This window comes from Phoenix dactylifera, chromosome 8 (genome assembly GCF_009389715.1).
Source record: "Phoenix dactylifera cultivar Barhee BC4 chromosome 8, palm_55x_up_171113_PBpolish2nd_filt_p, whole genome shotgun sequence".
NCBI classification, from domain to species: Eukaryota; Viridiplantae; Streptophyta; class Magnoliopsida; order Arecales; family Arecaceae; genus Phoenix; species Phoenix dactylifera.
This window is the reverse complement of record NC_052399.1, coordinates 714,203-785,196: the sequence shown is the minus strand read 5'-3', so window position 1 is coordinate 785,196 and position 70,994 is coordinate 714,203. Positions and strand designations below refer to the sequence as shown.

Below are 70,994 nucleotides of genomic sequence, written 5' to 3'. Positions count from 1 at the left end.
GTTTCAACCGGTACACTCCTCTCCTGACTCCCCGGGCCTAGATCCTCATGGAAATCAAGGGGCGGGAGGACCTCCCGGTCCCGAGACAGATGAAGAAGATCCCTGGGAGGAGGCCCTCTCGGGCGTACTGTGAGTACCACCGGGACCACGGCCACGACACCGAAGACTGCTTCCAGCTTCGGGACGAGATCGAGGCTCTCATCCGCCGAGGGCGTCTCGGTCGATATGTGAACGACCGACGTCCCCCCGCAGACTCGCGTCCGGCCGACCCGGCCCCTCCGGAGCCTCGGGAGCAGAATCGACCCGTCGCGGGCGTGATCCATACTATCACTGGGGGCTGCCCCCGGCCCGAGAGGAACGCGGGGGGCTCGACTGAAGCATCAAGGGCAGCCGTCGCAAAGAGGCAAAGTTCCAGAAGCCTGTGTACTACATCAGCCGGGTCTTACGGGATGCCGAGACGCGGTATACGAAGGCTGAAAAGATCGCCTTCGCGCTGCTGACCGCGACCAGGAGGCTTCGCCCCTATGTCCAGGCCCATTCTGTCACCCTCTTGACCGATCAACCGCTGCGGCAGATCCTCAGCAATCCTGAGAATGCAGGACGGCTGGTGAAGTGGGCAGTAGAACTTGGTGAGTTCGACATCCGCTACCAGCCCCGACCCGCTATCAAGGCCCAGGCGCTCGCGGATTTCCTCGCTGAGTGCACGGTGCAGGAGGCGGAACCTAGGTCGCCGGAAACACCTAGCCTCGACCTCCCGATTTGGACGCTTCACATCGATGGGTCGTCGAACCCCGAAGGTGGAGGGGCCGGGCTGGTCCTCACCAGCCCTGATGGGGTGATAGCCGAGTATGCCTTGAGGTTCGGATTTCCAGTGACCAACAACGAGGCGGAGTATGAGGCCCTAGTCACGGGACTCAAACTCACCAAGGAGCTCGGCATCCGGCGCCTGAAGGTCTTCACCGACTCCCAGTTGGTGGTCGGGCAGGTCCGTGGGGAGTTCGAAGCCCGGAACCCGACCATGCAGAATTACGTCCGGAAGGTGCAAGCACTCATTCCCGACCTCGGCAATGTCGACATCCAGCAGGTCCCAAGAAGTGAAAATGCCAGGGCCGACAGGCTGTCCCGCTTAGTGAGCGCAGACGCGCACAACTTGTCGAGGGCGATCTACCTGGAGACCCTGGATGCCCCGAGCATCGGCGAGGCTGGAGCGGTGATGGCGATTGACCCGGAGCCGTCTTGGATGGACCCGCTTGTCGCCTACCTCGCCGAAGGGATCCTCCCTGAAGACGAAGATCAAGCTCGGCGACTTGTTATGAAGTCCGCCCACTACGTACTCAACGAAGGGAGGCTGTATCGGACCTCGTTCACCGCCCCCCTCTTAAAGTGCCTCCGCCCCTCGGAAGCGGCCTACGTCCTCGGCGAAGTCCACGAAGGCGTTTGCGGATCCCACTTGGGGGCTAGGTCCTTGGCGCACAAGATCATGAGGCAAGGCTATTATTGGCCTACCTTATTGGAGGACTCAAAGGATCATGTACGGAAATGCGACGCCTGCCAGCGCCACGCCAACGTCCAGAGAGTCCCTTCTGTCCCCTTGGCACCAATCACTGCACCCTGGCCCTTCGCCCAGTGGGGAATGGATATCCTCGGACCATTCCCCGTCGCTTCAGCTCAGCGGAAATTTTTGATTGTTGCAATCGACTACTTCACCAAGTGGGTGGAGGCAGAGCCGCTGGCCACTATCACGGAGGTGCAAGTCCGGAAGTTCGTGAAGAAGAACATCATTGTCCGATTCGGGGTACCGCGGGTCCTCATCTCGGATAATGGCCGACAGTTCGACAACAAGCATTTCCGTGACTTCTGCGAGGAGTTCGGGATCGAGCATCGGTTCACATCTGTGTCGCATCCCCAAACCAACGGCGAGGCCGAGGTCACAAATCGGACAATCCTCCAAGGAATCAAAGCGCGAATCGGTCGGACGGGGCGAGCTTGGGTCGAAGAACTCGAGAATGTCCTTTGGGCGTATCGGACCACGCATCGGACCCCTACCGGGGAGACGCCTTTCAGCCTAACCTATGGCACGGAAGCCGTTGTCCCCGTGGAGCTCGGACTCCCCTCACCTCGGGTGGCCGCGCACCGACCCGAGGCCAATTCGGAACAACTCCGAGGGAACCTGGATCTCTTGGAAGAAGCGAGGAAAATGGCGCAGGTTCGGATGGCGATGTATCAGCGGAGGGTGGCCCGATATTACAACTCCAAGGTCCGACCGAAGCTTTTCAGAATCGGAGATCTGGTGCTAAGGCGAGCTAAAGCATCTCAACCTGCGGAAGGTGGGAAGCTAGCGCCAAATTGAGAAGGCCCGTATAAGGTTCGCTGGGTAAACCGACCTGGCTCCTACCAGTTGGAGGCCCTAGATGGTCGAGAAATTCTAAGGAGCTGGAATTCCGCTAACCTGCGGATGTATTACCAGTAGAACGACGATGCCAGAAAGACAGTTCAAAAATGTATAACACTTTGCATTTCAATAATTTCTGGTTACAACGGCGTGCTCGTGTGATTACAAGGAATTCCCAGAGGGGAATTAGGGTGTAAAGAAAGTAAAGAAGAGGTGGAGACTCCGAGGAGCTGAAGATCTGGGATCCCGAAACCTCCATCTGAAGCGGTTGCAATCCCGTCGGAAGTGGGTGCTTCCAACCGGAGGCGCCATCGGCGTCTCACGAAAGAGACGAAGAGCCGGCGCGGATGAAGAAGAAGTGGACGAAGGAGAAGTCCACACTGCCTCCAACCGGAGGCGCCATCCACGCCCCACGAAGAGGACGAGGAGCCGCCGCAGACGAAGCTCCCGCTGCCTCCAGGGGAACGCCACCTCCAAGGGATATTCCGGTCCTCCCCAGTGTTAGGGGAGAGAAGGAATACAAGGGGGAAGAGCATATGGAGGCGCGGTCCCGGATCAAGCACCTGGTGCGGAGCTCAATCGGGAGGCCGAACTTCAAGGAGGGGAGACGTGATCCCGGATGAAACGCCTAGAGCGGAGTTCCGCCGGGAAGAACCTCCTTGTTGATCCCAGATGAAACGGCTAGTTGGCGGAAGTCGCGAAGGGCGCGCCTCCCGTTCCTTCGGCAGGGGTCTCTCAACCATGCGCTGGAGAGGAGGCCCACGATCCATGGCAACCTGAACAGCTCCGGCTTGGCAGGCTCCATCGCACCTGCACCTATATTTATAGCCAAACTGCGGCCCCCCGGTCGTTCCGATACGGGTGGCTCCAATAAATGCGGGCGCATTGAATCCGGAGCCGATCCGGCTCTCAAGGCGTATCTTCCCGCGATTTCCTAAGCGTCATTCTCCTTAATCGCATTTTTTGTGCAGGACACTCCGGGTGGCCTGTACCCCTAGGTCCACGTATCTCCGCTCGCGCCCCAAGCCGCATCCGCCTCGAAGAACGCGCGTATCGCGGCCGCTTAACTGACACTCCTCGCAAGCAACAACTGGCGATCCGATTTCCCAGGTAACCCCTTAATTAGCACTTAATGCCCATCTGGTGTTCCCCAGGCAACGCTTGGAGAGGAGGGGAAATACAATCGCAGCTGGCCATGGAGAAATCCCGTCGGGCGGCAAGCGACAGGCGCACGACCAGCGAGCGGAATTTCCCGAGGCTCGGCCCTCGGATGCCAGGCTAACCCGATGATCATCCCGGGAGCAGACTAGCCTGAAGCCCCGACCGGTCGCCTCGGCTTGCGTCTGCCTTGGCCGACCAACGAGCGGAATTTTCCGAGGCTCGGCCCTTGGATGCCAGGCTAACCCGATGATCATCCCGGGAGCAGACTAGCCTGAAGCCCCGACCGGTCGCCTCGGCTTGCGCCAGCCTTGGCCGACCAACGAGCGGAATTTCCCGAGGCTCGGCCCTTGGATGCCAGGCTAACTCGATGATCATCCCGGGAGCAGACTAGCCTGAAGCCCCGACCGGTCGCCTCGGCTTGCGCCAGCCTTGGCCGACCAACGAGCGGAATTTCCCGAGGCTCGGCCCTTAGATGCCAGGCTAACCCGATGATCATCCCGGGAGCAGACTAGCCTGAAGCCCCGACCGGTCGCCTCGGCTTGCGCCAGCCTTGGCCGACCAACGAGCGGAATTTCCCGAGGCTCGGCCCTTGGATGCCAGGCTAACCCGATGATCATCCCGGGAGCAGACTAGCCTGAAGCCCCGACCGGTCGCCTCGGCTTGCGCCAGCCTTGGCCGACCAACGAGCGGAATTTCCCGAGGCTCGGCCCTTGGATGCCAGGCTAACCCGATGATCATCCCGGGAGCAGACTAGCCTGAAGCCCCGACCGGTCGCCTCGGCTTGCGCCAGCCTTGGCCGACCAACGAGCGGAATTTCCCGAGGCTCGGCCCTTGGATGCCAGGCTAACCCGATGATCATCCCGGGAGCAGACTAGCCTGAAGCCCCGACCGGTCGCCTCGGCTTGCGCCAGCCTTGGCCGACCAACGAGCGGAATTTCCTGAGGCCTAACCCTCGGATGCCTGGCTTAGCGCCGGAAGAATTTTCTGAGGCCTGACCCTCGGATGCCTGGCTTAGCGCCGGAAGAATTTCCTGAGGCCTGACCCTCGGATGCCTGGCTTAGCGCCGGAAGAATTTCCTGAGGCCTGACCCTCGGATGCCTGGCTTAGCGCCGGAAGAATTTTCTGAGGTCTAACCCTCGGATGCCTGGCTTAGCGCCGGAGGAATTTTCTGAGGCCTAACCCTCGGATGCCTGGCTTAGCGCCGGAGGAATTTCCTGAGGCCTAACCCTCGGATGCCTGGCTTAGCGCCGGAAGAATTTCAAGAGTCGGGAGTCAGCGAGACGCTACCAAGAGTTAAAAAGAAGAAGGACGAAAGTGAAATGAAGAAACTCTATTTGCATTAACTTTCATTGTTTCAGGGCTGAGACCCGTACAACTTGGCAAAACGCCAACACACAAAGAAAAGAACAAAATACAGAAGGTCAGCTTGGAGGAACCCCCGGGTCGAGAACGTCGGGCACGTCCGTAAGGGGTAAGGAGACGGTTGGAGAAGCAGCAGGCAATGGCGCCGGAGGGGAGTCGAGAAGGGAGATCCCACTCAGGTCAATTTCGGGGTACATAGCCGACACCCTTGCCAGGCCTTCCTCGAAGCCTAAGACAAAGGAGTCGGACCCCGCGTCCGACATATCACGGACGAACTCGTCGGACTGACGATAGGCCTGTACCGCCTCCGACATATCACGGGTGAACTCGGCGGACTGACGATAAGCCTGTACCGCCTGACGCGCGATCTCCGCACTCTTCTCGGCCAGCGTCGCCTCTGCTCGCTCCATAATCTGAGCTTTTGCCTCCAAGACCTTCGCCACAATCCGGTCATCCGCCTCGGAGGAGACCCTCAGCAGATCAGCCTGGGCCTCCTTGTGCTTCGCCTCGGCAGCGATGCGAGCAGCCTCAGCCTCCTCCAGGCGCGAATGAAGCTCCTGGTCGCTCGCGCGGGACTTCTCCAAAGCCGACTCCAATTCGCCCAGCTTGGCTTCAAGAGACCGGGTCCGGTTGCGGGCGTTGTCGGCTGACCGCTGGGCCTTCTCCCACCTCTCCCGGTAGTCGGCAGCCTTCCGGGACTGCTTCTCGACCCGCTCCTCCGCCTTCTTGATCTCGCCCTCGAGACCTGAGGCAACCTTGAGTTGCTCCCGAGCCTCCAACAGTTGCTTTTCGAGGGTGGCGAAGCCGAGTGCCCGCTCTTCGGCTACCTGGAGCCTCGTCTCGAGGTCCCTGGTCGTCCTCCCCGCCGCAGCCTGACCTCCCTCTTCTGTTGCCTTCAGTTGGCTCTCGGCCCTCGCCAGAAGCCTCGCCTGTTCCTCGTAGCACTCCTCCAGGCGGATCATGTACTGGGCGAGCTAAGAGATAGGAAAAACGAGGGCGTCAGGCGGGGATCAACAGAGCCTATAAATGATGAAAGCGACCGAAAGAACACTCACCGACATGAGACAGACGCAGCTGGCAGCCCCAACGTCAGGGACCCTCATCTCCCGGACCTGCCTGCGGTCCTTCTCCAGCAGTACCGTCTCGATGAGGTTTCGGGCGCCGGCGAAAGTGAAGGCCGACCCCGACTTCTCCCCGGAGTCGGACGGTGGTTCCGCAGCCTTACCCTTACCCATCGCTTGGGGAAGAGCCATGCTGACCACGCTCGGGGCGGGGGCCGCCCCTGGAATTGACAGGGTCCTGCTCGGCCGGGGCCTCGGCGCGTCCCTCCTCGTATCATCCGGAGCCGACCGAGTCGAAGGCTGGGCTGGGGACCGATCACGTCCGACCCGTCCATCTTGGGCGCGCCCGGGTGATGCCTCCGGAGAAACTGTAGTCTCGGCATCGGAGGGCTGATACAGCGTCAACTCCCGGACCGCGCCCGCGGTGTCCCCCTGATCGGTGGGTCCGGACCCATCTGTCGGCGTCGGAGTCGCCTGCCGGCGGGACTTCTTCGCCGGTGGAGCCCCGCTCGGAGGAGCTCGTTTCTTCCTCCGGACTGCTTCCAGTAGGGACGTCCTACCAACAGCCGTTGCCTTGTCCGACCGCATGACGTCGTCGATCTCTGCAAAAAGGACGAGGTGGTCGGAGGTTGAGAAACTGAAGGAAAGAACGAAACGAAAGAGGAGAAAAGAGCTAAAAGGAAATGGTGGCGGGCTCACGGTCAGTGGGGACCGAGCTCAGACCGACGTTCACCAAGGTATCCTCGGAAATAAGGCGACACACCGGGGGGAGCCGACCCTCGGCAACCAACTCCTTCAAGACGGCGACGCCGTCGGATTCCTCCCTCGACAACCTCGATAGGCCAATCGGGGACTTCATCGGCGTCTCCCAGGTTGCCCTGATTCCCCAAGAGGGATCTGCGTCAACGAAAAAGAAGCGCTCCTTCCAGCCGTGAATGGAGGTGGGAGCCTCCTTGACGAGGCCGCACCCTCGCCGCGCCGCAAAGCACCACCACCCTTTATCCTGAGGGTGGCCACTCAGGCCGTAGCATTCCCAAAAGACATTCAGGGTGGTGGGAACCTCGTGCATGCGGCAGAGAACCTGAAAGGCTGTCAGGGCGCGCCATGAGTTCGGCACCAGCTGCGTCGGCGCCACTCTTAAACCCCGAAGCACCTGAACGACTAAGTCCGAGGGGGGGAAAGCGGAACCCGGCCTGAAGAATGCCCTCATTGATGGCAACCTTCCCTGGAGGAGGATGTGACATCCTCTCCTCGGGCCCCAGGAGAGTAACATTGCAGGCCTCGGAAAGGTGGTATCGAGCCACGAACCTATCTAGGTCTTCGGCGGCCAACTCCGACTTAATGCGGTCTGCTCTCACTTCGCCCATCCCTAATGGCCAGTGAATCTACGGTCAGGACAGGGTCGAAATGGGGGAAAAGACCGGAACGACTGGAGTACACTAATACAAAAGGAGAGTATGGAGAGCCCTAAATTAAAGAATGAAGCAACTCACCGGAAAAGAAGGAAAAACAGCTTCGAGAGCGTCAAAGGAGGAGCAAGCGAACAGTCCGACGGCGATGACGGCAGCGCAAAGGAGAAACTCGAAGATGTCTGTAAAGAGAAAGGCGGACGGAGGAGGACCCCCGGTTAAATAGACGGAAAGGTGGGTGACGCCCCGGTGACGCCAGAGGACGCCTGGCTGCCGAAGGGTCGCTCGCGCCCCAAAGGCGAATCGACGCCATTAAGGAAGGATGTCCGCCGAAATCCTCAGACTGCCAGGTCAGCAACAACCGCCATACGCCATAAAGAAGACGGAGAGCTCGAAGCGCGCGCGCCTCTCCGAGGGATGGCGGCAATCTCGAAGCATCACTTCCTTCACTCGTTCCCCTTCTGGTTCCAGGCTCGGAAGTGGGGGGCTACTGTTACGGGGGAACTCAGCCACCATGCCCCACGTGACCGACACGCGCGCCCAAGAAGACTACAGCTGCCCCTTGATCCAGTAATCCGACCCCGAGTCGGATATCTTCGGCTTCGCAGCCCGACCCCGAGTCGGCTGCCCCTTGATCCAGCAATCCGACCCCGAGTTGGATATCTTCGGCTTCGCAGCCCGACCCCGAGTCGGCTGCCCCTTGATCCAGCAATCCGATCCCGAGTTGGATATCTTCGGCTTCGCAGTCCGACCCCGAGTCGGCTGCCCCTTGATCCAGCAATCCGATCCCGAGTTGGATATCTTCGGCTTCGCAGCCCGACCCCGAGTCGGCTGCCCCTTGATCCAGCAATCCGATCCCGAGTCGGCAATCTCTCGACAACGACAGGCTGTTCCCCTGAAGCACGCCACGACCCTCTGTCCCTGCAACGGTCGTATCCGGCGCTGCTCCACGATCTCCTGTAACAGCCGTACAAGGCGGAGCTCCACTACGCCCTGTCACGGCCGTACCCAGCGCTGCCCCACGACGCCCTGTAACGGCCATGTCAGTGGCAACTCCATCGTGCCACACGATGACCAACCCCCCCGAAGGACCCCCCAGCCTGGTATATATGCTGCGGGGGGGAGAAGGGGGGAGGTAAGCAAGAACTTCCAGAGCATTCTCCTACTACCTGCAATTATCTCTCCTTCTCCTCCGATCTCCTCTGACTTGATCGTCGGAGGGCCCCCACTACCCCAGTGGTGGTGCGAGGCTTGCTTGCAGGTTTCCCGGTGGAAGGTGGAGCACAATCAACACCAACCAAGGCAACTCAGACGGAATCCCGTTCACACCGCTGTGCCAATCGTTCTCGGTTTGGACCACCAGCAACACCATCTATTGTGATAATAGTGTAGCGGTGTTCTTTTCAAAGAATAACAAGAGTTCTGGTGGCTCTAAGCATATAGACATCAAGTACTTGGTGGTCAGAGATAAAGTTAAAGAAGGGCAGACAAAAATAGAGCATATAAATACAAAAGCAATGATTGCGGACCCATTGACTAAGGGACTCGCAACGAAAGTCTTTAAGACACATATTGCTAATATGGGCATTGTGGAAACCTTTGATGTTTTTGGTTAGTGGGAGTTATTTATGTAAAAGAACTATATTTTGGCTTGATCCTTTTTACAGGGTATGTAGGCAACCCAATTATAAAAATATTTATCTTTCTATTTATAATTCTGTATTTTGTGCACAGAAATTATAATTATGTTTGAGCATGCATTGCACATATGTCTTTTATTATGATATCATTTTGATCTCGAGATATAATGCATAAAGACATGATGTGAGTCTCTTTTGAGACATGTGGCTTCTTTTGAAGCATTTATGAGGACCAATATGAATTAGCACACCTTTGATCATATTTTGGTGCTAAGTTCATACTACATACTACCACATTGGTTGGAGGATGGGGATCCATGTCGATAAGGATGTTAGCATTTGTAGCTGTGGAGTGGTCTTACATTGATTAAATGGTGTAACGACTTCCATGTTCAATGTTGATGTTCTTGTTGGACCGGATCATATATCCAAGGTGATTATCATTTGAGCTATATATGTGGCCACTTTTATAGTCTAACCCGAGAGTCATTTTCAAAACAAAGTTTTTTAAATTAATAAGATAATCCGTGTTCGCCTAAGTGAGAGAATGTTAGAATAATTTCAAAATATGGGCTTACACTGATTGCGTATTTTTATTTTATAAAACGGGTTAGACGTATGGCTCAGAATGGTACTATGGTTAAGCCCAATATGATATGTGATCATTTTCGTTTATGGGCATTGTGCACCTTGGATGTATAGGATTGAGTCCTATTTAATGTGGTAATTTTGGTATGTAGGCCAGGAAACCCAATTAGGATTTTGGAGCCTTTAATGGGAAGGCTCCTCTATGTTTTCTATATATAGGCTAGGTCCCCCTCTCCTCTCCATATGGTTGATAGCTTGCCCCATTGACGGCTATGTTTTGTGAGGAGCAAGGAAGGGAAGATCCAGCCGCTATTATTCCAGGTGATTGAAGAACGTATTCAATATGTCTTCCGCAGGTATATCTCTCAAACTTGAATACGGTAATTATGTGATTCTAAATCTTAGCATGTTATTATTTTTACAATTAACAATATCTACCCCGCATGGGTCCTCACAAGACGAGATACAATATCATTCTTTGGTTTGAGATTTGATGACATCCTGGTATCTCTCTCATAAATGATACCTGGATTGGAGTGAGAATCAAAGTATTAGCCCAACAGAAGGTATCTAATAATGCATTATTTAGGTGCTAATAAGAACAGCCAAATAGTTCAGAAACTGATTTTGGTGAAGTGATTACTTTGGCTACTTGAACAGACATTCTGCAGCGCAAAGGCAACTCTCAAGTATGCCACCTCCGTGCACTTGCATGCAATAGCAGCAACTTCAGTTTTTCCATTCTAGATATATATCCTAACCTGAATCAACTGGATCTTGATCATTTGATTCAGATTGCATTAGTTTTGACATTGATCGGTTTGGTTTTAGGTTCATAAATTGAGTGCGAACGTTGGTGGCTTCTTTCATCCCCATGGTCACCGTGGTGCAACTTGATTATGAGTGGCTAGTGCATAAACGCTGTCAACCCCTTGTGGTTGGGAATCTCCTGAACTTGAGAACGGAGACACTATTAGTCTTTGCCATGGAAGATGGAAACCACAGCTGGCCTCTCTTTTCCCCACTCTGTTAAGCCTTCAAGTGCAAAGAACATTCAGTTGCTTCACAATAGATCGGGTACCATGGAACATCGTTCTCAGCCTTCCTCTTACACAACTAAAAGAACTCAAAGATCTTGCTGACATCCTAAAATTAATTCGACCAAAAAACATGTTCGACACTCTATTCTTGGTGTTGGTATGCTTTAAGGGCATGTTTGGTTTGAGAAAGTTGGATTTTGGAATGAAAATAAGAACGAAAATAGGAATGAGTGACTTCCATTTTAGTCGTTTAGTTATGAGAAGTTCCAAGTCCATTTCTAATTCAAGAAGGAATTGAAATACCCCAAATATCCGAAACTCAATCCCGGCTCTTGCTCCGGTACTTAAATCCTATTTCACCAATTTTACTTAAAAAAATAATGTTTCAAAAATAACTCTTTGTTTAATTGATTTTAAAAAAAATTTAATCAAAAATGTTTCAATTACAGTCACAAACCCAATGCATCGAAAAATATAATTATGTTGATTCCAATTCGGATTTCGATTCTGGTAGCCAACTAAATGCACCCCAAATGTATTCTCAATTAGTTCCTTCCATCAATTCATAAATCAAGGTGGGCTTGGATGCCCAGATGCACCAACAATATGGAGGCCTGGAATCCTGCCGAAGATATAGACTTCTTAGTGTTAGCATTAACACAATCGGCACCTTTTGGAGAAGATAGAGGATATCCTCATTTGCTATAGGTTTGCTAGAAAACTATCGCATGCTGTTCCCTCGGCAACTGACCTCCATAGCACCATTACTTCCCTCAAATCAGCTTGGACAAAGATCAGAAATTAAGAACAGAAAAAGAAAACCATCTTCCTGCAGATAAGGAACTATCAGCTGCACTCTGTATTTATGTATATTGATGAAAATGGAATAAGAGAATTTTCTTTTAAACGAAGAAATAGAGGCGTGCGGTCAATATTTTTAAGTGATGATCAAGCTTTGCATGAAAGAAAATCGAAAATTGATATCATAATAGCCAACGATAAACTCCTCCCAAACCCAATGGCCAGACCATATATCATAATAAAGGATTTTTTTGCATGAATATTCTTCTAAATATCGAATTTTGCATGAATATCCTTACAAAATTGATATTTGCATGTATACCCTCGTAAACTCTGTTATTGTGCAAATGCCCATAATATAACGGTTGTTCTAACAGTGTTAAGAAAAATCATATTTATATTAATTAAAAATAAAATAAAATTTTAAAATTATGCTATTATCTCTGTTTTCTTCTTCTGCCATCGGAATCGTGTTCTATTTGCATGTCTACCCATTAAGATATTTTAATCATTTTAATTTGAAACCATTAATTTTTTAACGTCGTTAGATAGCATGGATACATATGGAAAAATAAAAAAAAAAAAAAAAAAGAAAGAATAGCAAAATAAGTATTTACGAGGATATACATGCAAATATCAATTTAAAAGAATATTTATTTATACTCTAATATTTAGAAAGAATAGTATACACGTAAAAAAAATATTCTATAATATAAGCGACAATTATGAAAACCGGTTCGTGATCCGTCCGGCGGCAAGGAACGCCAAGAACAGATCCCAAGTAGCCGGAGACGAAGGAACGGGGCCGGAATTCCTCCTCAATCATTTTAATAAAAGGCCAGTCCTTCTATAGAGTCCCTACCCCACCTCCACTTTCTTTTCTTAGGGTCAGGGCTTCATGGAGGAGGCGGATGCGGAGGCGGCGACCTCGCACTCCGCCACCGCGGCCCCACGGAGGCCGCCGCGCCTCCGCGGGGGCGCGGAGGAGCAGATACGGGTGCGGCGGAAAACCCTTGAGGCGGTCCTCGAGCAGTGCCAGCGAGCGCTCGAGCTCCTCAAAAACGCTGACCTGGACCCGGATCCCGACGCCGTCGACGCGGACGAGGAGGGGAAGAGGAGGGAAGAAGAGGTGTGGGAGGAGGGATTGCCGTTGCAGTCCCCGGCCGCCAGCGATTGCGAAACAGATGAGGTAGATCTCGAATTATTGTAATTCTTGATTGAATTTCCGTTCTGATCCACAATTGATAACCCGAAATGGTGGATAGGATTAAATTCTGATAGTTTTTGTGTAATTTATTCTGATTACGTTATAAAAGTTGAATCTTGGCAAGGGGGGTCTATGATTGGGGTGGAAGGTGTATATCTTATATTTTACAATTCTTTCGATGATGGAAAACGTAAGGAGGATTTGGTTTTGATTTCTCTTTTATCTGCTTATTAAAATAATTTATGTTTTAGAGCTGAGGTAGCAGAATTTCATCAGAAGTCTTCTAGTACCAAGATTTAGAGGTTTGTGAAATTGTTTTTTTTTTTTTTTTGTGGTAAAAGCGGCAATTCATATTGTTCTAATGTGAGTACAACCTGCCAAGTGAGAAGAAAGTAAAAAGTACAAAGGGGGCGGGAGTCCTACTATGGACATCCATAAGAACTCCCCGAAATGTCGTGCAACATAGGAGGCGACCCAGTTTACCATCCTGTTCGCCTCTAAGAAGGTTTGTGAAATTGTTTGAAACTGCAAATAATGTAGGTAGATACTTTACAGATTATTTATGGAGGATCTGAACCCAAACAACTTGATGTTCCAATCTTTGGTTAGCAGGCATAATTATGTTTCGATTTATTTGATTGAGAGTCAGACTAGAGCTTGTGGAACCTGGTCTGTTATCTATCTTGCAGTTCTTTGATGTAGCAGCACTTCCAGAATGTAAGGATAGTAATAATCTGGTAACCAAAAAGAAAGAAAAAAAATCTGTTATTTGCTCCTGCAAATATTGGAGAAGTCTTGAAATACAGGTTTAACTTTATGGAAATTTATGCTGAATAATTGGTTTTGTAGGCAAAACATATGCTTTTCATAATGATGCCAAGATCTCGTTGGTTCGATATCCATGGTAGGACTAGTAATTGCCATTCATTTCCAATTTGCTGACTGTTTTATCCTGTACTGTGAGAATGGCTTGGGAAAAGTGGGTGCGTTTTGAATTCCTATTAATTCACTTTGAATGAATGTCTGTTGTAGTGTTGATCTGCATATAAATCTTTGACTGGATTCTGGATTGAATAGATGGTACACATGATGGTTTAATTAATAAATTATAGAGTTCATTTTTTCCACTTAGTGATTTTAGATTACTTTGCAGTTGGATGTGATCAAGGAATAATACAAGGTCCCACTTATTGGCAAGAATGTGCGGTTGCCATTTTTAGTTGAAGTTTCTGCATACTATGGTTCTATAATAAGTCTATATCTTCTGTTTTAGCCGAAGATTTCAAGTGAAATACTTAGTGGATGGAAGACAACTAGGTACTAGAAAGGGCATGCATATAATAAACTTTGGGCAATAGGCAGGTTTGTGAATTTAACAAGAAAAGGGTGAATCATGAAAATTTAGGAAGTGAAGTGAAAGCAACTACATAAAAAGGATCATGAGTGACACATGTGACTTTAGAAGATATGATTATGATTATTGGTCTACAAAATATCTTGGTTATTTGGTTTGTCATGTGGTTGAATCGCGCATAAATAAAATTTGCGTCCACCAAAGTTACATTGTCTCATTTGGGCTGCTCCGAAATTATCCATCCTCGAACCCCCGATCATCAAGCTTCTCTTGATTTTTGATTTGCTTACTTCATAATATCTTATTTCATCCCATTTTATAGGCTGGATTTCCGTAGTAACTGTCATACATATGTTCAGAACTTGTTTGCAATAGAAAGTTTGTGCCTGTCTGAATTTGCAAAATGCTAGATTTGTCTGGAAGTATCAAAACTTAGTTCTATCTATTAACCACTTTAAATCAACTGAAAACAGCTTAAATAAACAAAAGCTTTTTCCTTGGCATATCTCACTGTACCTTTAGTAACCTTTCGATAGAGTCACATCTTTCTAAGACAGTGCAAATACATCATGGCATGCCATTGTGAGCCCTTTATCTGCATTGGCATGATACACATTATAGTTGCAGGAATCTTGTGAATTGCCATGAGAACGATTTCAGGTGTGGAATAGTAATATGGCTTGCAAAAAAATTTGGAAGAAAAAATGAATACTAAAGCTACAATTGAAGCCAAGATTAACGTTATCAAAGTACAGCATGTTGATTGACATATCTGTGAGCACCAAGATTCAGAAGCTTCATTTCATCTAGGCCAGTAGGTTTAAATCTGAATAGTTTTGGCAGTCCTAGCAATCTAAGTTTAAGTTTTGGAGTTTTCAAATGAATAGAATTATAAAATTTGGGAAACACAATACGGAAGCACTTCAAGCAATTTTTCTGATACCATTTCAGAGAATAATAGTACATGGATGCATCCAAATTCATGCTTGCAAAATAAAATGAGATTAATCAAGAGTTTGGATTGCTTTGGTCAGGTTGGAGGGACAAAACTTGAGAAGAGATGTGATTGACTGAGGTAATTAGGATGTGGGTTGGTTAGAGAACCCGAGGCAGTCTATCTTTAAATTTGAATGAGATTTTTATCTAGTAAAGAAACTATGTATTTTTCGACTTTACATGCATACTTGACCTATATAATATAAAACTTTAGTAAGCGGATTAGTTTTTTCCTAACATGGACAAATATTAACAGGCTCAAGGATCTCAAATCACTCTTTTTAATATAATGTAGATTATATTCTTTCAAACCTTCAAGTTCTTAGGTTCTCCAGTCTTACACTTTTAAACTGATCCAGAACAATAAACAAATGTTTATGAACAACTAAAAAAGAAACCAATAAATTTCAGAAAATTAGACTAGAAAACTTTTCAAATTATAATATGTGACTTGTTAAAGATCTTATCCTCACATGTGCACTAGTTGTGAATTTTGGTTATTTAGTGATACTTCATGAAAATGTAGGCATGGTTAATAAAGCCTAAAAGTTGTAGCATGACAAAATCTGAAGAGACATATGTTTCCATTAAATTCATTGCAGCCCAACAGCTGTGTGCTTGCGGATCTATCCAAAACTTGTCAAAGCCAAGTTTAATCTTTCAAAAAGTCTTCCCATAGTTTTGATTAATTACCTAGATGCAACTCAAGAAGAAGATAAGAAATAATCTTATAATAAAGTTAGTAGATTTTTTGGCTTAGTTTCAGCCAAAATTGGCAAACATTTGATGATAACAAAGTGTACTAAATTTGTTTTGGCCAGAACATTTCAGTCTAGATTGAAATCTTAAACTTTGCCATTTATTAGTGAGCCATAATTGGGGAACTTGAAGTAAAAGATTTTAGCTTGATGTTAAATGTTTATTTTGCTTTTTTACACCAATATGCGCATTTATGATTCTTATATATACACAGTTTAAAATTTATATAATTATTGACATTTTAAATTGTTTAAAGTCAGTGATTTTATCTTATTATTTATAACAAAATGGTGAATTATGAAAAAGATTGGATATAATAATTAAATGTTTGTCTAACTGAAAGTGTGTTTTAGCTGTATGTTTCCTTTCTATTCCCTAGTGCTGCTACTTGTGGTAGTATAGTATGTTGTGATAATTTATAATTAGTGAAGGACCTGTGGTACTTTAGAACTTTGTTTTATCTCCAAAGCATATGCTGTTAATCCAGTTCTTGCTTAGGATTTTTATGTTATGATATATTTGGTTATTTCTCTCAACTTTATCTTGTATATTAAACTCAAATTCCTAATGGAATTTTCCTAGTCTACGGCCATTTTGGAGTCACATCTTCCATGTAACCTGATATCTTAAACTATATAAAAGTGGTTTAATTTTACAATATTCAATTCCAAAAATAACCCTAATCAGAATAGTCTATTAAATGTTTAAAATATTATATTACTATAGTAACTCTAATTAGATTTCTCTCTTCAAAAGTTTAAGTCTTCTATTGAAGAAGGAATTCTAACATTAATGAGCTTTGAGAGAAGATCTGATTAGCAAGAAATAAAAAATGTAAACACTCTTAAAAAGATATCTTAGTATATTCGAATTGTAAAAAATTTTAGAGGGGGAGAAAAAGAGATAAGAAAAATTAATTGTAAATTAATTGTTTTCAGATTTAATAATTAAAATTAATATTGAATTATCATAAATCTAAAATCTTTAGCAGTCACATGCATCCAACATGCGTATTATAGTTAGAACTATATGAGAGTGGAAATATTTCCCAGCTTTTTGCACCTCTGTTCCAAAAATGCCACAATTCTTAAAATACCCCTGTTGTTAGAAGTGAAAAAGAAAACTTCTTACATCTCCACTGCAAGACTGCTTGAGGGAGTCTAGACCTACTTAAGCTATGAGCCTGAGCCTTAGGCTCCCATCCAATTTCATTAGGGCTTGATATGAAATTAACAAAAAAAACATTTGACATATTTTTTCTAAGATTACTCGAGGACATTGAGACCCAGTTAGGTTGTCACCTCAAGCTTTTCTTGAACTCCTAAGAATAGGCCTTTTAATGTAAATTTGGTTTTGTTTTATAAAGAGGAAAAAAGAAAAGCTGATATAAAACTTGAAGTTTTATTATGATTATGCAACATTAATCTATGATGGCATTTTGTAAATATGACAAGCTATACTATAATAGCACTCGAGGCTATTGACCTACCATTTTTATGGCATTTGGGCTCGGCAAACATGCTAGAACTCCAATCCTAACCAAGCTACAACAGTGAGAGACCTCAACGGAATCCATTGGAGACCCCCCTCCTGCCTCCCTTTTTGGTAGCCCTCTAGAGCTAAGTCATTGGTTCTTGCCACCTAGACTAGCTTAGAGGCACATGCTCTGACTGAAGCCCAAGGGTTCGAGAATGATAACCCTTCTCCAGACAAGCTATACCATGATAAAAAGTAATATGTGTTTTTGTTTTTTTTTTCTTTTGCACATGCACTTCCCCTAGTCTCCTCATGTTCAAGAGAAAAGACAGTTGTGTCTACAATGTTAATGAATAACTGAAAGTGCTTGTCGTATATTTGTGTGTTTATTACAGAAGATTACTGTAAAAGGGAACAGTTGCGTACGTATCAACCATGCAGACTATAAAATGTGTGCTTGTGTGTGATTATTTGCTCTACTAGGTGGAATGCCATGTAACAGCTCTTAACTTCAGGACTTTTACTTTACAAAATATTTGATACCCTCATTTGTTATGCAGCTATGTCAACTTCTCAAGTCCAAAGTTGAATCACCTAACTTTCTGGAAAAACTTGGTAGTGTCCACATGTCAGTTGCTCAAACTAGTCATGGTATGCATTGAACATACCAAACTGATTGTATTATTCTATTGTTCTCAAGTACTTTTATATCTCATCTCGTTTATGAATATATCGCAATTTGATATGTTATTGATCTTCGAAGAACTAATATATTCCTTATTGTGGGTTCTGATAAATTTCCAAGTTTTAGTCATAATTGCTGATGGAGATCTTTTATGGCAGCAGATGATAATTCATCTTGGGATATGGTTAGTGCTGATGATTTGTGGGAAGATGAGCTTGTTGTTGGGGAGACTGAATCAGACCAAGATGATTATGTTCTTGTTAGACAAGTGGACATCGTGGACGGCATGGCATGCTTCATGGCTGCATACCTATTATCATTAGAGCAAACTAAAGTATGCCAAACATTTCCATTATTAGTCGCTAGGTTTTCAGCTTGTTAACCCTTCAAGTACTATACTGTACTGGCTGGCAATATGACAATTCTTTTGCTCAGACCTTCCTGTCTTGACATCTTGTTAATTAACTGTTCAAGTTGCATTTTCACCATGATTCCTTTTTTTATATAAACTAATAAAATTTAATGGATTATACCTATCTCAAAGTAAGATATTTCTGTATCTGAGCTAATAGAAAGTTCTATTTAGGTGACCCAATGCTTTCATTTATAAGGTTTTGAATTATAATTTTTCTTAATTACCTTTGTATGTTTTCTTACTTAGCACCTTATTATGCAGGAACTAACCCCCAATCAACTGCAAGAAGGTAAGTGCCTTTGATCTATTTCCATAAAATGTATATGATAAGTCATTGCGTCTTACTTCATTCTTAATTATCAGAAATAAACTTCATGTTTCTTATGCATGCTTTTTGCCTCGTTTTGTTGGGCCCTTTTAGCTCTTAGTAAAACATTCTCTGTAAAAAAGAAGAAGAGTAGGCTTCAAAAGGCATGGAATAGAAGCAAAGTTGTTTACAATGTTGCTTCTTGGAGTGCAACTGCTGTTGGGTAAGTTCTCTGCGCAGATAGATTGTTAGATTTGAATCACTGCATACACCACAAAACAAGCAGGTGCACACATGTTTGTGCACATACAGATACTAGGCAATGGCACTAGAGGTTTAAATGTTAATCTTGCTTATTCCATGATTTATCCTACATGCTACAATCATGGCTTTTTCCCCCACCCAGTTGGATTTCGTCTGTTTTTTAGTTCCAAGAATTCTGGCACTGGTTAATCATAAAATGCACAAATGTAACTCTCATCAAATCATTTAGAGGCCTAGTTTCCCATTTGTATCTTGTTCAGAAATATTGTCATGCTGAATCTCTCCAGTCTCTAGTCCAATATCAGTGAAAGCATCAGACATTTTATCTGAAAGTTGGTTTTCAAGGATTGCAACATGTTGATAATCCCTTGTATTAAGATTTAAGATAGAATGTAATTTTTACATTCTTAATGTTCGTGGCATGTAAACTGGTAGTAGCAGGAGATTATATTACCTGTCTTTAATTATTATTAAATAGCAGTAAGATTTACTCTTATCAAGATTTTCTCTTGGGTCATATCCTGCCCTCACAAGTCAGACGTTCTGGGTTCAAATCACTTGAATGGTGTATTGTCAAGAATTCGGCCCAGGTTATTCGTACATGTATGATTCACCCCTGGGTAAAATTCCTGGGCTTGAGTCTCACCAGCCCAGGCACTTAATATATGGGCAGGATTCCCTCCTTATCTCCAAAAAAAAGAAAAGAAAGCTAAATAATGTATTCATCTTGACTATATATATATAAAAAAAAAAATCATTTTATGATATTCCACTATAAAATCGTTATATTTGTCCTTTAGTTGCATTTTTCTTTAATTTTTTTTTTTTAAAGCAGCACTTCTTGCATAGATGCTTTTTTAACTTTCTTCTGAGAGCATTCCTTAAATTGTTTTCTATATTGCAGTTTGTTGATCTAAGGAATTGTCCTTTTTCTGCCTTTCCAGGGTATACCAAAATCCAGCAATTTTAAAGGCAGCTTCTGTGGCTCTTTGGTCATCCTGCGGGGTTATCTCAAAGTTATTCTAAGGCCGTCTATTTTATTGGATGTAATGCTTGAAAGCTATCATTTGCTGGGGAGAATCCAATGCTTAAAATCACAGTGATGCTTCCAGTGCATTGGGAGAACTCAACAGAGCTCGGGAACATTCAACATCATTCCTGGGTGAATTAGACTGCTTCCTCCTTTCCGGGAAAACCTTAACAGAAGCCCCATACGTGTATAACGTTGTTTACACAGTTTCATCGTATATATGAACAAGTTGTCCCTTCACATCCTGGTAAACTTCTAAGCTGTGTATATATATATCCTCCAACACCTAGTTCAAGATGCGAAATGCAAGCGGCTAATTGTGGTGTTATTCTTTGAAGTGGCATGACTCCAAATCCTTGCATAATTTTATCTTTTTGTGTGTCAAGGTTTGAGCACGCAACCATCTGAACCAAGTTGTGTGTTGTTAAATTACCTAGTACTGCTGGTCACCGGTTGGTACACGCTGCTCACTTCACTGGGCTGATGTGGCAGCCGAGGATTGATGCAATACATGAGCATATTAGTGGTGTGGATCCATTACTGATGAATTCAGCAGCGATCTGATGGGTGATCTTTGACTCTTTTCCTTAACTAGTCTAGCAAGCGATGCAGTGTGTATATGGGCAAATGGTGAAACATGAAACAAAATTCAGTTCTTTCTGGTGAGGCAATAATGTACTACTCCAACAGTGCATGGATTTTGATACATCATAGGGCATGAGCTGTTTGGCCAAAAAATATATATGCTTAAATAAACAAACATGAGGGAACATCATCCAATATACATCATGTTTCTAAAATTCTCCTATCACTGCACTCAGTATAATCAGCAACAATTGAATTGAACCAAAACTGACTAGACTCTGATCCAACAACGATGGATGAACATCAATAAGTAGTATTTGAAAATCTTCGACTGAGCCGGATGGAGATATAACATATAACAGAAGGCGGCCGAATCTGATATCCCGATGATTTGGAAACATTCACTAAGGTAAATATCTCCAATTGTGCAAATGATACTGGTGTTAATGCGCAAGTCCTTGAAAATGGAGACTGGTAGATCACCGCAGGCAAAAAGTACATGTATTCCAGGGTTTACAAACTCATACAGGGTATGAAGTAGGCTGTCAAACTTGGACATATGAATATTATTACATCACATTCAAAAAGTCAAATATATCCAATCGTATGTGCATATGAAACCAGTGCTAATGCCCAACTCCTTCGACAATAGGACTGGTAGATCATGGTAGGAGAAAAGTCCATTTATTCCAGGGTTTAGAAACTGATATAGGGCATGGAGTAGGCTTTCAAACTTGGCAATTCAAATACTGCATTCCACTGCTTCTTACCATCAGAATCATTTTCCCCTTTTGTTGGTCATCTGTTGCAGTCATGTCCTGCTGCAGAAATGCATAATGTGAAGGCACTGGAAGTCATATCTCTTGAATTTATCGAAAATCCAGCAGGCACGCAGAGAAGACAAATTAGCTTTGCAACAAACCAGACGGTCTTAGGCTCGGTCAAAAGGTCAGTGGCATGCCATTCTGGTAATGCTCAGTGATGATCTATGTGCTTCACCTGAAAGGTTTGGTCAAGGCACATAGGCCTAAAGAATGATATTGTACTATCAATTCTCAGGTATACGGTAACTATAACATCAGATTTTCCCTTCATACTGGAAATTCAGTCGATAGTCATGTAGCAAAGTTGCAAGAGTACTTCTGCATGGGCCCTCTGCAAAATCCACAAGACAGGTAAAATAAATAAGCCCATGCAATAAGGCATATATAAAGTTTCTGAACATCAATTTATGTGCTTCAAGATCACTAACCACCCAGTACAGTGTGAAGTTGTTGAAGATCAGCTGGTGTGCATACATCAACTAAAGAATATACACCTGGTCTCAATGCTTCATCAATCTCTCTGCAAGACAGCAGTAAGTAACCATCAGCATTAGTAAGGTAAAGCACCTATAATTTTGTAGCAGCAAGCTCGTCAAAGGAAAAAATCACATGCATAAGAACTAGCCTTATGCTTTTGATATTATCTAGTATAAGAACAAGAACCTGACCTTCTAATGCCTGTTCGATGGGGGCCATATCCTGAATAGATACTTATGTAACTGGATAGAAAGTAGTAGGAGTACCTTCCAAGGGCATCCTTCTGGTGTCTTATCTACAAAATAATAATGCCCAAAAGATACATTGTAGAACATGCACTGTCAGCATTAAAACTGATGAAGAATACAATGAATGCTTTCATAAAACCTAGAAATTAAATTGAAGGCAGAAGTGATATTTTACGGAAGTCATAAGCTTCCTTGGAAACTATATTTATTATAATTTTAACTCTCGAAAAAGTTCACGTCAAGGAAATGAATGTAGTACGAAAAAACTCGGGTGTTGTCAGCAAGGAAGATCTAGATAAGGAGATCAGTATGGATATGATAAACAATAGAAGCATCATTTCATCCAGAAATGTCATGTGGGAGCTTAGTGACACATGAGAATAAGAACAGACAAAAAGAAATTTAACCTTTACTCATAGATTATTGCCAATACAAAATCAGATTTAATTGTCCTAAAAAAACTTTTCTTCTTCTTACCCCTAGTGTAAGTATGGCTTCTATTTCTTTGTTGCATAATTCATAGGTTTGATTTCGTTCTAATCAGTGCAATTAAGTTTATCACTTTACTTCTTGAAAGCTGTTTCCATTTTGCCCGTTCTCTTTTTTAGTTTCTCCTGAGCTTGAAGAATCTACTGGAAATATTTCATTGTCAAAATAAACTGGATGCTTCATAATTTTACAGTCTTAATAGGGTATCTTATCCTTGTATGGCCCTTCTAACATCTTTGCCTGCATTGCTTAGAGATTGTAAGCATAGGTTCCATGTACCCATAGATTCTACTAGCTGATGAAACGGAATTCTAGGATGCGACAGCATATATTAAGATGCGTAGAGTGCACACATATACATATTTTTTAGTTCATCACAAGAAAAAAAATAAATGTAAATAACTAGATATGTTTCTTATAAAATCTTACTTATATTGAACCACGAGTAGAATTACATATGATCCATGAAAGTCATCATGGGTTAAACCAAAACAGCCCCTAGAAGAAGATATATCTAAGGATGCTAGAAAGCTAGACCCCAAGGAAATCCATGTCATATCACCATGTTCCATGTGTATAGAGCTGAAAATGGATTGGGTGTTAGTACGTCCGTATCCATATCCATATCCATTTCCATCCAGCTTATATAAATATGGATATTTTTCGATGCTAAAATTTGTACGGGACATGCACATGAAATGGATACTAATAACTCATACACGAATGCAGACAAAAATTGAATAATATAAACTGTTTGCATGATATGTTCCACAAGCCTCTCAACTTTCTGTCTAAACAAACAAATGAAAGTACAAGGGACGATAACAGATACTGCATCCACTTAATCACATGACTCCTTTAGTGGATCCAAATAAGTCTATTATGTTACATGATCTGGGTTATAATACTGACCCTAAGGATGCAAATACCAAATAAAAGATGCCACTTTATGGAAAGAAAGATAAAGTAAAAGCATGTTAATCTTGCCATTTATTCGCCTTAGGAGTTTGTGAGAGCTATATGGGACCAAATAGGGCCGAAATCGGACTTAGATACACATTAATTATATGCTTATCAATATACATATCTACTTCCTATAACAGATCTGGATACGTATACATATACTATTGAGATGCTATATTTTGTGTCCATAGCCAGACAGATCCAGACATGGAAATGGATCCAGATGGACACCATGCAAACCTACATTAATCACCACTAGTGTTTCTTAAGTAAATCATATGTTCTATTAACATCTTCTAGTAATGTCGTTGGTTGAAGGTAAAAAGAGTAAAGAAGATTTTATATTCCATAAAGTTAAATTAGAGGCAACTTAAATCAGGGCTGCATATTTAACAGAATACAAAAACGATGTCAGTGTCAATGTTGATACGGTAATTCAGTTGGGATGAAGAATCCATACAACATAGATCCTCGATAAAAAGTCTATTTACTTTCATTATCTTACATACAGGGGCCTCATTATTTTTATAACTCTATAATCAAATCTTATAAATTTTACATTTAGATTTAGGAGATTATCTCAACGCAGTCAATTAATCAAGCATACAGTTGAAACAATCATATTCTTACTTTAAATAATGATGCTGAAAACCATGGAAACAAAAACTAATGTTATCATTGGATTGTATCAAGCAAAGGTTGCAAGCAAAAAATATGCTACACAGGAACGTATTCTGGTATCTCAGACCTCTTCATAGATCCTCTGGAGAAAGCTGCCACATTTTATTGCTTCCTGCAGCTCCCAAGTAAAATAACCCTTTCCACTGACTAACTTAGCATCCACAGTCTCCAAACAATTAAGAAGAGTGTTTACTGAATCTTCGAGAAGACCAATGCATCGTTCAACCTCACTACAGGACAGAAATGGGGAAAGAAACATCATAACTTGAGTTGCAAAATAAAGGAATCTCTGTTAATTAACCAAACCAGCTGAAACCTAAATTGAGTAAAACCCTAAAATGCACCTTATTTAACTGCAAATAAAATTTAAAAAGCAATTGAAGTTAATAAAGAAGTGTAATATTTCTAATGCATATATGGACATGCGTAAGTACATCTACATGTGTATTAAAATATAATTGCACTAGCTTTGATAGGATGGATTAGAAAATGAGTTCCGGAACTAGCATAACATAAAGGATTGTAGCTACTTTGAAATGTAATAAATTTGGGCTGTTTCACTTGGCAATGTCACGACACCACATCCCAACACCCAAAAAAAAATCCTCTCACAACAGAAACCTGGCTATAGAACTTTATTGTGATGCGTGTTCTGTAACTAGAAGAGAGAAGGTTAGGCAGCGCTTGATTGAGAGATAAGGTGGATTAACTGAGGATTTATCCCACTATCCTGCCCAATGTTGATAACTTAGCCATGATATAGTTATTCTAGTCAACACAGGGTTAACCCACTTATCCGGACTAACTTTATTTCTTTCCTTTATTTTCTGAGGGGTATAGTTTTGTTTAATCCTTTTTGTCCATCTCTTCTGGTTCTTACCTTTCTCTTTCTTCCTTTTTGGAGAGTACACGAGCTCTTTCTATAGTTATCAGAATTGGATTGGCCTAACAAGAAAACCGGTGAACTAGCCCTTTTGATAACCCAATTCTCTTGAAAGAGGAAGTATGCAATTCAAAGACAAAATACCCAAAAACCATGTGACCTGCCAACTTTTTCCATGATTCGACTAACCAGATAATTCGAACAAAAAAAAAAAGATCAGTTACTAAACTTAAGCCAAATAACCCATTTGCGCTTAACTTATAATCCCATTCAACTAATACATTTTTAGGTATTTTGATTTATATTACTAAAGAATTATAAACCCAAAAATTTTTAATCAAGTCTGATCTAACCCTTTCTCTTCTAGTCCTCTTCAAAACAAAGGGAGAATGACATGCCCATGCCCCCTCGTCGACTCTTCTCACTAGTGAGTTACAAATCTATCAATGCCGACCGTAACTACTGCCTTCTGTGAAGTCAATCCTTCCCATTCTCTATGCTCATGTTCAATCTTTCCATCCCACTCCAGCCCCACAATCAACACCTAAGCCTAGTCCTAAATAGTCCATGACCTAGGTCGTGGTCGAGGCTTCGAACCGACGACTCCCTCACTAGCTCTTGCGAACAATAAATTAGCTCCCGTCAATCACTCAATTCCCTTCCATGCATTACCCACCGCGTGTAGGGTTTCATTATGGTGAATAGAAACCAACTTTCCTTAAAATGTAGAATCGTAGCTATCGGATGATGACACAAGATTTAGATAGATCCTAAGGCCTCCAAATTTTCATTTTAAAGAGGATCCCTCTCCCTTTCCTCTTCAAGACTCCCTTTTTGAATTTTTTCGACCTTGTATGATACTTTTTTCTTTTATGACCACTCTTATCACATCCTCCTCGAATCAGAACAATCCATACTCATAGATTTGTCTCTATGGTTATAGCATATATTTCAACAGCTGCTGGCTAGGACCACTGTATCATAACCGTCGAATTCAATCAACCGATATGGTTATTTTTTTAGTACATACCAAGAGTTGCCCATCAAAAATATGGTAAGAGTTGTTTCCCATGATTCGACCAACCAGACAATTCGAACAAAAAAAGATCAGTTACTAAATTTAAGCCAAATAAGCCATTTGTGCTTAACTTATAATCCCATTCAACTAATATATTTTTGGGTGTTTTGATTTATATCACTGAAGAATTATAAACCCAAAAATTCTTAACCAAGTTTGATCTAACCCTTTCTCTTCTAGTCCTCTTCAAAAAAGAGGGAGAATGGCATGCCCATGCCCCCTCGTCGACTCTTCTCACTAGTTAGTTACAAATCTGTCAATGCCGATTGCAACCACTGTCTTCTGTGAAGTCAATCCTTTCCATTCTCTATGCTCAAGTTCAATCTTCCCATCCCACTCTAGTCCCACAGTCAATGCCTAGGCCTAGTCCTAAATCGTCCATGACCATAAGTCGTGGTCGAGGCTTCGACCCCACGACTCCCTCACTGGGTCATGCCAACAATAAATTGGCTCCTGCCAATCACTCAATTTTCTTCCACGCGTTACCCACCATGTGTGGGGTTTCACTAAGGCGGATAAAAACCGACTCCCCCCCTAGATGTAGAATCGTAGCCATCGGATGATGACAGAAAATTTAGATAAATTCGAAGGCCTTCAAATTTTCATTTTGAAGAGGATCGCAATCAATTATTGTAATCTCCATCCGATTTTCCTCTCCTTTTCCTCTTCAAGATTCTCTTTTAGAATTTTTTTGACCTTGTACGGCACTTTTTTCTTTTACGACCACTCTTATCACATCCCCCTCGAATCGGAATAATCCATACTCGTAGATTTGTTTCTCTGTTTGTAGCATATATTTCAACATCTGCTGGCTAGGACCACTGCATCATAACCGTCGAATTCGATCAACCGATATGGTTATTTTTTTAGTACGGTCGATGAGATTTGTACATACCAAGAGTTGCCCATCAACAATATGGTAGAGTTCTTTCCCATGATTTGCCTAACCAGACAATTTCAACAAAAAAAATCAGTTGCTAAACTTAAGCCAAATAAACCATTTGCGCTTAACTTATAATCCCATTCAACAAATATATTTTTGGGTATTTTGATTTATATCACTAAAGAATTATAAACCCAAAAATTCTTAATCAAGTCTGATCTAACCCTTTTTCTTCTAGTCCTCTTCAAAAAAGAGGGAGAATGATATGCCCATGCCCCCTCGTCGACTTTTCTCACTAGTGAGTTGCAAATCTGTCAATGTCGACCGCAACCACTGCCTTCTGTGAAGTCAATTCCTTCCATTCCCTATGCTCAAGTTCAATCTTCCCATCCCCCTTCAGCCCCATAGTCAACGCCTAGGCCTAGTTCTAAATAGCCCATGACCATAGGTCGTGGTCGAGGCTTCGACCCCACGTCTCCCTCGATGGCTCTTGCCAACAATAAATTAGCTCCCGCCAATCACTCAATTTCCTTCCATGCATTACCCACCGCGTATAGGGTTTCGTTAAGGCGGATAGAAACCGAATCCCCCCAGATGTAGAATCGTAGCCATCGGATGATAACACAAGATTTAGATAGATTTAAAGGCCTTCAAATTTTCATTTTGAAGAAGATCGCAATTAGTTATTGTAATCTACATCCGATTTCCCTCTCCCTTACCTGTTCAAGATTCCTTTTGTACGACACTTTTTTCTTTTACGACCACTCCTATCACATCCCCCTCAAATTGGAACAATCCATACTCGTAGATTTGTCTTTCTGTTTGTAGCATATATTTCAACAGCTGCTGGCTAGGACCATTGCATTATAACCGTCAAATTCGATCAACCGATATGGTTATTTTTTTAGTATGATCGATTAGATTTATATATACCAAGAGTTGCCCATCAACAATACAGTAGAGTTGTTTCCCATGATTCGACTAACAAAAAAAAAGATCAGTTACTAAACTTAAGCCAAATAACCCATTTGCGCTTAACTTATAATCCCATTCAACTAATACATTTTTGGGTATTTTGATTTATATCACTGAAGAATTATAAACCCAAAAATTCTTAGTCAAGTCTGATCTAACCCTTCTAGTCCTCTTCAAAACAGAGGGAGAATGACATGCCCATGCCCCCTCGTCGACTCTTCTCACTAGTGAGTTGCAAATCTATCAATGCCGACTGCAACCAATGCCTTTTGTGGAGTCAATCCTTCCCATTCCCTATGCTCAAGTTCAATCTTCCCATCCCACTCCAACCCCACAATCAACGCCTAAGCCTAGTCATAAATAGTACATGACCATAGGTCATGGTTGAGGCTTCGACCCCACGACTCCCTCGCTGGCTCTTGTGAACAATAAATTGGCTTTCGCCAATCACTCAATTCCCTTCCATGCATTATCCATAGCGTGTGGGGTTTCATTAAGGAGGATAGAAACTGACTCCCCCCAGATGTAGAATCTTAGCTATCGGATAATGACACAAGATTTAAATAGATTCGAAGGCCTTCAAATTTCCATTTTGAAGAGGATCACAATCAGTTATTGTGATCTACATCCGATTTCCCTCTCTCTTGCCTCTTCAAGACTCCCTTTTTGAATTTTTTCGACCTTGTAAGACACTTTTTTTTTTATGACCACTCTTATCACATCCCTCTCGAATCGGAACAATCCATACTCGTAGATTTGCCTCTCTGTTTGTAGCATATATTTCAACAGCTGCTGGCAAAGACCACTACCTCATAACCATCGAATTCGATCAACCAATATATTTTTTTTCAGTACGGTTGATAAGATTTGTACATACCAAGAGTTGCCCATCAACAATACGGTAGAGTTGTTTCCCATGATTTGACTAACCAGACAATTCCAGCAAAAAAAAAATCAATTACTAAACTTAAGCCAAACAACGCATTTGCGCTTAACTTATAATCCCATTCAACTAATACATTTTTGAGTATTTTGATTAATATCACTGAAAAATTATAAACCCAAAAATTCTTAATCAAGTCTGATCTAACCCTTTCTCTTCCAGTCCTCTTCAAAAGAGAGGAAGAATGACATGCCCATGCCCCTCGTCGACTTTTTCTCACTAGTGAGTTGCAAATTTGTCAATGCCGACCACAACCACTGCCTTGTGTGAAGTCAATCCTTCCCATTCCCTATGCTCAAGTTCAATCTTCCCATCCCACCCCAGCCCCACAGTCAACGCCTAGGCTTAGTCCTAAATAGCCCATGACCATAGGTCGTGGTCGAGTCTTCGACCCCATGACTCCCTCGTTGGCTCTTGCCAACAATAAATTGGCTCCCGCCAATCACTCAATTCCTTTCCATGCGTTACCCACCGCGTGTGAGGTTTCGTTAAGGCAGATAGAAACCGACTCCCCTTAGATGTAGAATCGTAGCCATCGGATGATGACACAAGATTTAGATAGATTCAAAGGCCTACAAATTTTTATTTTGAAGAGGAACGCTATCAGTTATTGTAATCTCCATCCGATTTCCCTCTTTCTTTCCTCTTCAAGACTCCCTTTTTGAATTTTTTTCGACCTTGTACGACACTTTTTTCTTTTACGACCACTCTTATCACATCCCCCTCGAATCGGAACAATCCATACTCGTAGATTTGTCTCTTTGTTTGTAGCATATATTTCAACAGCTGCTGGCTAGGACCACTGCATCATAACCGTCGAATTTGATCAACTGATATGGTTATTTTTTTAGTACGGTCGATGAGATTTGTACATACCAAGAGTTGCCCATCAATAATACAGTAGAGTTGTTTCCCATGATTCGACTAACCAAGCAATTCCAACAAAAAAGATCAGTTACTAAACGTATGCCAAATAACCCATTTGCGCTTAACTTATAATCCCATGCAACGAATACATTTTTGGGTATTTTGATTCATATCATTGAAGCATTATAAACCCAAAAATTCTTAATCAAGTCTGATCTAACCCTTTCTCTTCTAGTCCTCTTCAAAAAAGAGGGAGAATGACATGCCCATGCCCCCTCGTCGACTCTTCTCACAAGTGAGTTGCAAATCTATCAATACCGACCGCAACCACGTACTTCTGTGAAGTCAATCCTTCCCATTCTCTATTCTCAAGTTCAATCTTCCCATCCCACTCTAGCCGCATAGTCAACACCTAGGCCTAGTTCTAAATAGTCCATGACCATCAATACCAATCCCCCCCACCCACCTCTTTCCATGGTCTTGAGCCTCTGCCCTTGCCGGAAAGCCCTCTCTCACCACCTCCTTGATTGTTAAATATTCAATTTTTTAATATGTACTCATTCAACCAATCCTTTGGGCATTGACTTGGTGACTTGGATCCTTGGTTGGGCCAATGCCCAGTCCAAGTCTGATAATTATGGACCTTTCCATGGCTAACATCCAAATTCCACACTATTGGATTTGATCCACCCTCTGACCACCATTGGCCACTGCCTTTGGTTATTTCCCTTCCGTCGGCTCTTTGAATCCATGTATGTCATTATCAATCAATCTATAACCATCTACAATCGACACAAACTTGATATAGCCAAATAATCTAGCCAGTGATGGAAAGCTATGGAGGGAAAGCCTTGTATCTCATTTCTAGCCCTTATGCCAAGGGAATCCATCTTCACTCGCCTGGACAAGGGCATCATTCCTAACAATGATTACCAAGAACAATGGAAAATCCAACAAAACAATATTCGCTCTTAACCTAAAAATAACAGCACTGTGGAAGGATTTTGAGGGATAAGGATAGCTGCCCCACCCTTTCCAATCTTGCAATTAGACATTATTAGAGCCACCTTACCGATCATAGATCCATGCAGCATATGTTTAATGCTTTGAATCATCAACATTACAAAAAAAAGTGCAGAAGATTTATTGTCCTTATAGAAATGACTCTCGACTACCTCAACCTAACTTTCGAATTCACAAACTTACAAGACAACAAACAAATCTGGCATTCCTTCATGGTGCAACGCCAAATGTTAGCCGACCAAGGTCATGAACTTATTCAGCCAAACGGCCAAGAAGTTTGCTTAAAAAGATATAGAATTCATTGACCTTGCAATCTAGATTCACCCACACCAAAAATGTCTTGGCAAAGAGGGTGATAACAAGCTAATGGTATGGAATTTGGCTAAAATCTACAGGAGATCATCTCTAAGCAGTGATCTTAACGATTCTTATAAAATAGAAATGTTGAATTGCCTAGCTTTAAGATGGTGCTTATTAGATCTAAGAAATATTTTCACTTTGATCTCCTCTTCAATTTCTTCATATGGAGTTAACAACATAAGTACAGCCTCACTGAAATTCCAATATACCCATTATATCTAGCTTTAGATGTTGTGTTTCTAAGAATTATTTTCATGATACCTCTTCTTCAAATTCTCCAAAAACTTCAATTGAATTAGCCTTCCAATATAAGCATAGCCTCTTTGAAATTCCATATACCGATTATGTCGAGCTTGTAAGCACTGTCGTTATCAAATCAAAGAAATATTTTCACCACTAACTCCTCAAGTTCTCGAAAAACTTCAGTGGATTGGCTGTCCAGTATAAGCATGACAGATGAAGACTTTTAAAGGAGTAACAAATTTAAAACACAATAGGAGAAGAAAGAATTAATGAGAAATCAAATAGCTGGAACTCTTGGAAGGAGATTAGAATACTTAAAAAATCTATCCAGTTCCTCAAGAGGGTAGCATGTAGACTTTGCATACAAGGCATGAAGAAGAAATGTTTTTACTGGCATGGAGTTTCTAGTTGGCTAATGGACAATTGCCAATTGGCAGGTAGGAACCCCTCTTGTGCAAGCATCCAATTAAAATAAAAGGAATATGGACTTCCAGCAAATATTACTCTCTCGTGCTTTTGAGTCCTCTTGTGTGGGTGCATACCTAATGGCTTGGAGGTGTCTCTCAACGTCTAGCATGAAGAAGAGTCTAAGCCTAACTGCAAAGTAGAAGGGAAGTATGATCCCAGCAATGCGCATAAAGGAACTTGAAGAACTGACCCCCAGGCATATGCAAAAGATTAAGTTTGAGAATAAAATTATGATGTGAACTAATCAAGCGCCATGTATTCTTCTCTTCTTTATTATTTGTAAATTCAAATTTTAATACCATCGCTTATGACAACACTTAAACCAACTTTACTGGCACTTTTAGATAACCATGACCAGTTCGCAAAAGAGTCCAATAATGTAACTTTATGATCTTTGCAATTGTTTTCCTTCGATGTCATTATATATCCGGGCTAGAATTACCTTGCAAACTTATTTAGGAAGAGCACATACAATAGTAGTCTTGTTGAAGGCCATGGCCTCCAGTTCACTGTCAATTAAATCAAGAGCCCCTACGATGGACGAAAACGTATTATCCCAGAATTAATTTGCAACAATTTGAACAGGAATTCAAAATTAATCTATCAGGAACTTATATAGACATTCATTTAAATTTGAAAACAATATGCTTCAAGTGAAATATTACAGAACAAACAGGGATAAAAAGAGAGAAAAAAATATGCATACCGTTTCTGGTGCTTCAGAGTGGTACATAATAACATGCAGCATGAAGCATATAAATCAATGGAGAACTGCCGATCAACCACACAGTGATGCGCATCTGTTAATGATGTTTCTTCCTGGTTATTGGATATGAAAGGATGACATTTGACATGAGAAGCTCTAAGGTGATGGAAGTCTTTGAAAAGTACCATTGGTACATGCAAGCACTGGCTTGCAAGACATGAATTCATTTGAAAAGAGGACCTTCTAGCAACAGTTGTAAGAACCTCAACACACATAAGAATGACTGACCCTGCATCTGGATTGACATCACTTTTATTATACACTAGCTTCCCCGCATAAAAAATTGTTGGGCCCTGGAGGTGCAAAATTATATTGAATAAAGCGCCAATTAGATTTGGGATGTTTTTCTTCATAACACGCTTGTGTCCTGGAAAGCAAGCCTAAAGTCAGAACAAACCATTTATATATAATCTGATAACTGATCAAATATTTCATTTCATAGCACACTAAAAATATCGCAGCCAATACAATTATTCATTAATACATGTCAAGCATTTTTGCATAGGAATGCACCCTTTTGGGGATTTTTACAGATAAGCATCATACATAATCCCTCACTTTACCTCATCGAAATTGACTAATGGTTTTTATTAGTAAAATAATTTTTAAATCATCTATTATTTAATGGAAATTGGTGTTATCTTCTTCAATGAACAAGGAAAAGATCAAACTATTCATTACCTGAGATAGATTCGAGAACCAAATCCAAGCAGTCAATCCCAGCTGCAACAACTGAGGATACCTTTCCTCCATTTACATTGCCAGTATTTATTTCATAGACCGCATTGTGACCTTCCTGCACCCCAACCAATGCTCTTTCTATTGCTTGTACAGCTGCCTTCAGATGCAATGTCAGAGGTGTGCTAATAAATTTTCTAAATGACATCCTAAGTCTAGCTTTAAATGCATCTATGCTGCATTGTCCATGATCAAGAAATTGCATATCACTCCCACTTGATTCTTTCTGAGACTGGAGCATCTTTGTGTTTGATCCTGTCTCATGAGAAGACAGAGTTGCAGCCTTCCCTTGGAAGGAAATACATCTCCCTATAGCCCTCAAATGAGAATGTATTATCTGAGCAAACACATTGTTAGACAAGGTAGGATCAGCTAAACTAAAATAATTCCCAACAACTTCAAGATATTTTACTATGCCATCAACCCAAATAAAAATAAAGGGATCTGGCATGTCAACCATTTCTGCTACTCCCCGTAAAACAATATGAGAAGTTCCAATAAGAATAGCCATTGGTTTTGATGCCAGGTGACTACAGTTAAATTGTGAAGCCAAATATGTAGAAAATGGTAACATGCATTTCAACTTGAGAATAGCTGCAGATGCATTAAAAAGATGACTGAGTGTAAATGCTATCTGACGGCTTTCACCTTTCAACAGGTTATGTAATAGAGGTTTGTTCAAATGTTGGAGATTAGATAAATCAATTGCATGAATGCCATTAAAAGCATTGGCTACATGATTTGCATGCGCAGATAATGGTATTTGCTCCAATGATCTTGAACCCTTCGTATGCTCGTAGTCTGAAGGGTTTTTACTGTCATGATCATAACCAGATGCAGAGGACTCGGGCCTTTCACTTTGCTTATGTGTCTTGAGATGATTTTCAGCAAAAATTTCAACTTCACAACATGAACATTTAGCAGCACTTCCCACAAGCACATCCAAGCTTAAGAAACCATTATCACAATTCCACTCGGGAAGATGTTTGAGGAAATCTATCCCTTTTCTGTTATCCACAAGCAATATATTCAGGCACAAGTTTACAAAATTCTCAAATACAGAAATGTAACTGCTGAGTTTAGATACACACCAAGGCATCAATGTCAATGACTGTGGTTTTCCCTTGGAGCAGTCCTTGTATGAGCTATCTAAGGCTGATGCCAGGCCCCATAAAAAACTCTGGGAGCAAGATACGATAGATGATAACTTATTCCAGCTCAAAATACTGAAGCAAGCTTCTGGTTTGATCGCATATATACCACTTTCCAAAGTTACAGGTAAATTTTTCGTCTGATCCATCAAGATGTCAGCCATAAGTTCTATGCTTTTCCATGTTTCAATATAATCAGAAGTGACAGAGTACTCATCACCTTCATTTAGACTATCCTTTCCACCAGGCACATCATGCACTGGCAGGTTCATGGGGAGCTTTTCATTATTTATTAAGGAGGATATTGCAGAATTCATCTGTTCTTTGCTTATTGTCAGAAAAAGGTAACAAGTATGATCTATTAATGAAAAAATCATATTTTCCACCTGATTAGAATAGTTCTCTCCGAAAAAGGTTTTTGGCAATCCACCTATTTCATAGACTGACTTCAAAAGCCACAAAATAGAAGATGGGCAGTTAAATAAAGTGCATAAATACAAGGATTGCCTGGCTTCTGAATTCCCTTCAACTGATGCCATAACCAAATATTTCATGGCCCTTCTGCAGGATATAAATAATTTGAAAAGCTCATATGGGCTGCAGATAACAGATTCACCACAGTAGCTTAACAAGCTTGAAACCACTAGCCTGGGACAATCAATAAATGGCATCATCAGCAAGAAGAGATATAGAAGATCAGATTGTGAATCTAAGACAAATTCTTTAAAAATCCAAAATGACCAAATCTAAACACTTGAATGGACTGATTTGTGGGCAACAATTTCCTTAAGCTCATAGCATAGCCGAGAAGTATGTACATACAACTGTTAAACAACTTTCAAATATTTTGGATTATTTTCTGCTAAAAATCTACTCACATAGAGTTCAATGATGTCCTAATGCGGGACTACAAAGAGTTGAACTCATAGGCTACAGCTTAAATTTCTTTGAACAGTAATATAAACAATCAGAAAATAAGTTTGAGCACTTTAGCTTCAACCACAAGAATTCAGCTGCTTAAATTATAAAACTTAAAAATTACATATCTGTAGTCTGAGCTTAGAACTCCAATTAAAAACCATACTAGCACATATGGCCTCAAAAAGAACAAGAAAAACAAGATACCGTTAGACTGCAGAGGATTTTCACCTCAATTCCACTAATTTCATGCTAATTTGCAGTTGCAAGTTTACAATGGAATCACTCTAAAAGTGTGTTGTTGGCACCTCACCAACACTAATCTTGAACAAGAAAAGACTATACAATGCAATTTCTGCAATACTAACTAGCAGTTGCATTTTTAATTAATTCGCTCCACTGGTGTGTCATCTCGTATGGTTATGTCATGTCAAAGATTTCATGGCTTCTCTGATTAGTTTTATCTTCTTTTACCCAGTACAGTGAGCCACAGAGGCATGAGCAGCAATTGTGGAAACCCACTCCAGAGCATCTACTATATAGATGCCATAACAACTATTATGATAACAGAGATAACAAATTTATAGCTTCCAACTGATATAAATATTCCTTATAGGCCTTGCGTTCTCCAAACTTTCTTATAAGGCCCCACATTAAATATTTTAACCCTTCTTTAGATAAACATTATAGAATTTTTATGATATCCTTTACTTTAAAATGGCCAAAAAGCCCTACTCCATGTTTCATTACTGGCATGAACCAAAGTGGTTACAACTGAGACAAATTTGCAATTTACAGATTGCATGTGATACAAGCCTGAACAAAAGTTGTTGCAATATTATAATTTTAGGGAGAGATGAAGCAGTCAATTAAATAACTGAAAGAAAGCACAAGTTAAAATTGGGATTATAAATAAGAAGAAATTTCCCAAGGACTAGCTAAAATACATGTAATCTCAAATTCACAAATCCCTCTATCACATCAAAATTTAGAGAACACATTACAGTTACAGCAAGTAAGAATGGAAACAAAAGGAGAGGGCAAGCTTACCTTTCAAGATTGAGTATGTAACTTGCATAAAGTGAGAAAGTTTTAGCATTTACGTGAATTCCAGGCATTTTACAGAAGAGATTAAGCAAATTTTCACAGGTTTTGAGTTCCACACTGGGGGAAGAAAATGATTGTTTCTCGCCACCACAAAGGTTATAAGACATGTTTGAAGAATGACCATGCAAAGCATGCCCATCAACCATATTGACCCTTGGCTTTGGATCTAGCATCTTCAAGATCTCTGACCAATCTGGCAAGGAACTCAGATCAATATCATTTGCCCAGCTGTGTCTCATTATAGGAGAAAGTGCTTTCTTCATAATACGGCAAAATCTTGATGGAAAATGCTTGGATACAACCTGAAGGATAAATTAAAAGAAACAATTATAAGATGCCATTGTTAGCAACAAGAAGACTAATAGGTTCCACAACAAGCGAATAAGGTGAAAATTTAACTGAAATCTTGATGGAAAATGCTTGGATACAACCTAAAGGATAAATTTAAAGAAACAATTACAAGATGCCATTGTTCGCAACAAGAAGACTAATAGGTTCCACAACAAGTGAATAAGGTGAAAATTTAACTGAAAACAGTCATCAATTTTAGAAAGTTGACCCAATGCTTGATCATTCAAAACAAGAGTTTTTGTCGATGGGTAAAAGAGAGCTTTATCTGTTGTCCAATGCATTTACTTACTGTTTGGTCATATAGAAGAGTATCGTTGAGAATTCCCAGTGAAATATTGCGTGCAGTAACTTTCTTGCAGAGAGGTTCACATGTGCTCTGCTCTCTGACATCACTGTAGTAGCTTCCAGATGGCAAAGAAGAATGTATTAATTGAGACAAAAATTCCTTCAGATCCTTATTAGTAGCATGAGTGCACCAAATATCAATATTTTGGCAAAGAAGCCACCAAATTGCAATTGGGAGGGTATTCTCATTCAATGAGCAAACACCCATATCCCAGGCATCTTCATAGGAAAACAATAGTGTTTCAGTCTTACCAGTTTCATCACTCTGGCTGTATATACATTTTTCCTCTGAGGCTAGCATTGGTAGGTATCCAGTTATGAAAGCGGTCAGCCCAGCTGCCTCCTGCCTGGAAGCAGTGGCGAGTCGCTTCCACTTTTTGCTTGACTTGTGTCCATGAGGACTTCGAGGCAGCTGCATATGTACTAAACGTTCATCCCGTTCTTGCAAGAACTGAAAAGCTTTAATATTTCTGTTCAAATCATTAAGCCTCTGGATAGCCATTACATGCAATACATAAACAAGGGGTCCAGAGCCTGCCGAACTGCTTGACAGAAAAACTTCTGAAAGAGTCTGGATGACATCCAAAAGGGAAATGGAAGGTTTAAGTACCCAGGAGAAATAGCCTTCATCCATATGCTTAGGCTTCTCAGTCCATTCTATTCCACAACAAACAGTAAACAAATACCCCATTTCTTCTGATGCCTTTCTTGATGAATTAGGTGGCATGAGGCTGATTGATTGTCGGTATAGGCTTCTGCAGGCTATGTACATCCGGAAGAATAAAATAAATACCCAGGACATACTAAATGGTGTTGCACACAGTCCACTTTCACATTCATATTTGGATAAATCTGTGCCTATAAGAGAAAAAAGGAGTTTGTTAACACCATTTGATTGATTTTGCACCAACTGACTGAAGCTTGGTCTTATTGATTTCATCAAGTTCTCAACTGATTTTCCTATTAAAATACTATTTGTTGCTGTGACAGTTAAGGAATCCAACACAATCGTGTATACTTCCGACAGAACTTTTCCAAGAAGTTCAGCTTGCAGATCTATATCCAGTATGCTGCTATTTAAGGTGTTCGCTTTTCCCGGATTCAGAACATCATCCCCTAAGGAACTATGTCTCATCCATTCCAGTGAATCTGCAAGATCTACATTCAGTTGCTGTAAGCACCCACTGACTTGTCGTTCTGGTATTAACTTGATAGCATTAGAAATGGCAAGTCGAAATGCTTGTGAACATAACAAAGTTGCCAGTGATTTTTGACACGCTTGAGAGGATAAAGGCAAAGAAGCAACAAATATAGAATGACCTGCTGAACCAGCATCACCAGCAACTCTGAAGAGTCTCACAGCTTTACACAGTGCAAAAATGGGACTACTTACCTACAAGACAGACAAGAATAACAAACAAAGACATGCCAAGTTACAAATTACAAGAAGCCAAAAGAAAAATGCAGAAAGAACAGAAAGGAATCCAATTTTATTAGAAAAATTACAGAAAAGATTTGGTTTTGGATATTATCATTTGAGACATTGACTTTTCGAAGTGCACATGCATGACTATCTCTAGAATACCATCACACACCAAAACTAATGGTATAACGACAGCACAAAAGGTGATCAGATGAATAAAGGTGAAAAGCATGTCAAGAAATGCAATAAACTTGGAGCTTTTTCCTTGGAAAATTTGTTGCTGTGCTTAGAAGCATTAGATAATAAGGTTGAGTTATGTGAGATTGGAACGGTTCTTTTTTCTAAAAAATAGTCTTGAATCGAATGGGATCACAACAGTCCATCAAATACCACTTCCCCTCAAATGTTTTGCATGCACCCCTCAGTATTATAATTCGAGCTTCCAAGGGGTGACTATCTTTGTTCAATCATCACCTCCATAAATACTTGATGCTTCAGTAAATATGACCCTCTTAGGGTCAGTTTGACCCGGCTCTTTCTCTCTCCCTGTATAAGAGAGAAACAACAGAAATACACCAACCAAAAGTACAAGTGCATCTATCAACTTAACATGGATAAGAGATGTTGTATGAGACAAGATCACAGATACTTATTAAGTTTTGCTTTCACTCAAATGCCTTGGGCATGCCCAATATTAGCATATAAAAATCTATATACCCATTGCCACATGGAATGCAAAAGGTTTGCATGCTTCCAAAGGTAATGATCATAAACGTGTTGATTAAAACAGGTCAGTAGGTTAAAAACATGCAGGAACTGTAAACAAAGGAAGAAGCTTTGAGTAATCACTTCATGCTGTGTGATTTTGCCTGCAGTGTTTGGTGCAGAATCAGAAGTGTGGTAACAAACGGGTGATTCCTGGTTCAGTCTAAGAAAGGGAAAGAAGCAATGATATAGAGAACAAAATCAAGTTTAATTATGTGGCTACAGGTTATGGATACATGGGAAATACAAAAAAAATTTACCAGAAAAACAAAATAATTAGACACCAGGTTTCAGTTTTGATATATAATAAGCAGAACATTTAACAGGGTTCCATCATATTTCGATAGAGAACACCTTTAAATTTGTTAAAGCATGGAAAGTAACAGGAGTCAAGCATAAAGAATGTGGATTTTCCTTGAAGAAGGTTTCAAGTGGATGTAATTCTTGGCTTCAATGATGTTTCACCTTTGCATTCCTGCAACTTCACATGCGACAGCTTTTCTCATTCTTCTTTGTAACTTAGCAAGCCCTTTTCCCCTCATCATATTTAGGGGCGGGCACATTCTCTCTAGATGCAATTATTTCAATTTATAAACAAAGTCTTGTCAACTCTCATTCACTTTTCTTGAGTAAATGCCTCCCTTGGATCTTCTATGTCTGACCCTACTGGTAGTAGGATCACAATAACTGACTAAAGGAACAAACAGATATGGATTCATCAAAAAAAGTATGAAACAGAAAAGGAATTTTAAAAAGAATAAAGGTACAAAGATTTAGGTGGAAAGGGAGGCAAAAAATAGGATTCTCAAAAGGAAGGAGTTTGGGGTCAAGAATAACAAAACCAAAAATATTTTAACACAGATGCTCCCCAATAAGTGCTAGAGAACTCTTGTATACTGAGTAGTGTGATGGATATTGATGAAATATTATTCCATTCACACGACTAAGACCATGCTGTAGAATTGGTACACACCTCATTACTTGGTTATCATAACCACAAAGCAAAACTCTTTTGGTTGCAACAACGAACCAAAGCAACAAATGGATACAAACTGAATTACTATTTTAGCCGCTTGAGATTCCCAATTCAACTGGATGGGGACCATGAGAAAGTTATCAATCGAATTGTAGTCAACGTAGATGAAATTAAGATACAAGTTGGAGAGCTTCCTAATAATTGTATACCAATTTCACCTCATTAAATTAAAAAACATAAATAAAATCATGCTTAGATATTAAACTTCTAGGAAGCAAAAAAACACCATGCGACAGATAAAAGAATATAACAAGTCATAAGCTATTCGCTGAGCTATCTTAAATAGTTTTCTGGGACTAATTAGTATGCATGGATAAATGACAATGAAGTTTGAATTTATTTCTTTGTATTAAAATATTTTCCAGCGATAAAAAAGATGATTTGTCATGGAATGGGTGGCATGTGGATGGAGTCACTTCAGATCCTGCAAAGATTCAAGTCAGAGTTTGATTTGTAATATCATATCCAAATTCAATTAATAAACAGATTTAGTAAAAATCCATATCCAGTTTCAGTTTGAATTATGTAAAGATACAGGTGTCTATGCAAACTATTTCAATTAAATAAAATGATAATTATGATACTATATATTATTAAAATATTAAAATGTGTTTGGATTCTCCAAGGACCTAACTTTGATTTGATAGTTGGTCAATCTGATTTCAGGATCAGAAGTCAATCCAACAAGGTTTTAGGATTGATATCTAGAAATTAAATATTCTAAGACCAGTTTGAAGCAGATTATTGGGTTATTATGTTCCATTTCCAACTTCATCAGGGAGATTTCTTTACAAGAAATAAACTGGATTCTTTTCACTCCACAAATTATGCTAAATTCAGCAGACAACAACACTTGTATCTGCTGTCTTTTTTCTTTTCATTTTAATTGCATTTTTTTATTTGTTAACTATACATGGCAATGATTTGCCACTCAATGAACCATAAAGAACTTTACCCTGTGTTTGGCTATATACCATACGATAGGAGAAAAGAAAGAGATGAGGCTAGGAGATGAGTGAACAAGTAGAAAAAATAAAGAAACTAAAATGAAACTCAAAAATGTATTGTATGGTTTCTTAGAAAGTTCGGAAAAAAAAACTAAAACAAAGTTAATTTTTTATTCTGTTCAATACAATATTGACATTGGTTAAGAGGGTGAGCCATGGCGCATCAGTCAAGTTGCTCCATTGTGACCTAGAGGTCATCGGTTCAAAACATGAAAACAACCTCTCAGAATGCAAGGGTATTATTGTATACATTTGCCCCTTCCCTAGACCTTGCAATGGTGGGAGTTTCGTGCACTAGGCTATCTTTTTTTACAACATTCACATAGGTTGCTTGGATTAGCATGATAATGACAAATAATCGATGTAGAGAGCAAAGGTGAAGCCCTGTCTCAATGGAGAATAAGTAGGGGATATCTCACCCACCCCCCACCCCCCACCCCACCCCCAAAAAAAAGAAAAAAAACAAAGTGTGCCAAACACCTAAAAAGGGGAGGGGAATAGGCTTCTACTATGGGAGGGGATAGGTGGTAGACAAAGGCATAATTTTGTTCCACCATTTGAGTGGAGTAGACTTACACCATGTAAGACAGGAAAGTTATTCCCTTTAATAACTTTTTTTGCCCCGATCCACTCCCTAAACATAAAAAAGTGAGAGGGCAAGTTCGCCCTTGTGATGAAATCCAAGTCATCGGGAAATCCAATGCACATTAAGTTCACTTTATCCCGCATAATGAGTTCTATCCCTCCAACAGTATCTAGATCAGTTTTCCTTATCCCTTCAAAATTTAATCTGCAACCAAATGCAGCCTAAGGCAGTTATGGCATCGGTGGTGGTGATGGTGGATAGTAAGAGTTGATGAAGAAAAAGGCCAATTGTTTTTAACCTACTTTTCTTTCTTTCTTTTGCTACATGGAAGCAATCTTGACCACATAAGGAAACCTTCTTTAGCACTTCCCCAGTTTTATCTAATATTGAATTTTCTCTTAGCATGGTGGCTAGCAATATTCCATCTCATTTGAAAATTTATGTTAACATTGTCATCAAAATCCTGTACTCATGTCTGACTGAAGAAAAATATTGCCCTCAGAAAACTTGATCCTATATTCATTGATCAAATGAATCATCCATAAGGGACTGACTGGTAACAACTAAATTTGATAAAAAAACTCATAACTCAGTAAAAGGAAAACAATGAGTAAATCTAATCCAATTATGCAGGTCGCTTGACCGAAATATTCTAAAGCTACACTGATAAATGTAAACATGATTTGACCGTAAAAGAAGCTTAGAATATTGGTTTTATTGTCTAGTCATGATGTCGACGTGATCCTCGGTCATGTAGATGCAGTTGAGATGTCAGCAGCAAATTCATCACATCATCTTTTTATACTAAAGAAAAAAAATGCAGAGTATCAATGAAGTGTGAAACAGATCAGCAACAAAAAGCCAATGGCTCTGTAGTACATAACAACATTAGCAGGAGTACAACACATCACAGCAGAAAATGGCATTATAAAATGCCATCAAGATGCAAAACTCAGCATGAGGTAACTTTGCACAGGCCATGTTTAACAGAAAAGCGATTCTCATATATGTAACGTAATAACAGTTTTTTATTTTTGGGGGCCGACAATTGACAATCATAACTATTCACAAAGAATACACAACTGACCTGGCGAAGCTCACTGAAGACATTAATTACTTGACACCCAAGGTTTAAAATCTCCGAAACTAACAAAGAAAGCGGCTTTGTATCCACTACAGATAAATGGACAGCCAAGTATGAGAACGTCATGAGCCACAATTTTATTAGGTCATCCCCAACAGCCCTATACTCAATTTCCAGAAAATACTCCACCGCAACAAAAACCTCACTCGCTATCAGAGGCAGCACCTTTTTGACTCTTGCATCATCCTTATGCAAAGCCGATAACCAAAACAGATAAATTTTGCTTGAAATGGAAATAATTGTGTCATAGACCTCTTTCAAGAATTTATAATGGGTTCCTTCAGATGTATCCTTTGTACGTACATAAATCTTCTCTTGAATAAAACTTGCAAGAGTTTCATTGACGGACTTGAGCATGCAATGAGTTTCTACCAATCTGAGCTCTAACGCTTCTCCCAGTTCCAAGAATTCCAGTTGGGTGCACCTTTTGCATTCTAGCAACAGGGGTTCCATAAAATGCACAAATACTTCAAAGAGTGGCTTATTAGTTTCCTGAGCTTCTTCAGAGATCTCGCCACCTGTCCCTGAAGAATGGTCACCTTTCGATGCCAATGAAGCTCCTTTATGATTCTTAAGTCTGATGACAAATAAACGAAAGAGGTGTCCAAAACCACCGAGCAACACTGCCTTCTTCTCTGCTATGATCTTCTCTAGTCTCTGAAAGAAATGTCTGTGATAGCTCTCATTGATCCCCTTCAGTTCCCTGGCATCATGCTTTGTGCTTGAGCTCTTCAAACTTAAAAATCCGCTAATATGGATAGGATGAAACAGCCCATTTGACAAGACATCTTCAACCATCCTCAACAAGCTTCCAACTTGTCGACCTTTGCTGCCACCAAGTCGTAAGTGCAGTAATACCAACAAGTCCAACAGCAGGTCAAGGAGTCTATCTACAAAGACACGAAAGACATTTCTTGGATTCGGATGAAATCTCAGAAACCTAGAAAAGTGTTCAAGTAGAAGACTGGTAATGCTTAAGAGGACTTCAGCATGGGAAGAGCCATGCTCTTCATTTGCTGAAGCCCTGCGGACAAGATTAACAACCTCCACAGCGCATGAAACCCATAATTCTGCACCAGCATTATAGAAGGCTCTGCCATTGGATTCGAAAAGCAAAGAGAGGCACTCCAAAACCTGCTGAAAGAATATACCAGACTCTTCCTCATCCGACATACCATCACCATTGATTACCAGTAATGCATGCCTTGAGGTACGAGTAATAGCTCGAAGTAGATTCGGGGAAATAACAACTGATGACTTCTCTATACAGAACTTCAGAATAAACCAACTTCTATAGTTCAAACAAGGATCGAAAAGTTCCGAGCTTTTCTTACTATTATCACAAGATATCAAGACGGGCTGTATCCAATCACTTAGAAAGGATGCCAAACGCGAGACTCCGACCGGCTCCGGCCCTCGACCACTGAAATCACCTCTCGATCTCACAAAATCAAAAGCTAGCTCGACCTTTCTGCATCAAATTCATTACCGAACCGAATCAAATCACAGACAAAAAGGAAAAACAGAAAAAAGAGATGGTTTCAGGCGTCAAGAACCGACCTTTGGAGGGGGAGATCTTTGCTCTGGAGGGAGAGGATGAGGTCGAGGTTTGCCCAGACTCCATTAAGCTTGGCCTTCTTCTTTTGGTCGCGACTCCCTTCTCCTTCTTGTTCTTGGGGTCCTAGTGGATGGGTCTGGGGTCGTTTTCTCTTGCCATTCTTGGAGGTTTCCGAGGAGACTGGATCGGAGCACGCCATTTTTCCGAGCTCGAGATCGAAGAGAGGAGGAAAGGAGGATTTGGACGAGCCCGGTCTTCGAACCTCGAGAGGGAGAGAGATGGCGGGTAGACGCAAGGGGAGGACCCGGCGGGGAGGGGAAGGGGTGCGGGCGGTGTTGGGGTATGCACTAGGGTTTTTCGAGCCGTTCGTGGGGTTTTTCGAGCGATTCGTTAACACGGAAACCCGATAACGGCACACTCACATGTATCTCACGTGCAGAACTATACCAATACTGGTTTTCTTCAGGGGTTTAAATGTAAAAGTATCTATAGCAAATTGGAAATTGCGAGGTTCGAGTATACCGTATGCGTCTTTCGTTGTTCGAGTTTTCAGGTTATACATCAATGGCATACTTTTCTGGGTTTTGCATCAACTTGTCCAAAACCAAATCACTATAAGTAACCTGAGTTATCTTAGATCCCATTTGTTTTGATTGTTCTTGAATCCAAACAAGCGTAGATTATAGATCTGCGAGAATCCAATTTAGTACGGTTTTAGTCCAATCAACTGGGAGTTGACCTGATCTTGTCATGAGCTCTAATGGCGGAAACGCTAAAAGCCAATAAGTTCTTAGTTTTTTTCCTTCCACTGACACTCTTTATTTCCTTTCAGGTTATATTGCTTTGAATAATTTTCCAAAGGAAGAGGAGAAAAGCAAGATGCACCAGGAAACATCGTGTTTGGAGCAGGTGGATTCTCCATTTTGATGGATTATTAATCTAGTTTTATATATATATATATATAAAAGAACGGGCAAATCACACAAATCTAATATGAATATATGCATAAGTTATAAAACAAAATATCTGGAAAGAGAGGTGGCGAGGCCGCACTACTTGTCCACAATACTTCGCCAGAATGATCGGCGATAGAAGATGCAACCTAATCTATGGCTTTATTTACCTCGTGGTAGACATGACTCACCCAACAAGTAGAGCAAAACCGAATGTGGATCATTAATCTAGTCAATCATGTATAGATTAGCTGTTCTTTTTATCAGAAAATGCCAAAGATTCATGTCTCATTTTTCATTTAAACCATCCTGTTTTTTTCAATTGTTCATTCTTCGTGAGTTTCCACCCCATTTTTTATAACTAGAAATGAGATTTGTGGTAAATTTCCGGATAATAAGACTAGACACCATAGCATATAAAAGAGAGAACTATGATTTTATATGGAAGGAGACATCCGTCCAGATACAGAAGCACTGCTTAAAAAATGTGAACAATCCATTGCTGAGATCCAGATTGATGCTATTCATAACCGTACATCAAAATCTGCCGCAAAACTTCTTCATAATGTGCCAGGATGCTGTTTAACTTCCAAATAATCCACCACAACCTGTTTACACAATCCTCCAGATTTGGGATATCATGTTTGCTGAATCAAAAAGATAAGTAGGGACCAAACAGTACAAATTCTTTGCACAGTAGGCAGCAACATGGTGGGCTACATCACTAAAATGTCCCATTTAACATCAAATGGATCATCAAAACATAGAACAAGATCCTTGTAAGCTCCCTGTAATCCTCGTAAGCAAATCACATTATTGTTCCACTGCCACCATAACTACTACAATAGATCAGTTCTAATCAACTTGGAACTGATCTGGTTTTAGTCCATGACCACCATAAATACTACAAGCAGAAAACCACTTTTTGATAATTTCCCATGTATCTTGTATAAAAAACATAGGATCTGTTCCAAGAAATGAACCAAACAACTACAACAACCGGTACACAGTGATCAAATCTTGACAATAACCTGGAACATGTAGAACAATAGCCTGCAACACTAAAATGAGACATAGCCATATAACCCCAACAATAACATTTAACAATGAACTATAACCTGTAACAATTAACCTATAATGATAACTTTGACAACACAGAACATGTAACAATGAACATTGGTCATTCATTAGCTGGCCCCCTGAGTGAAGCAACCCGTAACAAGTATCACAAAGGCTTTCTTTTATCTTACAGTCTCTGGATGTTGAAGGCCCTAGGGACCTAAGATATGTTGGCATCAAAAGGTTGGTTAAATTATACATAGGAGAATGGTTATGGAATTCAGGGGATGAACAGATTGTCATCATCAATGGCTATGAGAACAACATTCTAGGTAAGGATGAGCGAAACGCCAAAATTATTTCAAATGTTCGGGAAGTTTAGAGGAGGACTGCTACGGTTGGTTTGTTTCTGGAATTTGGGTAGGCTTTTGAAGGTTGTCTAGACTTGTGTAGTAGTAGGGAACACACCATTTCTATATCTAGTGAAGTGCTGGTATTTGAATTTCAGAAACATAGCCAAGTAATCTGCCTTGTTTGTTAGATTTTTAGAAACATATGGATGCATATCTTGGAGTTTTTGTGGTTTATCAATTGCAAAGAGTTTTATTAATATTCTTAGTCATGGCAAGGTGCAGGCCATAGTTTGCCTATTTCATGTATGGAAAAACCTCGCAATTCCAGCTTCCCCTCACTTTAGCCTCTAGGTAAACTTTCCAGTACTAACTTTTACTTTGTCTAGTTTAATTTTGCATGCACATCAATATTTCATCATATACCCATCTTATGCTCATATGCCCTTATGACTACTTAAAGTTACAGTGCATACAGCCAAAGCTCAATTAAATTCTTTAGTAGTTTTTATTAAGTTGTAATAACGATAGGATCATCATGTCATTTGCTAAATTGAGTGAGGATTCATTTGATAATTCATTGTCTGTCCATACCGCACAACTCAATTCATACCAATAGGGAACTGATACTCAGTAGGCTCCCCATACCAAGTTACCAAGAAACTGACCGTACCAACAATGTAGAAGTTGGATACCAGTGCAGTTTCCAAAACTGATACTATGAACCTTGTGATGGCTTGAGTTTCTTTTATATAATGGGGAGTGAACCTAATCACAGGCTTTGAACTAGTTCATCTCTTGGGACTAGCAATGACAAGGTTATCATTCTAATTGTTAATTATATAAGAAACTTAAACTAAGATACCTGAATTTGTTTTCTTTACGTTGTTGAAACTTGAAAACCAATACATTCATGGACTTCCTTTAATTGAAATATTTTTTTTAAGCTTTTTCATTTTATATATGTGGGAGATGGCTCTATCAAAATATGCCAGTTTTTTTTTATTGTTGAATGTTTAGCAAGGATGCTGCTATTTTGGTGAGAATATGATTTCTTTGAAAAAAAAATAGTATAACATTCTTATGCAGAGGTTGCAGCATTTGTCATCTTGTTTGACTCCCAGCACTAACAATGCATATTATTACCTCTTGTGTACGATTACTACAAAATACTCGAAGTTGATTATGATGCTACTGAAGAAGCTATTCGATCCAACTATATCCGTCCGGCATTGGTTTGTACATAAATTTTATCTTCTTTTCTTTTTTGCCCTTTTAACATGGGATAGACATGTTGGCCATGGTTTTTTTCCCTTTTAATTGTTCCAACCAATTGAGAAAATATGCACTGCTAGAAAAAAACCAAGGAGAAAACAATTTGCATTTAACATGGTGAAAAAGGTTAAGGAGGATTTTCTAGATGCACCAAAAATGATCCAAAAAATATCACCAGACATGCCTATAGATGTGTATGTTTTTGTATATGCATTTGATTTTCCTGTGGTATTTGAGGAGTTAAGTTCCACATACACATTGATGCCGGTGCTTGTGGCTGATACTGAAATTTCTGCATGGGATTCATTTTATTACCTTAATCTTGGTAATGCCTTTGGCTGTATTTTTGGGACACAAGTTCGGGTTAAAAGGGTAGCCACTGAATAAAACACACCAATGTTACCCAAACAAAGAATAAAATACACTGACATAACTAATGTTGAATGTTGCTTCAATAGCCCATTCCAACAAGTAAGGAACTTTGAAATGTCTCATATAATTCATAACAGAAACTGTTCATCTATTCATAGCAATTAGAAGCTGAAAATGTTTCCAAGTTATCAAATTTCTGTTAGAGATCATCCACACCTTCCCTCCTTCCATGTTTCATTTACTAAAATAGAAAATGAAAGAGTATACATTCTTTTTTTACAACTCATCTGTTTAGTCTGCACTGCTGGTCATAATGTCTAGTATGCCCAATGTTAGACATGACTTTATGCAAATTTGGTATATCTTATTTCTAAAAAAATTATAAAATATTTTTTTCAAAACTCACTTAGCTTTCTGTGAACCTTAATTGTAGTATAATACATGAAATATGGAATTCGTGAGTAAAATCATTGTCACTTAAAAATTATCCTGTAATCCCTTGGCGTTACTGTTCATGTTGCTTCTGACGTCTTATCAGGATTTCCTCAATCGGCACAAGGGTCTGATATTGACATGCAATGGCCTTGGTATGAGATATTCAATATGGTAAGCCAACGGCATGCGGGAGTCTTTTAACCCAGGAAACTTTACTCTCATGCAGCAGTCAGGCAGATGCTTACTGCATCTAATAAGCAGCAATACTATACCAAAAATGGCGAACTCATGCCTAGAATGCCTCTTGGGATGTTATCATTGAGAGCTCTTGATCCTTCTTTTCGTTATTATAATTTCTGCTGTGCATTGATGCAAGACTTTGAGGCTATTCTTTTGCTCTTATGTGATGCTTCGCATGCTGATATGGCTGAGCAACTAACCATGTAAATTGTTGGCCAAATTGCGTCACCTGATGGTCCATCTTAACAGGCCTATAGTAAATTATTGCAAACCTTCTTGACGAAATTTCTAAATTTATTTATAGAACCATGATGAACAAGCTTGCTTCATACCGGAGCTAATATGTTGGTTGACCAAGGAACAAAAAAAAGGAAGGGAAGGGGCCTTAACTGGTAAGTGCAGATGTATGCGGACCTTGGAAGTTCCTTCGAGTCAGGATGGCCAGGACTTGAGCGGAATAACTCGGTGCTGAAGAGAAACAAGGCTCTCTTGTTCTTGCCCTCCCTTTTGCCTAAGATGATGCTAGCAATAGTTAGCAACTCTAGAAGCAGTTCAAAGCCTCACTTATGTGCATAATAACTCCATAATAACTGACTGGTCAAGCTAAATGGTACATTTTCGTGAATTCACAATGTCAGCAACCTAATGCAAGTCTCACATTTCTCAAAAGATTTAATGCAAAAGCTTAGGACCCAATTGTTTTAAGCAAGAGTTTAGCTGGCTCACAATAAATCATGGGCTACTATAAGAAAGCTATGCCTTGGAAAGTCTTCTGTTACCAGGCTGTCCTGCAATTCAAGAACTGGAAGGTTGCCTTTATCTGGTGCTTCAGAACACCATAATCTGTTATGCACAATTCCTGCAGTTTCATCCTGACTAATTAACAGATTTTGAGTACAAAATCATTTTGTTAGCATCAAGCATAGAGAGATGCCAGTTTGGATTTCATCACCTCCACCGCCAGACAACTACGTAATTTAACCAGATTGCAGATGTAACCATACCTCATAAAATTCCCAGATTTCTGATCTATTCACAATGCCAGTTGTGCATATATCAGGTAACCATTATAACAAAATTTCAAGCCATGGTTTTCATCATTAAACATCTTTACAGAGAATTAATGTAATCAAAACCATGACAATGATTGCTTAATTAAACATGTTTACAGAGCAATGACATCTAATGTGTCTAATGCTCCCAAATTGCATAAGAATTCTGAAAGACAATCGATTAAGAAAACTGAAAACAAAATATAGCTTTCTTCATGTTCAACTGATTTAACCAGACCATGCAGCTCAGCTTGGTGCAGCAAACAAACAGAATTAGAGCAAATTGAGTCAATGTCATGTAAATCATTCATTAGATGGCCCAAGGATTTGCTGCTTCAGATCTTCAACTATTTCAATCAACTCATCCCTATTCTCCTGTAAAAGCCAACAGCATAATTGTTAACCTAATTTCTCCAAGTAAGATATGGTAACTTGATTGTTGAGGTTAGCCACCTTAAAGATCAAATATCGATAGCTGAACCAGAGTGTGTAGGCAAGACCAACGACTTCCATCACCTTTGGAAACTGTTTTATGAATTTAAGATCATCAAAAGTGGTTAAAGCAAAAACTTATGTCTGCATATAAGGGAATTTGACGAGTTTCCGCATAGATATGCAAAAAAACATACCAGAGGAAGAGAATCAACTGCACCAACAATGGTCACTGATATCCACAGAGCAACCAGAGCACCAGTTCCATAAATGAGGATGGAATAGTTGTCTTCCAAGTCCAGCTACATGATAGTTATGTCAAAGAAAGAGGTAAATCAGAAAATCTCAATATTTGCTTAAATGAGCTACAAGCCAGAACAAAGAATTACTGTTGTAAAAGGATTTATCATAAATTACAGAAAAAGAGCAACCAGCAATATTCAGTGATTACTTTAAATTAACTGAATTCCATCATTGTTTTGTGAATTTTGTCATTTCTATGAGACTCATAGATTTACACGTGCCACTTTACTTGGCAAGCTTATCTGAAAAGACAAGCCTGAGTGAAAAATCAAACTTAATATCGATACTGGCCTCAACAGTGGTGACATATTTTTAACACACAAATTAAGTTTCATGGCCCAACTCTCTCTACATAGATATTTTTGCAGAAAAACTGATACAATAGATATAAGAGCAAAGCGAATGAACAGCTTCCGAAAATGAGGCCTTCTTAATTTTCCCTTTCCAATTAATGTTATGAAGGAAAAACATGGTAGGCTGAAATAAATGAATCACTCAGTCACTTGCAACCATTTAGTTGAGCTTTCAGCTAGAATGAATATTATGCCCAGTACCTAGAAGAAAGAACTATTCTTTGCACATCTGAAATTATCATGGCACGCAGCCTCTTGCTTCTGTGTTGTTTTCATTGGCATAGTGCTCCCAGTCCTGATTGTGACAAACTTACTTGTTATACATCTTGCATATCACATAAAAAGAAAATATGGGAATATATTTGCATTAGGATCTCAGACTAATGTAGCATTGCTGGTTCCTTTTTTATTTTCTTTTATTTCCTCTGAAATGAAACCCAGGAGAAACTAGAAGTTGATATACCAATCATCAGCCAACCATTCAAAAACATAATTTCGCATGTGTTAATAAAAAGGAAATGAAAGAATTGGAATGTTGTTTACTTGGGTTAATAAAAAATCTAGCTTTGGGGATCCACACCAGTATTCAAGTATTGCTGTTTTTTCCTTGATTGATAAGTATTAGTGACTTTTAAAGAAAATCAAGTGGAAATGAAAACAGTTCAAGGATTTACATCGCCTATTTGATCGGTAAACTGGGTCTCAGCCCACGACCTTATGTAACAAATTGATGTTTACCAACCAAGTTTTGGGCCTGAAACAGATCCAAATCTACAAACTTTACAATATGCAACACATATTGTTAATATGCTGTTTGCTTGCCAAACTTCTTTCATAATGTATGTCAGGTGAAGCTTAAGGCCTCCAAACCAGCAGTAGGGTTTTTAAAATGAGGTGAAATGAGCTTGCAAAATATCATGAAAATTAGAGGAAAAGCATTGGGAAGAATTAATCACAAGAATGAATCCTTCCTAAAGTTAGTCCATGGATGAAAGTGATTGAGTGAGAGCAAAGAAGAGTCCAAAATGATTAGATGAAGATAGCCCTGATCCAGTATTTGATCTCCAAAATAACGAAAATTCTAAGATTGTTATTTATCTTCTTGTGAAAAAAAGATGTTATTTTGTGATTTCGTCACAAGTTAACAAATGCTTTCTAGAAACATATAAACTACAGTTTATTGAATTTTGCACTTCCAGTAAATCTATATATCTTCTTGATTTTATAAGTAAATAACATTTTCCAAATAATTCCAATTATTAGTAAACCCTCTCCCCAAAAATGATGATGATGATGATGATGATAAATTCTGAATTCCTCAATCCAAGAATGTGCTCAATTCAACTTTTCAATCAAAAAGCAATTGGCTAAGACTTAAAATTCTGCAAAAGCCCTGACTGCCCAACATTTTGAAAATTCCATGTGTGTCGACCTGGACCATACTATTTCCTAGCACATCATGGTTATGTATAATATGTATATTTCAGGAGCTTATTAATACGGCCCTTTTCGCAATCTGCACGTGCATTCAATGTTCCTCCACCTCTAGCATTCTTAAATGCTACCATGCTGCCAGAAAGCCAAACCAGATTAGCATATATATGTTTATTCAATATTAGGTCCAAACATAGCTTGAATGTTTGCACATAAACAGGTTTTTCCGTCATGCTCTTGTAGCATTGTACTTGAAATTGTGATTCCACAAAACCTTTTTACAATTAAGCACGTCATTGATGTCTTGATGGAGGAAATCAGTATATCTGCCAAACACATGCCAATCCTCATTATTAGCTAGTTTATCACATGTCTTCCTATTATATCCATTAATTTTGCTTCATTTATTGTAACATCAAATTTCAATCCACAAGACCACCCACAAGAGCAAAACTGCCGTTTACCCATTATGCTGATCACCAAGCAATCCAATTTAATGTAATATCTAAGACCTGATATCTTTATTTCCTTCCATTAACATGTGGCAACAATACTTGAAATTCATAGAAATAGGATCCTCACCTTCATCACATTCTCCACCTCAAATTGCATAAAAACCATCTGACTGCTAAAAGATGGTTGCAACAAGTTAATTTATCAGAAAAGTTTTTCCTAACACCTCTCTTAAGTTCTTTTAACTATTTTCGACCTTTTACAAAAACCATAGCAAGTCCCTCTTCCTTCCGAGAAAATCCAAGAAACACTGGAAGCATCTAGAAAGCTTTTTCTTGATATGGAGGGCAAGACCACATCAAATAATAAAAAATGGTACATGTCACTGTCCGTACCACATTGTTTTAAGGAACATTCCACATCTAAGCCTTTACTTAAGAGTTTACATATGTGAAGATCTTCTCTAGGCCGACATGCACCAAGGTTGATCTTTAGCAGTGAAGATGCAAAAGAACTTCAACGAGATGTCTTTCCTAACTTTTCGTATGAATATGCCCCAATTGTTCTTCCCAAAATATAAACCAATGTCTTAAAGGATCCTAAAAGATGAGACGAAATCACTTCTCTTGTGCCACGTTGGGGAAATCCATCAGGTGATGAATTGATGCCAAAGAACCAACTTTTCAGTGGGTTTTTAGTTAATGCACCATGGAATGATTTGGCAAATATACACAACATGATTCGGACCCAGTAACCGAAAAAAAATTCATCAAACATCTCATGGATATAAAGACTAGAATTATATGCTCACGAGAAAGTGACTCCAATAAATGGAATTATATGCCCTATACCTTGAGATTGAGTTTCTTCAAGAGATAAATAGCCTCGCTTTCTCCACGATCCTCAGCCTCTTCTTCCACCGAAATGGCTTCATAGGAAGATTCTCCTACCGTCGGCGTCGCCCCATCGATGCCTTTCGCAGTGGCTTCATCTCCTGCTGCCTCGAACTGCTCCGATGACAATATCACTGATGCCTCCTCGGAAGTTGTAGCTCTTCTCCGCAGGCGGACATCAAAACAGCGCGATCCTGGGACAAAAATCGGAGAACAAATGAAGGCGTAAACTAGGATTTTGTTCGATGAACCAGATGCCGGATAAGATTGAGAAAAGGAGGCTTTCTTTGGTGGTGAAATCCATGATTAATACCTGGATCGGATCGAGGAGTGAGGGTTTTGGACGAGGAAATGGGGCGTCGAGGGAGGAGGAGAGAAGGGGTGGGAGCGATGCGGCGTCGAGAAGGGAAGGCGGGGAGAGGGAGTGGAGGGCAGTGGAGTTCCATTTCGGAGTTCGGCGCAGCGGAGGAGGCGGGCGGGCTTCTGGCTTTGTATCCAGGTTTGTGCGCTGTGGTCTGCGCGCGTGCGTATGCGTGTCCGATACTGTGCGGGACGGCCCAAGACCGACTAAAGATCAATAAGTTTCAGCAGAGGCCCGGCCCATGATCAATAATATTTGGCACTAGAGGTGGGGAGACAAATCTAATTATAATACAAACAATAGTACCTTTAGTTTTTATTTCTTTTAGTAGAATATGTTCATTGGCAATTGCTATTAAATCTATCCCAAATATCTCTTACCTCTCAAACCTAAAGAAGGAAAAAATCAATTTGTTGGCTACGAAGTGCTATTCAAAGCATAGGAAGAAGAACATTGTAGGAACTTTATGCAAAGAGCAAGCTGCTGGTTTTATATCTCAAAATTTTTTCATAAGCTTATAAACTTCTAAAAGTAGAATTTGCTTTCGTATACAAATAGTACTTATAGCAAGATAATGGAATGGTGATGCAAGTTGATAAAAGTCAAGTATTAGGACTTATTAAAAGTTATTAAGATAGATCATTAATATGAAATCATGTAAGATAACAATGTATAAATAAAATTTTCTTTTTTTTTGGTTCAATAGGGAGAGACATGTCTTAAAGAAAATAAAAAAAAATATACAAATCAGTCTCTAACCATATAATGCTCATAAACAGAATTAAAACCACTTAGATGTTTTACGTCTCCACCAAAGTACCATGTAGAAACATTTTATCAACTAACCAATTGACAAATTGTGATCCCATCTAGAGAAGAAAGAAGTTCTTTCAACTTATTTGACTCAAATCTCTTAAAAGAATATTAAAAAATAAAAATATTACTGAAAGTACTATTTAGGTTTGCTTTACTTTCATTAATGTTTATTAAAATTGAATTACAAGACTTCTATTTTCATACTTGTGTGATCTGCCTTTATACGGTTCATGTTTGATTTCTCTTCTAACTAAAAGATATTGTCGGTTTTCCAAAATAAATATGACTACCAAAAATAATCATGAAACTAAAATTCTACAAGAGGTAAATTTTGATATGTATATTAATTATTTTTAGCCATTTTACCATTTTTTTTTGGATGAAGATATATGACCAGTTTTTTCTTGAAAAGAAAATTTTTTGCTTTGATCAAACCATTTGGAGACCTAATTAATAGAAATTTGGCTTTAATCTCTAGGTGCATTAACCTCTTTAGTTGTAGGCATCATATCATAGAGTTTGAGAAGTAACTTTTTCCAAAAACAAAAACTCAACCTGACATCGGACGTGTAAAATTAGGACCTTCAAAAGTTTGGTGCAAGTATATGCATGTGTTGCCTTAAATTCTCAGTGCACTCTCTTGATCTGCTACAAATCCCTAAGAAGAGGCAAATGCTGAATGTTTAAAGATTTATGGTCATTTATCCAATTGTCAGCGAGTCTCCTTAAATCCACGCTTGGCTAGCTTTATAATTATAAACAACCATGCATAAGCCTTGCAAGTGCCTGCAAGCTCAGCTTCAATCACAGTGGAGATAAATAGACATATAGAAGCAGCATGAATCGATTTCCTTCATGATTTCTAGTCATTTAAATCCCTTAATGACCCATCAAAGTTGATCTTTAATACCCCAAGGGGAGGGGGTAACCTTGTAAACAAGGTTGGTGAGGAGTTAAGGGGTCACAAGGACAAGGCCATCCCAGTGAGCTGCTACCACAATGAAGATTTCCTCATCTCAGTCTTCAAGAATTCATTAGCAAGAAAACAAGCTTTGCGAAATATCACTGGAGGACAAATACATAATCCTTTGAAATAGCCTATCTTCTGATCATCCAAATCATCCAGCCAGTAAAGAAAGATAAGACTGCACCTCAGCTGGTATACCTTATGGATTAGTTCCATGAATGTATGTTATAGAGCTGATATCAATATTAAAACCAATCTCCTCATACTAGGTACAAGCTTCAGACTAGATGCTCTGAGCTAAGTGGCATTCTGTTAAAACATGCTCCAGGTCTTCAAGAGTTTCATTGCATAAGGTCATAATAGCTATGGATTAATATTCAGCAGACCTCTCTGCATCAAGCTCAGCTTACAAGGCAGTCGTTTCCAAATGACTCTCCAACAGAAAGATTTCAACTGATTTCGAGACCCAAGAGAATTTGGATACCACAGTTCCTGTGGGATTCTCCACAAGTAGTACTTTGAAGGCCTCTTTGAGATTGCCTTTACCTGCTTTATTCTTTCCTAAAGTAGACACTCCTTCCAGCCACCCCCAGCCAATGGAATTTTAATAATTTCAGACACCACAGTAGGAGGAAAGATGTTGGAAGTAATAATGTTCTATTTCTTGTCAGCAGTTATCATCCTACTTACTTTTCATTCTTTCCGTAAAATAATTAGTGCAGATAGTTGAGCTGGCTTGTTTAAACTAAAACTTTCAAACAAGTTGAGCTTAGCTCATAATGTTATAGGCTAATTAAGCCTGTGCTAGGGTAGGATAAACAACAAATAGGCTAAAATAAAACCAAGGCTAGGGCTTCATCAATGTGGATGGAGCTTGACACCGCTTCATTGCTAGCTCGATAACAAGAGAAACATGTATTTGTGATGTGTTGAGAACAAGTTACATAGAGTATGTTTATCTTGACGCTATCATGTCCATAAGGTATTTGAGGTGAGTCAAGCATTGCGTCATTGACTCAAGTTTAGATTGCGAACTACTTGCATAAACAAACTTGAGTTCAATTTATTCCTGCACTTATTTTTGCTGACCAGCTAGTGTTCAAGCTGAAGGTGAGCTTTGACACAACAATAAAATTGCTCTATTGTGATCTAAGGACCATAGGTTTGATGCAAGAAAATAGCGGCTGCACATATGGAAGGTCAAACTCTCTGGCCTTTTGGAATCTTGCAACGGTGGAAGCCTCATGCACTAGATCACCTTATTTTAGCTAGTGTTAAAAGCTCGACTTACCTTCTGGGCTCGTTTGGTTCGCGGAAAAAGAAGGGGGGAAAGTGTGGTCAACGGGAAAGTAATGAGATGCCTCTTGTTTGGTTGGAGTTTTCAAAGGAGAGAGAAGGGAAAGTTATATTCCCATGGGAATGTGATTCCCACATTTCATGGGAAAGTAACTTTCCCATGTTTCACATGGGAAAGTTACTTTCCCATGAGGCGGGAATCACTCCATTTTTACTTTTTCCCAAAAAGTCCTTTCAGCATTAAAGAAGCATTAAAGAGGCATTAAAAACCTAATTTTTATTAAGGGCATAATAGGAATTATATATAACTTTCCTAGGAAAGTGGATGGCCAACCAAACATAAGCACCTTGGAAATTTGTCACTTTCCCATAGTCAACCAAACGAACCAAAAGTACTTTCCTAGGCATCCTCTTCCTAGGAATTTGTTTCCCAGGAATCATATTCCTAGGAAGAAAAATGCTTCCCGCGAACCAAACGAGCCCTCTATGTAAGATGGAGCAAACCGAGCCATTCGAGCTCAACTAGTCCGTGAGATTTTTTTTTTTCTTTTCTCATTCTTACAGATAAAGCACGAACAACTTTATAACATAGGTAATATAAAAGGCTTCAATTTATGTTGCAACTCTATCGTTTGGTTCGCGAGAAAAAAAAGAAAGAAAGTGTGGTCAACGAAAAAATAAAGAGATGCCTCTTATTTGGTTGGAATTTTCAAAGAAGAGAAACGGAAAAATTGTATTTCTGTGGAAATATGATTTCCACGTTTCATGGAAAAAATTTTTTCCATAAAAAATATGAAAAAGTTACTTTTCCGTAATTTAAAAATCGAAACATTTTTTTTTTTCGAAAAGATCCTTCAAGAATCCTTATTTGATTCAAAACATTAAAGATCTAATTTTTATTAAGGATATAATAAAAATTACACACAACTTTTTCAGAAAAATGGATAGTCAACCAAACATGCCAAAAGTATTTTTTCAAACATCCTCCTTCTATAAATCTATTTTTCATGATGAAGAATGCTTCATGTGAACCAAACGAGAGTCTAGAGAATTTACGGTCATAAATATCAGTGAGTATTTCACATATATAAAGCTAAAAGAACTTTGAAAGCTGTAAAAAAATGGCAGCAAAATCAAACGAACCGGTTCCTTACCACAGGACTCTCCAAAAAGGTACCTTCCTTTCTACCGGCGTCTCCTCGCAATCCAACTGCGGCCGCCGCGCTCAAAACAACGCCAAACTCCTCATGGTTATTACAGAGCCGAAGCGTTAAAAAAGAACCAGCGGAGGTATTCGACCCGAAGGAGGGCGATGGCGAGGCAACGGCGAGAGATCCCACCTTGCTCTAAAACCTACGGCTTCCCCATCTACTGCGCCGCCTGGGTCCCCCTCGACCTGATCTCGGCTGCCGCGGAGGCGGCGGCGGAGGAGGAGGAAGAGAAGGGTGAGGAGGAGAAGGAAGACAAGGGCAAGCAGGTAGGAGGCGAAGGAAGCGAGGGAGAACCTTCTCCGTCTCAGAAAGGGGATCGGCTCCTGGTGGCGCTGGGAGGAGGCGGAGGCGAAGGCCGGAGCGGGGTTCCCAACGCCCTCGTCGTCTCCGAGTTCGATCTCGCTTCCCGATCCCTTTCCGATCAGCCGGTAAAGCCCGCTCTCTTTTAACACGAAACGCTCGATAGATTGCATCTATTCGGAAATTTGTATCGGAATTGGGAGTCTGCAGTATTTTTTAAAGCTCAAGTCTAGATTGTTTTTAACTGATCCAGGTGTTTAGGATGGGAACGGATGCTGAAGTGCCTTATAGGATGGCTGTGCACCCAGGGAGAGACGGGATTCTTTGCTCATTTCCAAAGGGTTGCAGGTCTTTTCTTAAGTCATCGGATACCAATATTTTTTCCTATTGATTTTATGGTATAAAGATGCGAGCTTTATAAATTAATGATCGATATCAGAGGTGATTTTTCGAATCAGCAATGCTGACGCTTTCGACTATTGGTTCCATACTAGAAAAGTACAGTATTGGCAATAGTTCTACGGGGACACAATCTTCTGCTCTTGCATCAATCTTTTTAAAGAGGAAGCAATTTCTGTATAAATATCTTACACTCTTTTCTGTATTTAAAGATTTTGCACGTAAGTTTTACAATGTAAGACTGTAAAATAACTTCTTTGTTCAGGTTACTAACTTTGACAGTTATGAATTATGTCCTACAGTTAGCTTTTAGATAGGTTATTATTATTTTTTTGGTTTTCTTGAACAGTTATTATGTTCATGGAGCATCTTTCATTTCCCTTACCGTGTAAGTCTGGACACGTCTTCTAAAGAAGAGATGATTAAATTGTGGACCGGAGCTCACTACTTTGGCCACTGCTTGGACTTGTGGTGTAGGACCGCTCTTGAACCGCTAGTAGCCGGGGTGGTGCCGGGTGTGACGTACTCACACGTGGGACTCGAGCCAGAGCTCAGAGGAGTAGCTGAGCCGGGCCTACGGGTGGGGAGGGTATGAGTAAAACCGGTCGGGGTGCCCAACACACGGCCATTTCTGCCCGCATCGAACATTCTCCTGGCGGGGCGGGGGCCCAGTGGGGCTGCTACGCGGGGGTGGGCTTGTCCCTTCCTCCCCCCTACCCCTTTTTCTTTAGCAAAAAAAAAAAAAAAAAAAAAGAGATGATTGGGTAAAAAAATGTGTTCCTTTCACTTAGCATGAATTTTTCGCCCACATTCATCATTAATGTTTTTCAGCTATAAATTATTTGTTTAAATCTGAATTTTAATTCAGAACAATTTTCCCCATTTCCAATTATCTTTTGATCCAAAATGTTTGTTTTTTAATCTTGTACATCTATGGCACTAATATGTTCTTCTTTCAGATGGACTGTATGATGTGGAGTCCTAACTCTGAAGAATCTTTCTTTTACCTATATCTTTCTTTTCCATTCTGGTGCATCTAATCTTTATCTTGTCATATTTGTATAGGTGGTTTGAATGGGATTTTCCAGAGAGCAGGGAATCCCATAAATTGGCTCTTAAATCCTCTGAAAAGAAAATGGCACCGCTGGAAGACGGTGGACTGCAGTTAGCATTAACTTTTAATGCAGAAGGTTCGACGCTTGCAACTGGTGGGGAGGTAGATGTTTTTCCTCACACTTATTTTCTTTAGTTTATGTCTTCAAAAAATTAGTTTCAGTCATTCTAGTAAGAACATAAGGTAGTGATTTGAGAAACCGAGTGATGCTCAATATTTATCATTTGGATGTTTTTTATAGTAGAGATACATTCTGAATGTTTAGTTGTTCAGATTTAAAAATTTAATTTTGTAATATATGCTTCCATATCCTGTCTAACCATTGCATGCTTCCCATAGTTTGCAACCTCTGATTGTGCAAACATCTTATCAGGCAAAGAAATAATTCGAGTTAGAGTTCAACTTCATAATTTGATCCTATGATCATTTGTTATTATATTTTTTCAATTCCTAAAATCAGTGGAAATGTTAATAAGAAAATTTCTTTTATGAGCTTGAGATCTGCTGTGAAGAAACACAAAGGACACTTTCACCAATGAAGCATGAGTATGGGATGTCATGAAGAAATTGATCAATTAAATAGAGGAAATTTGGAAAACATATGGCATCCAAGTGAGAACATGATGGTCATAAAGCAAGACTCAATTTCTGTATGGTTAGCATGCTTATAATAGAACTAAATGATGGCAGTATGTTATCTAGTTGTTCCAATGCGTGGATACATGTAGCAGTTGTAATTCTGTGTTCGTAATGAGATACCAAACTCTAAACAGTTTTAGAAGTTACAAATTCGGTAGACTGCTTTAATACTCAAGCTTCATACTAGTGCTTGTTTGCTTTCTGTTGAAGATAAAATAATCTAATGTAGATATTATAGCTAACTGTTGTCTGGCGGTCAATCACATCTCTGACCCAATCGACATGAAGTAGGCTTGAAAGGAAGAGATATGCAGAGATTAGAGAGAGACAGAACGCTACTGATTAGACCATAAAGATAACATAGTGCATGGAACATCACAGCATACTAAGCATCTCGTGAGGTGGCAACAAGTTGACTAACAATGTGCATGACATAATGTTGGGCTTAGAGTTGTTACGTCAACCGTGGTCCACAGAACTACTTGCAATGGACTTTTGCTGTTGGGATCAGGAATATGATACAAAATCTATGCAGGGAGCAACATGTATAGTGTTGCTTACAGCTTTAGTATGAAAGTGACATGGGAAAGGATAACAATGGAGGGAACAGGAGTGCAACTCAGCTATGGGATCAACAGAATACTACAGCAGTTCTTGCTTTGAGATATGTGGCAGGATATCAAAATAGACTCAGATATCCTAAGCCTTACCCAGGCAATGCTTCAAATGAAGTCCAGTAGGAGGAGAAAGGTTTTGAAAATTGAGGTAAGGACCCACACTGTTAGGCCCATATTGTTCACTATCTGGTATCGTAGATACCATAGATACCGGCCAGCACAGCTTTAAGAAGAAAGAAAAAGTTGTAAAGCACCTTTAAGCACGGTATCAAGGTGCATAGGGTCAATCGATGGCCGGTTCACCCACGGAATAGTCCCAAGGAGTTGCTGGGTACCAGAGTCTGGCTAGTATGTTACTTAAAGGTCACTATGCCTGGTGTTTGATATCCTTGAATTGGAGCAACCAAGCATCTGTTCAAATGAATTTATGATGACTCATCAATGTTGTAATTCTATTGAGAAAGTGAATTCTCTTGAGAATTGGCTATCTCCAGACCTAGAAAGCAGCAAAACTTGTTGATGTTCTTCAAATATTGACACTCGAAGGTTTCCTTGATTCGCTAGATATCATTGAGACCATATCTAATAGTCCTTGTATTATCTGTGAAAATAATGATATATGACTTTAAGAATATATATACAAATATGACAGTATCAAGAGCTCTTTGCATATATCAGCTGCCGAAATTTCATGATTGGACTTGTAAGATGCTTCTCAATCTTGGATTTAGACAATATAAATTGACATAATGGAAGAAGCCATTACTATCTTTCCTTCTAAAACACAGCAAGTCAAAAAAATTGCTGCATGTGTATCCCTAGTCATCTTTTTGGGGGCATGATGACGGACCACTGCAAGGAGAAGAAAGAAAGAGGAAGGAGAAGGAAAGGAGAAGAAAAGGAGAAGGAAGAAGAGGTTATAGAGATGCACGAAGAAAAGGTTATAGAGACACAGGAAGAAGAGAAGAGGGGAAGAAGAAGAAGAAGAAAGGAGGCTAGGGTTTATTCAATCATTCAACTCTCCTAATTCATGAGCGGGGTGGCCCTTATATAGGTCTTACATCATGAATTGACCAAATTAAACAACTAACCAAACTTGAACCCTTCAATTAATTGACTAAGTCAATTAATTGATTACATACCAAATTAAACCTTACTAACATTAGACCATGAAACCAATTAATCACACCCAAAATTGGACCTTTATAATTAGGTCTTACATTGATCAATTGATTCAATCACTTGACTCAACAGCTAACTAATGGACAAAACAACTAATTGACTCCATCATCTGAATGAGGGGTTCTGATGTCTCCATCAACTCCTTCTAAGGAAAAAAAACTCGACCCCGTCGAGTGCAAGTTTGGCCGGAAAAATTTCTACAAGCACATGAGCTTGGAGAGGAAAGAGAACGCTGTGGAAAAGGGGCCTAATGAGCCGGAGTGGAGGCAGGCCTTGAGATGGATGGGGGGCTGGGACTGTGGGTCGGCTGGATGGAGTGGGCTTATGTATTGGGCTATGAAGAAGCGGGTGAGCCTGTTGATTGGTCCGTGAGGGACTGTGAGCCTGGTGTGTGTGGGGGGGGGATGGGGTTGAAGGCGGGCCTGAGAAACAAGTCAGGCCCGTGGGAATGGGTGGGGGAAGGGATTGTGTTGGGTGAGTGTGAACGCAGGGCAGGGGTTGGGTGAGTGTGAACACGGGGCAAGGGTTGGGTGAGTGTGAACACGTGGTGGGGGGTGAAGTGGGTTTGGGGACAAGGGAGCTCGGTTGAGTGGTGCTTTATTGTGAAAGGGGTTTGGTGGGGGCGGCCGGCGGTGAGGAAGAGCGGCGGTGGCGTAGGCGGTTGAGGGTGGATGGGCGAGGGAAGAAGCGCTCGGCGAGAGTGGCGGTTGGAGGAGGTGCAGCCGGCGGTGTGGAAGAGTGGTGGTGGAGTGGGGTCGGCTCAGGTGGGATCAATGCCGACACGGGCGGAGCATGGGCGGTGGCGATCTCTGGGCAATGGCTCAGCCGGTGAAGCTCCGGTGGCGACACGGCAAGGCGGAGGCCGCAGGCGGTGCGGTGGTGAAGGGCGAGGCAGCGGCTGCGGCCTGGTGCGGCGGCAACGGGCAGCAGCATCGACTCGGGCACCGGCGGCTTGGGCGGTTGACGAAGGAGCCCCTTGAAGGAGGCGGCGCTACAGAGGAGGAGGAGCTCGTGGAGGACGCGCTCGGGGAAGGAGGCGGTGCTCGGCGGAGAAGACGGGAAGATGAACAAGTATGTATTTTTTTTGCTTTTTTTTTTTCACTGGCACGTGCGGTCACATGCGATTTTTTTTCTCTTTTTTTTCAACTCAAATCCGGGTTGGATTCGGGTTAACAAGTTTGAAGGTTAACGGGTTCGGCACTTACCCGTTGACCTGCTCTACTTCAACCTCTCGACGGGTTCGAGAGGATGCTTCGAGCACTGCGGCGGCGGTTGCAGTCCGTGATCCGTGATCCGTGGACTGGGGCGACGGGGCGGCGTGGCGAGGGGCGGCCAGTCCCGGTAGCTGGCTGCTTTTGTCCGGGCGGTGCGGTGGTCAGCCGCGAGATGTGGCAGGGCTTCCATGGACCGCAACGAACTCCGGCAGCGGACCCAAGGAAGACGGTGCTCTATGGCGGAGGCAACAGTGGGCACGGGCGCAACGACGGTTGGAGGGAGTACCGGTGAGGGGTGTTCCCCCTTTTTTTTTCGTGTGAGACCCGAGAGAGAGGAGATAGGAGAGGGAGACGGAGGCGGCAGTGAATCAAAGGGTGGCGGCGGCAATGTGAGGCTGAGGCGGCGGTGGGTGTGGGCGCGGTGACGAGGGGTGGAAGTGGTGGCCGCGGGCTTAGCGGCCGGTGGGAGTGGCTCTGATGAATAGATGGCGACAATGGCTCTAACGAGGAACTGATGAAGGGGAGCATGGGAGAGATGGCGACGGTGGCTCTAATGAGGAACTGATGAAGGGGAGCGTGGGAGAGAAAGGCTTAGGGCTGGCGGGGTGCTGGCACAGACGGGAGGGAACGAACTAGGGTCTTCTCCTTTGGAAACAGATGAAGGGTTTTTTCCCTTTTTCCTGGTGAAAATAAAGAGGGAGGGAGAGAAAAGAACTGGATCGTGGCTTTCGCAGCAGGGGCAAAGCCGAGGCTCTGATACCAAGCTGATGACGGACCACTGCAGGGAGAAGAGAGAAAGAGGAAGGAGAAGGAAAGGAGAAGAAAGAAGAGGTTATAGAGATGCAGGAAGAAGAGAAGAGGGGAGGAAGAAGAAGAAGAAAAGAGGCTAGGGTTTATTCAATCATTCAACTCTCCTAATTCATGAGCGTGGTGGCCCTTATATAGGTCTTACATCATGAATTGAGCAAGTCAAACAACTAACCAAACTTGGACCCTTCAATTAATTGACTAAGTCAATTAATTGATTACATACCAAATTAAACCTTACTAAGATTAGACCATTAAACCAATTGATCACACCCAAAATTGGACCTTTATAATTAGGTCTTACATTGATCAATTTATTCAATCACTTGACTCAACAGCTAACCAAACTGACTCAACCAAAGTAAAAACTAACCAAACTGACTCGACCAATAACAAAAGCAACTAATTGACTCCATCATCTGAATGAGGGGCTCTGATGCCCCCATCAGAGCAAATATTTGACATTGAACAACAGAACTTGTAGTGCATGCTATGTTCACATAACTTTTCCTAATCTCATCATTAGGTTCCTTTAAATATTAGGCACGCACACACACTATGTTTTCTCTCCAAGTAAAGAAATTTTAGCCCTTAGCACTAATATGCTCAAAACCTTGTCCTATTGACTATCTCTGTCTTTGCCTTGAGTAATTAGTTTTATTAGCTGTTTAGAAAGAACTTCATTAGAATATATGGGCTCAATTATTCATCTTGTATGTCACTTCAGGTGATATGATGGTTAATCAATAATGCTTTATGGATGCTGGATTTTGGCCAATTCAGATGTTAAACCACAAGTCAATAATCATCTTCATTTAGATTTACAAGCTCTAGGAACTTGTAAAATTGCTCTACGCAATCAACCTCAAAGCGAGTTTCCTTTTTTCCCCATTTAGATAGTCAAAAGGAACTTTTTGTATGGTTTATGAGAAGTGAGAATAACCTGATGCTAAAACTTAATGGAATTTCTTTTCTTTTATTTTTCCCTATGTCTTAATTTTTTGACCAGTCTCCTTCCATGGCTGTGGATTAGTTTTGTAATCGAAAATTACAGCATTTGCTTACGTAGGGGATCACACCCGCCATCGTACCCCCCCCCCCCCCCCCCCCCCACCCCCACAAAACCCACCCAAAGAAAAAAAAAACCTTAAGAATAGATGTTTAACGTTGCTCTGAGGGCACAGTTTCTAGTAGGATTAAACTTAGAACATTACTTGAATGCTTCTATTCATATTTTTAAGAGTTCTCGCTCAATGTTCTATGCACATTGATCATCCGTAACAATTTTCAGAAGTCCAGTATTGCTGGATAAGTTGATTTCCATGGTTACATCTCTGAGACTAGCCGATAAACTTCTCTGCAAGAAGAAAATGGAAACCCTTGTGGATGTCTACTCAGCATTTGTCAAATACTTGATTGGACTGATGATTTTTTTTTTTCACTCCATTGTATATGTTGCCGTTGACTGCAGATAATCTGGGAGTATGTCAACACAGAGAGATATCCAATCTATCTTCAGGCTCACAAGCTCTGACACTACCTTGATGCATGCTAGGTGCGAAAATGGGGTTTTCCTTAATAGAATTATTCTGGCAGCGATTCAGTAGGATTTGGAACAAATCACAACCTAGGGAAAGATCCTGCTTTCATAAGGCCTGCAACATTTAGAAGTGGAGAACCACAAGAAAATGCCTTTACTTTCATTTCATTTCACAATATATCAAGGGAATGCCTTTAGAATTTATAAGAGATGTTTGCGTATTAAACTCATGGGACACTGAAGATGCATTGGAATGTGCACTCCATTGAATTCCAAAAGCCATACTGAAATGAGAAGTCAGGTATTTATGTAAAGAAGTGGTCATTTTTCAGGAAGTATAATGAAGTTGTAAATGTGCTTGGGTAAATTTTTTTCCATCATAATAAAATGGAATAACTAAAAGATCTATAAATGGATGAGCTTATGAGATAAATTGGTGGGTTATTTGTGTCTTACATGCATGAGTTGAACTAAGTTGCTGGTTAGGTGTCCTTGCCTGCCAAGTGGTTGTTCATGCTTTAAGGCTGTTCATTCTTCTGCCCTCAATTCCTTGGGTACTAGCATGTCATAAAAGGTTTATATCATGCTGAGAGGCGTCCATAAACATTCTTCAGTTTTGATGGAATATACCTTGATGCATGTAACCATACATAGACAGGATAAGGCAAGTTGATGAAGCTAAGTATGAGTTGATGGCCAGTCTCCTGAGGATATCTGGGATGGAAAATTCAATGGGTCATAGCTCATCATATGGACAATGCTTTCATTGATTACCTTGCCAGAGTAGGTTGGTTGAGGATATTTATCAAGTATCTATGTCTTTGGTGTTATCTTTTGGCTTTTCTTTAAGTTTGAATTGTTATTGTTTACTAATATTAGGAGGAATATTTTGTTATTTGGATTTTTGCTGCTGCAAGAACATAGTTCTGCTAGATTGCCCCCAAATTAGCTAATTTTGCATATGTCTTCCTTTCATTAGCTACACATGGGCTTATATTACATTTCTAATTTATCAGTTGGCATATTCCTATGAGAATACTGCCATATTAACAAATGTGGAAGGTTTATCACAGCTTTCATTTAGTTACATTTCTGTCTGATACCTTACATTCTTTTGTCAATTGTCTCAAGATTTCTTGGAATCTCTCCTGTTAGCTTCCTCTTGGATACTGCTGTTATTTTATTGCTCCTAAGTCCTACCTTTCTTTTTCGCACCAATTGTACAGCTTTCTATTTCTACTAGGTTATTTGCTCTAGAAGTGATGATGATAATGTAATTTAGATCATTTTAGGTAAATATTTATGCCTTCTAAATTATTATTACTTAGTGTTTTCTATTCTGTTAGATATATGTCTACTGGGTATGCGTGATCTGAAATCTTCAGATATCCTTGTTCTACTCTTCTTAATTCATGATGATATATGTCTTCAGCATTATTGCTTTCTTGCATGTAGGATGGGCATTTGAGGGTCTTCAAGTGGCCAAGTATGGAAAGTATTCTTGATCAAACTGGTGCTCATACGATTGTGAAGGATTTGCATTTCAGGTCAATAGAAGGATGTTTATATAAACAAGATTCTTCGTACTTAAATTGCATTTTTGTATTTGTGCACTTGCACTACAGAATTGGGTTTGTCTCATATGGAATCATTTATATCACCTGCTTGGTAATGCTTTGCAGCCTTGATGGAAAGTTTCTTGTGTCATTGGGAAGTAGTGGCCCTTGCAGGATTTGGGATCTGACATCATCAACAGCTATAGCCAGTCTGCCAAGGGAAGATGTAAGCAATCTTTTCAGCGACTTTCTCAAGTACCTGAACTAGTTTCATGATTATATGGACTTATAAACTATACATGTTTCCAGGGTGAAGTTTTTGGCTTCTGCAGGTTTTCTCAAAGCACTGATAATAATCAGATGCTATTTGTTACTGCAATGCATGGTGATGTTTCAGAGTCAAACGACAAATTTGCCTTGATTCTTCTTGTTTATTTGTTCCAATGTTTAACAGGATCGAGCAGTACTATCTTTAATTTGCAGGTGACCAAGGAAAGATAGTGTCTTGGAATACTCTTTCATGGAAGAGAATGGGGGCAAAGAAGGTAGTCCGTGACCCAATTTCTGCATTCAATGTAGCAACTGATGGTAAACTCCTTGCAGTGTAAGTAATTCATTTAAACCTCAGCACCATTAAACTAATATTCCATCTAGTCTATATGATTGTATGGCCCCTCTATTTTCTTGATTGTTCTGTTTGCTTTTTTCTACTGCTTTTTAGGATGGGTCTGCAATTGCTGATATGTGTTCATGGATTGGAAGCAAAGAAAGCATGTCCCATTTTACCTGGAGTCTAAAATTTGTAACACGTGGATAGATTTTTATTACAATCTTTTTGTGCAATTCATCATGTGACCTGTAAGCTTGTGCGTGTTTATTACAGTCATCATATGACTTGAGTCACTTGAGATACCAGGTGGGTTGCAGTCAGTTTCAAGTCATCCAGTCATTATATTGAATAGTTCTTCAACGCTACACTAGGTTAGGAGAGTTTCAATTCCATGCAAATTATAATGGTTTCTATACCTAGGTTGCAAACTACAAGAATGATGCAAAAATTGTCTCCTACCTTTGCAGAAGCTGGTTCCTTGATCAGGAACTAAGTAATGACCAGATGTTATTGTTCAAATAAGCTCTCTTTGGCAATTTTGATTATTCTGTAGATGTGCCAAGACCATATCATTGCTTTACAACATCCACACCTGAGAGCCCAACATTATGGCTGTCATTATTGTCATCCTTGGGACTCCAATACGCGTCTCATTGTGTAATAGAATAGGGTAAAGATGTCATTTAAGGGCTTTCATGTGTGACTGACCAAAGGTTTTATTGCAATCAAAGATGCAAAAATGCACATTACCACTTCGAAATTTTGTTGACTTTGTAACTTGAAGGAAAAAGTCCCTCTTTGGCAAGGACGGCAAACTGCTGATTGTTTATTCTTTTTTCTTTTCTTTTTTTTGGTCATTTTCCCGCTCAAATGATCTCATTTACCCTGTCATTTTGCAGTGGTACTGTAGAAGGAAACATCATAATCCTAAACTCAGATATGCAGGTGCATACTATAGTTAAAAAAGCGCACCTTGGCCTCGTTACAGCACTAGTATTCTCCCAAGATTCAAGGTTACTGTCCAGACTTATACTTCATAATTAAATTTGTTATTTCAAAACTAAGAGTTGCATAACTGGCCTCAGATCCATAATTAGCCAGCCGAAGATGTAAATTAAGATATTGTTCATGTGCACAGGGCCTTGATGTCTGCATCCTTCGATTCAACTGCACGAGTGACGCTTATTGAAAGCAGAAAGAGTAATGGTATATTATCATTTTATATTTTGGTTTCATTGCATGCTTTCCATTTCTTTTTATAGTTATATTTTGAATGTGTTATTGTCGTTTCAACAGGGTTGAGCATGTTGCTCATTGTCTTTGTTGTTATACTGGCAATTCTGGTATATTTGATGAAGTGGAAGGGGGTCCTTTGAGGAATTCTGACGTACGTGAAAGGGAGATTTTGAATTCGAATTATCCCTGGAGTAGGAGTGAGCTAGAAAGACCAGCCAAAAGAAAAACTTTATATGATGGCTTGGTTATTGTCAAAGAAAAATAAAAAAAGGGATTTTGGGGTTCGTTGCATTATGTAAACAGCCTGCTTGTTTCGTCATGATTCGGAATGTTTCTGCTCATCTTTTCGTTCTTTAACAATGGCCTCGCTTTACCTGTTCTATACCATCTGAAATTTTTATGAGAGACTAAAGCTGGTGTTCTCAATATTTTTGCAAAGAAATTATTAACAACGGGTATATTACTCTTTTATTTAAGGTTGCACGAGATTTTGGAGAACATGGCATCTCCTTTTATGGGTCGACAGAGGATGTGGTGCAACCGCATGTGTTATAGATTTCAGTCCAAATCTTCTAGCTAAGTACCTTTTACTTTATTATTGCGCGCTAAATTTAGTAGCAATAATGATGACTTTTCCTGGCCTATTTTATGGCACCTGTCATCGGGTAATTCAGATATATGTGCATGCAAAAT

At 40.6% G+C, this 70,994-nt stretch overlaps 5 protein-coding genes across 10 annotated transcripts; 3 read left to right on the top strand and 2 right to left on the bottom strand.

The window, feature by feature from the left end:
* Positions 1-12,170: 12,170 nt before the first annotated feature.
* LOC103710994 lies at positions 12,171-20,284 on the top strand. 4 transcript variants are annotated; one of them, XM_008796950.4, is made up of 6 exons: positions 12,173-12,643; positions 17,807-17,897; positions 18,090-18,265; positions 18,608-18,635; positions 18,768-18,876; positions 19,862-20,284. In XM_008796950.4, the coding sequence occupies exons 1-6, from the start codon at positions 12,353-12,355 to the stop codon at positions 19,941-19,943; spliced, it is 777 nt and encodes a 258-aa protein (XP_008795172.1). In that variant the 5' UTR covers positions 12,173-12,352; the 3' UTR covers positions 19,944-20,284. The 4 variants fall into 4 exon arrangements, with proteins under 4 accessions (XP_026662006.1, XP_026662007.1, XP_008795172.1 ...); XM_008796951.4 differs by having other exon boundaries at positions 12,174-12,643; positions 18,093-18,265; XM_026806205.2 differs by lacking the exon at positions 18,768-18,876 and having other exon boundaries at positions 12,171-12,643.
* Positions 20,285-20,578: 294 nt separating this feature from the next.
* On the bottom strand, positions 20,579-45,195 carry LOC103710995. 2 transcript variants are annotated; one of them, XM_008796953.4, is made up of 10 exons: positions 44,835-45,195; positions 43,218-44,745; positions 37,258-38,706; positions 36,561-36,919; positions 33,385-35,240; positions 32,644-33,070; positions 24,282-24,444; positions 22,025-22,128; positions 21,785-21,876; positions 20,579-21,687 (listed from the first exon to the last, which is right to left on the bottom strand). In XM_008796953.4, the coding sequence occupies exons 1-10, from the start codon at positions 45,029-45,031 to the stop codon at positions 21,611-21,613; spliced, it is 6,252 nt and encodes a 2,083-aa protein (XP_008795175.2). In that variant the 5' UTR covers positions 45,032-45,195; the 3' UTR covers positions 20,579-21,610. The 2 variants fall into 2 exon arrangements, 1 of the variants encoding a protein (XP_008795175.2); XR_003386465.2 differs by lacking the exon at positions 20,579-21,687 and having other exon boundaries at positions 32,644-32,737; positions 32,829-33,070.
* A 3,141-nt stretch (positions 45,196-48,336) lies between these two features.
* LOC108511435 lies at positions 48,337-49,451 on the top strand (the record flags this gene model as incomplete). Its single annotated transcript, XM_039128493.1, has 2 exons — positions 48,337-48,429; positions 49,380-49,451. Coding segments are annotated over 2 exons (165 nt in total), but the record flags the coding sequence as incomplete, so codon positions are not given.
* A 1,075-nt stretch (positions 49,452-50,526) lies between these two features.
* Positions 50,527-54,923, bottom strand: LOC103710996 (protein CURVATURE THYLAKOID 1A, chloroplastic-like). Its single transcript, XM_008796955.4, has 5 exons — positions 54,750-54,923; positions 54,395-54,630; positions 51,198-51,302; positions 51,022-51,093; positions 50,527-50,943 (listed from the first exon to the last, which is right to left on the bottom strand). The coding sequence occupies exons 1-5, from the start codon at positions 54,880-54,882 to the stop codon at positions 50,872-50,874; spliced, it is 618 nt and encodes a 205-aa protein (XP_008795177.1). The 5' UTR covers positions 54,883-54,923; the 3' UTR covers positions 50,527-50,871.
* A 4,061-nt stretch (positions 54,924-58,984) lies between these two features.
* Positions 58,985-70,759, top strand: LOC103710997 (SEC12-like protein 2). Of its 2 annotated transcripts, XM_008796956.3 has the most exons (10): positions 58,985-59,515; positions 59,641-59,735; positions 60,852-61,002; positions 68,355-68,446; positions 68,582-68,681; positions 68,765-68,840; positions 68,939-69,059; positions 69,965-70,078; positions 70,204-70,271; positions 70,362-70,759. In XM_008796956.3, the coding sequence occupies exons 1-10, from the start codon at positions 59,189-59,191 to the stop codon at positions 70,439-70,441; spliced, it is 1,224 nt and encodes a 407-aa protein (XP_008795178.1). In that variant the 5' UTR covers positions 58,985-59,188; the 3' UTR covers positions 70,442-70,759. The 2 variants fall into 2 exon arrangements, with proteins under 2 accessions (XP_008795178.1, XP_008795179.1); XM_008796957.3 differs by lacking the exons at positions 69,965-70,078; positions 70,204-70,271; positions 70,362-70,759 and adding an exon at positions 69,177-69,584.
* Positions 70,760-70,994: the final 235 nt, after the last annotated feature.

Bases quoted from the DNA above. Each gene is read 5' to 3' on its own strand.
- LOC103710996 (XM_008796955.4), bottom strand. From the start codon at position 54,882: ATGGAACTCCACTGCCCTCCACTCCCTCTCCCCGCCTTCCCTTCTCGA. The intron at 51,303-54,394 runs GTATAGGGCATA...ACTATCATGTAG, and splicing joins TGAAGAAACTCAATCTCAAG to CTGGACTTGGAAGACAACTA. The intron at 51,094-51,197 runs GTATGTTTTTTT...TTCATAAAACAG, and splicing joins CAGTTGATTCTCTTCCTCTG to TTTCCAAAGGTGATGGAAGT.
- LOC103710994 (XM_008796950.4), top strand. From the start codon at position 12,353: ATGGAGGAGGCGGATGCGGAGGCGGCGACCTCGCACTCCGCCACCGCG. The intron at 12,644-17,806 runs GTAGATCTCGAA...TTTGTTATGCAG, and splicing joins GCGATTGCGAAACAGATGAG to CTATGTCAACTTCTCAAGTC. The intron at 18,877-19,861 runs GTAAGTTCTCTG...CTGCCTTTCCAG, and splicing joins TGGAGTGCAACTGCTGTTGG to GGTATACCAAAATCCAGCAA.
- LOC103710997 (XM_008796956.3), top strand. From the start codon at position 59,189: ATGGCGAGGCAACGGCGAGAGATCCCACCTTGCTCTAAAACCTACGGC. The intron at 61,003-68,354 runs GTAGATGTTTTT...TCTTGCATGTAG, and splicing joins CGCTTGCAACTGGTGGGGAG to GATGGGCATTTGAGGGTCTT. The intron at 68,682-68,764 runs GTAAGCAATCTT...ACATGTTTCCAG, and splicing joins CCAGTCTGCCAAGGGAAGAT to GGTGAAGTTTTTGGCTTCTG.
- LOC103710995 (XM_008796953.4), bottom strand. From the start codon at position 45,031: ATGGCGTGCTCCGATCCAGTCTCCTCGGAAACCTCCAAGAATGGCAAG. The intron at 33,071-33,384 runs GTAATGAATAGT...CTTGCTTTCCAG, and splicing joins GGTTCTCGAATCTATCTCAG to GACACAAGCGTGTTATGAAG. The intron at 21,688-21,784 runs GTTAGTGATCTT...TGGATTTTGCAG, and splicing joins ACTTCACACTGTACTGGGTG to AGGGCCCATGCAGAAGTACT.